The 61,715-nt window shown below is 53.1% G+C and overlaps 3 protein-coding genes across 3 annotated transcripts in view; 1 reads left to right on the top strand and 2 right to left on the bottom strand.

The window, feature by feature from the left end:
• Nucleotides 1-1,649: 1,649 nt before the first annotated feature.
• On the bottom strand, nucleotides 1,650-38,668 carry CLCF1 (cardiotrophin like cytokine factor 1). The gene is made up of 3 exons (XM_024220025.3): nucleotides 38,516-38,668; nucleotides 8,259-8,425; nucleotides 1,650-2,169 (listed from the first exon to the last, which is right to left on the bottom strand). The coding sequence occupies exons 1-3, from the start codon at nucleotides 38,541-38,543 to the stop codon at nucleotides 1,666-1,668; spliced, it is 699 nt and encodes a 232-aa protein (XP_024075793.1). The 5' UTR covers nucleotides 38,544-38,668; the 3' UTR covers nucleotides 1,650-1,665.
• An 11,982-nt stretch (nucleotides 38,669-50,650) lies between these two features.
• RAD9A (RAD9 checkpoint clamp component A) lies at nucleotides 50,651-58,059 on the top strand. Its single transcript, XM_024220009.1, has 12 exons — nucleotides 50,651-50,804; nucleotides 52,637-52,847; nucleotides 53,107-53,177; nucleotides 53,491-53,625; nucleotides 54,138-54,252; nucleotides 54,731-54,830; nucleotides 56,078-56,187; nucleotides 56,465-56,571; nucleotides 56,668-56,732; nucleotides 57,001-57,123; nucleotides 57,394-57,613; nucleotides 57,779-58,059. The coding sequence occupies exons 2-12, from the start codon at nucleotides 52,814-52,816 to the stop codon at nucleotides 57,881-57,883; spliced, it is 1,185 nt and encodes a 394-aa protein (XP_024075777.1). The 5' UTR covers nucleotides 50,651-50,804; nucleotides 52,637-52,813; the 3' UTR covers nucleotides 57,884-58,059.
• Nucleotides 58,060-59,493: 1,434 nt separating this feature from the next.
• PPP1CA (protein phosphatase 1 catalytic subunit alpha) overlaps nucleotides 59,494-61,715 on the bottom strand; it is a 7,617-nt gene continuing 5,395 nt past the window's right edge. The window contains exons 6-7 of the mRNA XM_024220006.3: nucleotides 61,123-61,257; nucleotides 59,494-59,662 (exon numbers count right to left, since the gene is read on the bottom strand). Of these exons, the coding sequence (XP_024075774.1) occupies nucleotides 59,552-59,662; nucleotides 61,123-61,257 (246 nt within the window). The 3' untranslated portion in view covers nucleotides 59,494-59,551. The remainder of the gene's footprint in view (nucleotides 59,663-61,122; nucleotides 61,258-61,715) is intronic.

The following is a 61,715-nucleotide window of genomic DNA, read 5'->3' as shown; positions in this document are numbered from 1 at the left end:
GCGGTGAACTCTAGCAGCCCAGTGAGCTCTCAGCCAGTCCCAACCCAAGATGCCAGTGAGCCAAGCTCATGGAAGAAGCCTTTTATTTGTTAATACAAGAATAGAAATTCTGCAATAAATACCATCTAATAAATAACATTTCCAAATAAATAAATATTAATATAGACAAACCAAGAAAAACACAACCCGATAGGGGGAATGTGGGGGGGGGGAAGAAGAGGGGGGTCACAGGCCCTTAACCCTGATCCCACACCTGAAGCATGGGCAGGGGGCTGGGCAGCAGGGCCTATGCCAGGGAGAGCCCCCACAACTGCCCAAATGCTACGTCAGCAACAATGTAAACTTTAAGGAAATGCTCCATGTGTCATGGCACGAAAGGGCGGAGGGATATTGCCCCACCCCTTCCTGGTTTAGCTCCCCTGCTTTCCTGGCCCTCATGGGTGTTTTGTCAGGAGGTGGGGCCAAAAGTTGTAGCAGCATTGTAATTGGAGAAATGCTGGAGGTCTGCTTTCAAACCCTGCCCCTATTTTGGACCCCAACCTTTCCCCTTCCAAATCCCACCCCTTCCTGGTTTGGACCCCAACCTTTCCTCCTCCAAACCCCGCCCCTTCCTGGTTTGGACCCCAACCTTTCCTCTTCCAAACCCCGCCCCTTCCTGGTTTGGACCCCAACCTTTCCTCTTCCAAACCCCGCCCCTTCCTGGTTTGGACCCCAACCTTTTCCATTCCAAATCCTACCCCTTCCTGTTTTGGACCCCAATTTTTTCTGTTTCATTCCCCCTCCCCCTTTCTGTTTTGGATCTCCAGACTTTCCTGTTTCACCCCCTGATCCTTCCTATTTCTAGTCCCTCTTGCCCTACGATGCTGCAGTGTCATGGGGTGAGACTGCCCCATTCATAGGTGGGACCGGAGGGCTGGCGCTGGTGGCATTGCTCACCTCAGCCATGAGGGAAGTGATGCATGGAGGGCAGAACTGGAAGCACCCAAGGAGACACGGAGGCCAGGCTGCAAGACAGCGTCAGGGGCTCTGAACCTGAGGAAAGGCTGGATGAGTCCAGGTTTCTGTGCATGAGAGGAGGGGTGGGGGATTGCAGCAGAGGAGGGGGACGCAGAGGAAGAATTGGATCAAACCAGAGGTACAGAGTATGACACAGCAAGAGACAAAGCCAGACAAGGCTTAGGGCTGCCCATGGTAAATAGACAGTGCTGACTGCTGCCCAGAGCACATGGGGGTGGGGCTTATTGTTGCTCTGGGTGAAATGGGAGGGGCTTATTGCTGTCAAGATCTGGAGGTGGGGCTTAGTGCTGCTCTGGGCTGTATTGGGAGAATAAGGGTCATTTCCCTGTTTTGGAAAGCAAATAGGTCCCTTGCTGGAGAATAAAGAAAAAGCGGGGGCAGGGAGGGCGCAGAGAGGGAGGGAGAAGGATGGGGACGTGCTGCATGGCATCACGGACGGGGAGGAGGCTGGAAACCATGGAAGGGAGGGAGAGGGGTAAGGGGTGGGAGGTACAGTGGAGCCTGGGTTTGGAGGTGCGGAAGATCTGGGGGGAGGTGGAAGTCAGAAGCCCCTTATCTCGAGGCACAGCATGACGAGTAGGGTGGGAGTGGGCAGATGCCCCGCACCTTGAGGCACAGCATGGTGATGGGATGTGGGGGGGTCAGGGGTCAGAAACCCCGCGCCTCGAGGCGCAGCATGAGGGCAGCAGGCGGCACCTTCTTCTTCAGGCGGTTGAAGTCCTTGGCGGAGCGCCACAGCCAGGTCTGCAGCTCCTTGAGCAGCCAGAAGTCGTCCATCTTCTTGAGGAAGTCATTGTGGGTGCTAGTGGTGCCCGGCCCCTGGGCCCAGGTGGGGTTGGCGCTGCCCAGCGGGCTGGGCAGCGGGTAGCCCAGCGAGGACATGACGCTGGCAATGCTCACCACAAGGCCCTGCAGGCTGGTGCAGAAGTGGCCCAGGTTCTTGCGCAGCTCGGCCTTGGCCACCTGCCCATCCATGCTGCGCAGGTAGCATAGCAGGTGCGTGTAGGCCCGATAATTGGCTGCCAGCCGGGCATTGTCATTCAGGTTGCGCCACAACTCAAAGTCCACAGTGGCACTGGGCACCATCTCGGCCCTTGTCATCCGGGGAGGGTTGAAGTCTGGCTCATTGAAGGGGGGGCCAAGGTAATTCAGCTGCAGTGGGCGAGAGAAGGCATTAGATTTACCCAGACAGAACCCAATGCGACCCTCAGACACTCCTGCCAGGGTCAGGCCTGACCCAAGGATGGCCGGAGACTCTGAGGAGATCAGCATGGGGACACCCCAGCTGCCACTCGGCCCTCCTAAGTGGCCCCAAGGGGATGTCCAGCAGAGGAGGCACAGGAACAAGTCCCTCCTGGGAGAGCCTGGGGGTAAAGGGGAGGCACTGGAAAGGGCCAGTGATACTCAAGAGCCCTACGGCTCAGCCCTGTCTAGGGCTGGAAGGAGACCCTCAGTCATGGGGCACAGTGCAGCTGGGTGAGGCTGGGAGTGACCGGGGGCATGTGTGGCCCTTAGCCCTGGCCCTGCAGCTTCGGGACAGAGTGCTGCCTGGGGGAGCACATGGTGAGTAGTTCTGAATTGGTTTCTCTCCCAGGGCCACAGGCTCCCTAAACCCCTCAGCTGGTGGTTTCTAGCCCAGGAGGGCATGACTCCTTCTCCCAGTGTAACTGGCTGCCAAGTGGGTGGGACCCTGGTGAGGATGGGAACAGGGGGCCTGTCCCTGGCCAGGGGCAGGGGACGGGAGGCCAGGGTCTCAGTGGGCTATGGCTCTGGAGTGAATGCCATGAGGATCACAGGCTTTGGCCCATGCACCAAAGGGCCCAGTGCCAGTCCATGCATCAACGAGGAGGAGGGGGGGGGGATAAAGGCCTGGGGGATTAGAGCCCCTCAGCCCCACAGCCAGAGGGTATTGCCAACCAAGGCAGGGGGATGGAGCCGGGGAACCCCTGTGGGGGGCGGGGAGGAGATAATGGGGGCTGGGGATGGGAACATTGGCACCAAAATGCCATGAGGCGGGGGAAGCACTGCTGGGCCTTGGGGGTAGTAAGTCTTGGGGACTGTGCCCCCTGGGAAGGGCTGCCTCTGCCCCGTCATGAGCTGTGGAATTTCCTGTGCCCCTTGGCGCGGGCGAGGACACTTCAGAGCACGGCGGGCGGCTCTCAGGAATTCCTCCAGGGATGATGGAGGGAGGGGAGCCCTGTCTTGCAGGTGAGGCCCTAATGATGGGGCTGGGAAGCGGCAGGAGGAACCAGCTGTCGGCCCCAGGGATGAGGTAATTTACGGGCTGCTGAGTGGGGAAGTGGAGGTGAACCAAGGCCATCGGAGTGCAGTGTTGCTGGAGTTGGGGGTCCAGGTGTGCCCCCCACAGACAGTGAAAATGGGGGGGGCAAAGGCTGTGTTCTCCGCCTAGGCCTATGCACAGGATGGAGAACAATGCCGGGCTGGGGAAACTAGTCAGCCCCAGCACCCTCCCTCATCGCATGCAGACACATGCTGACCCCCCTTGCCCCACACAGACACACGCTGACCCCTCACAGAAACGCTGACCCCCCAGCCAACAGACACATGCTGACCCCCCCTCAACCCTCAGACACACACTGACCCCCCTCGCCCCACAGACATATGCTAACCCCCCACCCCAGGCAGACACATGCTGACCCCCCCTCGCCCCACACACATGCTGCCCCCCCCACCCCACGCAGACACACACTGACGTCCACGTACACGTTCTCACATGTACATTTCACATGTGTGCACATTCTAACTCCCAGGTACTCCCACACTCCATACACACATGCAGTGACACACACTCCCACATGCATGCCCACTGTCTCACACACATACATATCACACACACCCATTTTCACACCCATGCATACCTGCGTATTATCACCCCCCACATCTGAACAGACACACACACATGCCCCCACCCACCCCTATACACACACACTGACACGCACACACCCCACACAGACTGACACACGCACACCAACACATACCCACATGCACACCACACACACACGTGCAGCCCCAGACGCGCGCACACACCCCACACACATACTGACACACATGCCCATGTTCACCCTCAATACATGCTTGCTAACATGCCTCCACACATGCAAATTCCCATACCCATCCTCCAAACTGCTACCCCCTGCCTCCCCACACCCAGGGATTCCCCGTCCCCCAGGACGGCATGGAGAGCAGCCCCCGCAGCAGGGGAGCCCTAGCAGGCGTTCAGGCGGACAGGGAGAATCAGGGAGGTGTGTCAATGCCGCGGGTGGGGCGGCGCGGGCACCTGAACAATCTGACAAGCTTGGGAGATGAATTAATTTCCTCAGTGTTGCCTGGAGGCAAATGGAGACGTCTCTCCCCATCCGTTGCGCAAGCCTAAGCGGAAGCTGGTGGGGGCGCAGGGACAAGGTGAGCACCCTAGGATGGGGGAGGGGACAGGAGCAAAGGGGGAAGAGGGGGAGACATACATAGAGGTGTGGGAGGCAGACACAGAGTGAGCTGGAGTGAAAGCGGAGAGACTGAAGAGCACTAACATGCACTGACATGTGAACATGGGAGCAGGGAGCATGCCTCACACATGTGACCAGAGGGAGAGAGGTGAAACAGAGACACAAGCCGGGTTTCCCCCTGCTTAGTGCCCTCCAACCCTACCCCATGACCCTAGAAGAAATGGGAGGTCTAGCAAAGGCCAAGGACATCTCCAGGTTGCAGGCAGCTGACAAGGGATGTCATGGGGTCAGGTCCTACACTGTGGCTGCCAAGCTGGATTAACCACTGGAGAACTCAGACAGCCCTAGACTTTAAGGCCAGAAGGGGCCACTGAGATCATCTAGTCCAAAGATGGGCAAACTACAGCCATATCCAGCCAGGGCGGTAGCCCCCGGCCCCTCCCCTGGTGTTCCCCCTCCCCCGCAGCTTCAGCTCACTGCGCCGCCAGAGCAATGCTCTGGTGGCGGGGCTATGAGCTCCTGGGGCAGCGCAGCTGCAGAGCCCGGCCTGATCCGGTGCTCTGTGCTGCGCGGTGGCGTGGCTGGCTCCAGCCGGGCGGCATGGCTGTAGCGCCGCCAGCCACCAGTGCTCCAGGCAGCGCGGTAAGGGGGCAGGGTGGATAGAGGGCAGGGGAGTTTGGGGGTGGTGGTCAGGGGCGGGGGTGTGGATAGGGGTCGGGGCGGTCAGAGGGCGGGGAATAGGGAGGTTGAATGGGGGTAGGGGTCCCGGGGGGGGCAGTCAGGAATGAGAGGAGGGGTTGGATGGGGCAGTGGGGGGCAGTCAGGGGCGGGGGTTCCGGGGGCGGTCAGGGGACAGGGAACGTGGGTGGGGGGTGGATGGGACAGGGGTCCTGGGGGGGCCCGTCAGGGAACGGGGGGGGTTGGATGGGGAAGGAGTCCCAGGGGGGCCGTCAGGGGGCAAGAAGCAGGGGGGGTCAGATAGGGGCTGGGCCACGCCTGGCTGTTTGGGGAGGTAGAGCCTCCCCTAACCGGCCCTCCATACAATTTTGGAAACCTGATGCGGCCCTCAGCCCAAAAAAAGTTTGCCCGCCCCTGATCTAGTCGGATTTCCTGCATAACCCAGGCCAGAGAGCCATCCCTGGGGATTCCTGCCTCCAGCCCAGAACTGCTGCACTAGAGCAGATCCTTTAGAAACAGCCCCACTGCGAGAAGAAAGAATCCAGGGAGAGGAACCTGCTCGCCATGCCCTGTGGGAAGCTGCCCCAAAGGATGGCACATTGCTTAGAGTCTGGTGACCTACTGAACAATTGTATCAGTGTCCAAAAATGGCCTTTCATCCCAGATATGGATATTTTCACCCCCTAATGTTCATTTTTTCAAAATTTTCCATTTTTCATCCCTCCCCCCCATGAACATCTGAGGTTGGGTTTTTAAAGGTTTTCCTCTCACCTGCGTTTTCCGTGTCAAAATGGAAACACGATGAAAGGAGGAGGAGGGAATCGAACATTTTCCAACCCAAACATTTTTGAGAAAAATGTGTGAAGAATTTGGAATCAAAAATGAAAGTGCTGCTGAGTGACAGTTACTGTGAAATTGTCAATAGTATTCACAGAACCTCTGAAAAGGTTGTGCCTCATTCCCAGTTTGAGCTTTGCTGACTTCATCCGTCGGATCTCATTCTGCCTTTGCTAGTTTAAAGAACCCTCCTGCATCAGAACCATCTTCCCATCTAGGTACTTACTGACCAGGGTCAATCACCCTTTAACCTTCTCTTCAACAACCCCAGTAGATAAATACCATCACACAGACTTTCCCAGAGTTCGCCTCATTCTTGTCGCTCTTTCCTGAACCCTGACCAGTTTCTCTGATATGGTCACCAGAACCAGACACGCTGTTCCTGTAATGGGCTCACCAATGCCATATACAGAGGTAACACCACTTCCCTCCTCCTACTGGACATTCCCCTGCTTGTGCATCCAAGGATCACATGAGCTATAGCACTGCACTGGGAGCTCATGTTTGTTTGGTTATCTACCATGACCCCCTAGTCCTTTTTCATTCCAAGATACAGTCCCTCCTCCAGTATGCATGACCTACACCTAGGAACAAAGAATGTATGTTCTTGTACCTTGTTCACATGGGCCCAGCTTACCAAGCAATCCAGATCAGTCTGTCTAACTAACCTGTCCCCATCAGTATTTACCACTGCCAATTTTGGTATTACGTGCTAACTTTACCACCAGTCATTTTGTATATTCTTCCAGATCAATGATAAAAATATCGAATGGCTTTGGGCCAAGAGGGGATCCCTGCAGGGCCCCAACAGAAACACCCCTATTGGATGAGAATTCCCCAATTATAATTAATTTTTCAGCTCTATCAGTTAGCCAGGTTCTAATCCATTTAATATGGGCTAGGCTGATTTTGCACCGTACTGTTTAATCAGATTATCCTGCGGGACTAAGCCAAATGCCTCACAGATATCAATGTATGTTACATCAGCACAGTTATCTTTACTATCAAATTTGTGATTGCACCAAAAAACAAGATATCAGGTTTGTCTGACAAGCCCTATTTTCCAAAACACGGCTCCCTGGCATTCATCAAGGTAACATCCTTTAATTCTTTGTTGTATCCCATTTAAGCCTTTCCATGATTTTGCGCGGGATAGGTGTCAGGGTAACTGGCCTATAGTTACCCAGGGCTCCTTATAACCCATTGGCACAAAACTCTAGAGGAAAGTGGAATCTACAGGCCAGGCTGGACAATATCCATGGGAAGTTTGGGCATTGGGCATTGCCAGGCAGAGGAGGCTAGAAGGACCCATTAGTTTGATCCAGTGTGGTGGGGATACAAGGCTAGATGGGTCCAAGGGTGTGATCTGGCCCAGCATGGAGGAGGGGGATACAGACTGGATGGGCTTGTGGGTCTGGTCTGGCAGAGTGGGGGGGAGAGGGATACCAGGCTGGATAGGCCCGTGGGTCTGATGCGGGCGGTGTCCCCCGTTGCCATGGTTGGGTGCCTGTTCTGTGCGTGGTGGAGCATGGCCCAGCCGGGGCGTCTCCCAGGCGAGTTCTGACACACGAGCCTCACCTCACCCCATGGAGAGACAGCACAACAGAGTGTAAACAGTGGGAGACTCCCCCGGTGCCCGAGGACAGGGAGGGGGCATGATGCAGGGCATCCTGCCAGGGCTAGAGCCATGCAGAGGGAAGGGTGTGAGCTGGGAGATATGCATGACAGAGCAGGGGCAGGTGGGTGCAGACAGGGAGAGTGGGAGCCCCAGCTCCCCAGAAGGGGATGTTGGTGGGGTGGGGGCGGAGAACTGGGCCCAGAATAGAGAGGGGGCTGGGGATGAGAGACAGAGACCCCCAATCAGGGAGAGGCAGAGGATTTGCAGCTCCTCCCTCCACTCCAAGAGCTGCCTCCCGACTCAGCCCCCAGACCACATCAGCATGATGCAAAGCCGGATCTTATAACAGAACATGCCTCAGCCATTTGTCATCCCTGCTGCCTCGTGTGCTGGGGTGGGGGGGATTGAGTTACAAACCTCCCCCCCCCCCGGTCTCCTGGGTGGGAGAATCACTTTTGGGAGCCTGTCATTTACCAAGACCCCCTCCCCCCCAAGGAGGACAGAAAGGAATCAACCCCCCCACCCCTCTGGGGAGACATCTAAGTTGGGGGAGGGGAGGAGAGAGAAAGGGGCAGGAGAGCTGAGGGGGAGAGCTGAGGACAGGCAGGGATGGGCGAGGAAAGGGGAGCCCTCCCTGTACTCACATAGGTGCCGGCGAGCGTGCGCAGCTGGTGTTCCAGATACCTGGTGAGGTCGTAGGTCTTCTGGATGGACTGGACGGCGCCCACCTCGTCTGTGCTGTTCAGGGCAGGGAGCGTGGGCAGGTTCCAGAGTGCGGCACACAGGAAGGCAAAGATCCCCCAAGAATCTCCTGCAGGGAACACAATGACCACCTCAGGGGGCACTTTGACACAGGCGAGGGCAGAGCCTACCTCCCTGCCCACCCTAGCAAGGGGTGCTGGGACATTGGGGAGGAGGAGGAGCCTGTGACTGCCCAGACCTGCCCTCCCCAGCAGGGGCACTGTGACACCAGAGAGAGGGTGGCACTTCCTCTGCCCAGCTCCATCCTCCCCAGCAGGGGTTGTTGTGACATTGGGTAGGAGGAGGAACCTGTGGCTGCCTAGCCCCATCCTCTCCAGCAGGGGGTGCTGTGACATGAATTTGTCTCTGGAGTTGTCACCCCATTGTTCTGCCCCAGAGCTGTGTTCAGGCTGGGTCTGAATGCTCTGGCTGGCGGTTGAGGAGAGGCAGATGGGGTGTACTCTCCGGGGCCATCCAGGCCAGTTCCCCAGCCCAGCGCCCCAGGGAGGCAGGATGTACCTCTCGCACACCTTGTCTCACATTCTCCTCCACACCGCCCTGAACGGCCTCCAGCCCCAGCTGTTCAGCCAGGTATTTTTATGGGCGTCTCAAACAACTGTTTCGAATGAGCGATAAAGCCTGTAAAGCACTCAGGGAAAAGCTGGGAGCAAGAGGCAGATGCTGTGGATGTCGGGGAGTCAAGGCCCAACTGGTCTAAAAGGCTTTTTAAGGTGTGCCTGGCCATCTCCACTCCTCCCCACCTGCCCAGTCCAGGGCTAAGTATCTCTTCTGGGTCCCAAGCCCCAAGGGAAAGGGGGGTCAGAGGGTTCAGAGCTGGAGGTAAAGGCCTCTCTTACTACTTCAGAATGCGTGATTTGGTTTGATGCTCAGCTAAACGTGGGGTCAGGGCCCATTGGAGGTGTGGAGTGGTGGGTGCTGCAGGGCCCATCGGGAGCTCAGCAGCTGTCAGGGATTCAGGGTGGTTGTAGCTCTTGGGGCTTTAGGGTGTAGGGAGCTGTCAAGGTTTGTAGGCTTAGAAGAGCATGGTGGTTTCAGGCTCCAGAACCATGCAGCGTTCCAGTGTCTCACTGCAGCTCCGCTGGGCTTGGCAGGAAGGAACTGTAAAGGGAGACACGCCTGCGTAGGCTGCTGGCTCTTGGCCATGGAGGGGACGTGCCCATTACTTGTGCTGGTGCGTGAATCCTGCTCAGGAAGGTGATTCTCACCTGCGATGAATCACCCATGAGACACAAAGCCCAGGCCCTGGCCACTTGCACGCTTCATTAAAGAGCATCCTGCAGCACTTTGCCTCAGTCAGGTGTTCCTGCCGTCTCCTGGACCAATCCCAACCTGGGCAATTCCATTCTGCCTCCCTACACCTCTTGCACTTCTTCTGGAGATGGCCTCTCCTAGACAGCATCACAGTTGATAAACAGCTCCATGCCCCACTCTAGAGGAGGTTGCATCTCAGCACTGCATGAGTAATCCCTGTTTATACAGCTGCTGGGCCCCAACCCAGAGGTGGCTACATCTTGGCACCAGACAAGGGATCCTTGTATAAACAGCTACTGCATGCCCCCAGAGGCAGCTGCATCTCAGCTATTTTAACTAAGCCAGGACTAGCCAGCACTCCATGGACAATATGGCTACTCTCAACATCACAGCATCACTGGGTATAGCACTTGGATCCGCCTACTGATGAAGCCCAAGTGTGGGCCACTGAGCTAATGGAGAATCCCCATTTGCTATCAGAAGTACAGAACACACAGCTGAACAGTTCCAATTCAGCTCAGCAGATGACAACTGTCTCTCTCATACACCCCCGGCTCATGACAGCACTGACATGCAATTTGCCCCTGTACTTTTAAACAGGGAGAGACGGGAATAGAGTCAAATGAATCGGAGATGACATCAGGCTGTGACTTCATAGCATGAGATCTCTCCTTGTCCCAGTGCCCCTGCAAAGCAATCAATAGGCTGGCAGCTTGCTAATGAGTTATGGTAAGCTCCATGATGACTGGCTGAGGCCTCTCTGATGTCACAGCCTCCCCACACGTTAACAACAGAAACATCCCGGACATGTTGTAAAACAGCGAATGGAATTTAACTAATCGGAGGGAGTGAAGGGTGAGGGCAGGGAGGGCTGGGGGTGGCAGGCAGCAAGCAGGCCCCTTCCCTCCTGCCCCGCTGCCTCACCTCCCTTTCATCTCCTCTGCACCCTGCCAGCAGTTTGAGGGCCGGAATGCACTCCTGCCAACTCTTAATCGAAAAAGTGTGTCACACTCGTAGAGCTATTTTCCAGAGCTGGGGTTGGCAGAGCCCACAGATTTCTAACCCAGTGTGGGGAAGGGCTAGACAGCAGGGCCAGGCCAAGAGCCAGGTCAAGGAGTCACCTGCCAGGGGGTTCTGTTTCCACAGCCCCCCTTCTTCTCTGGCCCACCTCTCCCCTCACCCTCTGCTCCCTGCACCATTACTCTCCTGCCTCCTTCCCTGGTTTCCTCTCCCGCTTGCCCCCCCCCTTGTCCCCCATCACCCCCCTCCCCCCATCCTTCCCCCCCACCGACCCACTGCAGTGAACCTTCTGGCAGCCCCTCCCTGCCTGTTTGGCAGGGCAGAGCGAGCGCTGGAACATGGGCCCAGAGTGGAGCTGGCCCCAGTTCAGGGGAGGAAACAGGCAGCCCATTAAAGCGAGGTGTCACATGTTCCTTCACCTGGGTCACTTGGCCTGTGCAGTCGCTGCGCTTTCCCTTTAAGAGCCCAGTCTGCTTAGCTGCCTGGGAGGCACAGACCCAAAGGCTGCAGCCAGCAGCTTCCCCAGTGTTGTGCATGTGTGTATTGGGGGTTGGGGGATATGCGCTCCTACCCTGGTGCTGACCAGCTAGGGAACCGCCAGGAGAGCCGACCAAAGGGCCCAGCTAGCCTTACGTTGCCCCAGATCAAAGGGCCCATCTAGCCTGACGTTGCCCCACTCCGATACACTGAGAGAGACCAATGTGCCCATCTACTCTGCTGTCCCTCAACCCCCTGCTGCACCTAATCACACCAGGGCTGATCTAGCCCCCATCCCTCTCCCTGCCATGCTGGATCAGAGCAATAAGCCCCCTAGCCCAGTACCCCATGCCCATTCCCTGTTACACTAAATCAGACAACGGGCTTGTAGCTCAGTATCCCCTTTCCTACCAAGCCCAGATCAGACCAACCAGCCCACCCAGCATGATATTCCCTCTCTCCCTCCAGCCCAGCTACTACCTGTCAGACCAAAGGGCCCATCTAAGCTGGTATCTCTCCCCACAGACACCAGGTTGGATCAGACCAATGGGCCCCTCTAGCCCAGTACCATTTCCCATCCTGCTGTGCTGGATCAGACCAATGGGCCCTAGACTGATATTCTGCCTCCATCTGTTTCTTACAGATGGTGCAAACCGCCCAATGCATCTCACTGCAGTGTCCTGTGCCATGGTGCCTAATTCTTTCCTGTTCCCCAGCTGGGGATCAGCTCAGGCCCAGAAGCCTGAGAGTGCAGAGCCCACCTAGCTCCCCTCCCTGCAATCTCTCCCTATTCCCATGAGCCTATACCCTCTCTTCTAGGAGTGCAGTGAGCTCTGTCCCTCAGGACCAACCTGCAGGAGTGAGTCCTGCAGGTGGAGGCTCAATTAGGAACACTTGACTGAGTGCTCCTTGATCATGGGTAGGAGCTCCATCCCAGCCCCTCGCTCACATCTCCCCACACCAGCCTGAGTCTCTCTTCTCTCCTGGCACATCCCCATGCTGGGGAGCAGGCCCTGTCTGTCTCTCCCTCCCAATTGCAGTTAAACACTTTTGGGCCTCCCCACAGACCCCATTGCTGATGGGGGACCATGATGCCTGGCTCTTTTCCAAGCTGACTCAGGGCCTGTCAGTGCCTACAGGTAACTTGTTTGCAGCATGGAGTTCTGGCTGCCAGAGCGTCTCCTCTGCGCCTGCCCTGCAGCAGCTGAATTCGAGGGAAGGGCTGGAGGGAATATGCCTCAGATTGTCCCCATGCCCTAATTAAACTGACATCACTGGCTGGTGTTAACACATGTTCCCCAAACCTCGGAAGACCAGGTGCCCCCTTCAGGCAAATACAACTAATAGCATCCGCCTTGTGGTTAAAGGCCTGCCCATATAATCTTACACCTGAAAAATATGCTCCCCCCCAACTCTTTCTGACATGCTCTGACCAGCAGTGAAAGAGTTAACAATGTTGACACTTAAAGTGGCATCTTGGGCATGTGAGTGAGTGCCCAGTGAAACCAGCAGGGCAGTTCACACCTCAGAACCTTTCTCTCAGGCTCTCTGCAAACTCAGGCTGCATCAGTTACACTTGGTTCATATTTACAAGGTTTTCTTCCCAGCCAGAACAGCTGTAGTCTTACTCTTTTTAAATGAAAGCTGGCACCATTGGGAACAATTGGGAGGCCTGCCTATCTGCCCATAGCCCCATTATCCCAGTCCTTGGCTTTCTCCCCTCCCCAAATCTGCTGATGCCCCTCAATCCGGACCAGCGGCCCCCTGTTATCGCAGTCCTGGGCTCCCTCCAGTTGTGCCAGTGCCCACCAATCCAGACCCACAGCCCCTCTGTTATCCCAGTCCTAGGCTCCCCTCTCCACAGCTCAGCTGATGCCCCTTGATTCCAAACTAGTTTTTCAGCCCCAGCCCCCCCCCCCCAATACATTGGGAAACACTGTGTTAAGATCTGGCCAAACCTCAGCATTTACTGCACCTTCCTCCTCCTTTCTATGTTGCTTCTATCTGTAATACTATGATGATAGCAGCACCTAGAGGCACCAACCAATATCAGGCCCCCATTGTGCTGGGCGCTGTGCAGATACATAGCGAGTGACAGTTCCTGCCCCGAAGAACTGAGTCTTAAAAGACCAGACATACAAAAAAGGACCATTATCTTCATTTTCCTGGTAACTGAGAGGTGAAGAGCCTTGCCCATGCGCCCACAGGAAGTCTGTGGTAGAGTGAGGAATTGAACGCACCTCTTGTGGGTTTCAGCCTATGGGTGCAATCACAAACCCAATCTTCCTCCTTAAAACACAGAACCAAATCCAACTCTCTCAGGCAGTCTACTCTTCCCAGCCGGTGGTATACCCTTCCTGCCTATTCCCTGATCCTCTTCTCTTAGCAACTTTTGAACAGAGGGAACAGCTTTTCACACCACGCACACTTAGCCTGTGGAACTCACTGCCGCGAGGTATTACCGGAACTAAGAGCTCAGCAGGATTCATAAAAAGGTCGTGCATTTCTAGGGCGAATCAGAACATCCAATTAGAACAGCAATGATTCAAAATAGCCAAGAGCTTTGGGAGGGACCAAACCCCTCCTTCCGAGGGCGAAGCCAACCCCCAGCTGATGGGAGCTAGAGACTACACCGGTGGCATGTTATCCTGTAACTCTCCACCCCAGGGTTTCCTGCAGCTCCCTTAGAAGCAGGTGGTATGGGGCACTGTCAAAAATGGGATACCAAGCTATACGTGCCCCTGCTCTGATAACTGCTCTGTCTTTACCCATCTCGGAGGCACCCCAGGATTCCACACAAGACACAGAGAGGGAGCTTTATTGTTAAGCCTTTCCAAGGACTCAGTGAGGCTAGAGAGGGCCCCATTATCCTGCCCACCCCCAACAGCCAGGCTGCTGTGTCCCTCTCCTACTCCCAAGCAGGGGTCTCTTCTCTTTCCCATGGTAGTACTAAGAGGGTCCCTGCTCTGTCAATCCCGGAGTCTGGGGCGATGCAGACCCCCCACACTGACACTGTTTTGTGAGTGGTTCAGCCTTGTCAGTCTTGGTGAGGTCATCAGCTCCCAGGGATTTATTGCCCTCAACAACTCCAGCTGTTCTACTGTCTGCTGTCTCCGGAGCAGGGTCCCTCCCTTGCTCCCTGGACTCCACATTTAACAACACTTTGCCTTTCAACAGCACCATCCAGACTGCAAGAGCCCCATGGGCAGGGATGGAGGCTGTGAGAGGCCTCTTTAGAATGGAATGTAGCTTCACAAATCCCATGAGTCAGCCAGTCAGGATCATTTATGTCCCCCCTTACAAACAGGGAAACTGAGGCACACAGAGGGGAAGGGACTTGCCCCAGGTCACACAGTGGCAGAACTTGGAGAGAATCCAGGAGTCCTGCTGCCTAGTTTGGTGCCCTACCCTTTCTCTCCTTCTGCCTACGTAGTAACATCCTACGGTAGGTAGATTGCCTTCAACTGTCCTCTATCCCGAGTGGGATCTCATGGTCTTGACTCTGCCTTTATGTCTCTTTACCTTCCTGTTTTAGAAGACTGGGGACCCACATTGAACACAGAGGGTCCATCTACACTGCATTTAAAAACACGGGGCAGCAAGTCTCAGAGCCCAGGTCTATAGACTTGGGCTTGCACTACAGTGCTAAAAAGTGCAGTGTAGACACTGTGGCTCAGGCTCTGAAGCACAGGGAGAGGGGTGGGCCTCAGAACCTGAGCTCTGTAAGGACGGCCCCTCAGCTTTGTTAGGACAAGACTGAGCTCCCATAAAGGTGGGGGCTCCTCATGGGGGGAAATGCATTTACCATGCCCTTAAGGAAACATGGAGACTGTTCAGGGAGAGAAGATGGGTTTGTCTTTAACAGAATAGTGATGGGTAGATACTGTGCCATAGGGAGGTGAAGTCCTGGGAATTAGGGGGTAGAAGATGCTCTAGGACTGCAAGGACCCCAGCTCGTGATGGAGTGAGCCCTTTACCTGCAGCCAGATGGCAATAGTTTTCATTTGAGGATGGAGCCCTTCCCGGATTGTAAGAGAACGGCTTGGGCCCTCCAAGAGTCGAAACAGTCCACATTGGTCAGCAGGTCATCTACCCTTCACATTGCTAGGGGAGTGTCTGTGGGTTGGGATGCAGACTCCTCCCTTGCAGTTGACTCAGGAGGCCTGAGAACAGAGGCAAGTAGATAAGGTTACTCCTTTGTCAGCTGCAATGGGATCTGGACAACAGTGTTGATGAGGCCACAAAAAGGCTCTTAGTATAACATTGGCTCTTTCCAGTCTGCTCTTCCTTATGACTCTGGGGATCAGAGGAGGAGGAGCCAAGATGTGGAGAAGACGGAGGCTCCAGTCCAGCAGAAACACCATGTGAGAGAGAGAGAGATGTTGTTCCTGTGTGCTCTTGAGCAGTATGCTTGGCATTTGATGTATTGCTGGGATGTGAAGAGGTCTATTACCAGGTGGCCCCATCTGTGAAATAATGCTCTGGCCATTGCTGGTTTCAAGGACTGCTTGTGTTGATCCTGAGAGCTCCTGCTGAGCAGGTCCTCCTCCATGTTCCCCTTGCCAGAAAGAAGAGCTGCATACCAATCCCTGTGGGGTAAGGGTGGGATGATGTCCCCTGCTGTGAAAATCCTGAACTTGAATGTCCTTATGTACCTCTTGAGGTTTAGGAGGTCTAGGATGGGACCTGGGATTATTTAGTCTGCAGAAGAGAAGGGGGATTTGATAGCTGCTTTCAACTACCTGAAAGGGGGTTCCAAAGAGGATGGATCTAGACTGTTCTCAGTGGTACCAGATGATAGAACAAGGAGTAATGGTCTCCTGGGGTCCCTTCCAACCCTGATATTCTATAATGGGTCTCAGATCGTTGCTCTTCTTGGAGATCAGAATGTCCCTTGGTGATCTGCGGGACCTCTATGCCTCCCTTCCTGAGAAGGGAATCCAGCTCTTCCAACGGGACTCTCTGGTGAAACGAGTGCCTGAAGAGGCAGGGAAGAGGGGGAGGTGGCCTGGTGCAGAACTGGGTGGAATATCTGTTGTAGATGATGTCTAGTACCCAGAGAGTGGAAGTAATCATGCACCAGGCACTGTGGAAGGAGGAGAGAGAAGATCAGAAGAGAGGGAATGAGGGACTAAGGACTGGTGATGTCATGTATGCAGCTCTTGACTGCACCATCAGAGCTGCTGTTTAGAGGCTGATGCTGGGGGCTGAGGATGTGTGGTGACAAATTCTGCTCCAGTGCTGCTGAGGTTGTTGGCCAGAGCAGGTTTTGGAGGCAGGTGATATCACCTGTGGGACCGTGTCCCGTGGTGTTGTGAGGGAGCCTGTCTTTGGAAGAGGCCAGGGTCTTGTCAGTTCTGTCACTCAAGAGGTCCATGCCTTCAAAGGCAGGTCTTTGATTTTCCCTGGGGATGCAGGTGTTAGGCCATTGTACTTCAGCAAGGAGTACCTTCCGAGAACCATTCCTGTGGCCATTGTTCTTGCTTTGGTGTCTGAGATATCATGTCCTCTCCAAGTGAAAAAGGAGCAACTATCTGACTCTTGGGGTGAGTTTGCTGTTAGTCTGTTGGGTCAGATGCTATGTCTGGGGTCGACGAGAGTAATGGTGCCCGGTGTGGAGTAGGTGTTGAGGCTGGAGCCTTCCGCATTAGTGCCAAGGCTACGGAGGCCTTAGTAGGCAGTGCCAAGTTTGTCACTTTAGAGTGAACTGCCCCCAGTGACACTGAGTGAGGGATCCACACCAGGCAGCGGGCTGAGGAGATTCCCATCTTCAGCCTGTGATTCAAGGCAGTGCTGAAGCTGAAGTGGTAGTGTGTGTATTGGGTTCCCATGTCAGAAGAGTGCAGCACAGAGGCTGGTCTCGATACCTCAAGGGGTCCATCAAGGGTATCAGGCTGCGGGCACTGAAAAGCCAGAGGAGTCTCCAGTATCTCTGCTGTCTGTCATGGGGTGTGAAGACATGACAGACTGTACATGAAGTTACCCAATGGGTTTCACCATGGCATAGGAGGTACCAGATGTGGGTGTTTGTCTCCGGTATAATTGCTGGACAAGAGGCACGTCTCTTGAAGTTGTTGTGGGGCCCAACGTAGCCCCAGTGAGGGACAAGGGAAGGGCTATCACCAATGGAATCACCTATACTACCCTAAAAGCTAGCTGTTTAGGAGGAAAGATCAAGCTAGGGTTAGAGAGCCTCTAGCCTGAGTTCCTTTAGCTATTTGCCTCAGTCCTTCGCCGCCACCACAGAAAAGGGTATATGCCTTTACACAGAGTAAATTACATCACATGAGATATCGCATGCACCCTCCTGTAGGCACGACTTTTCTGGGCAGTTGCACAGCTGGACACCAAGGGCACTAGGCCCCACAAATGGGAAACACAGAGGCCCTCAAAGAACCTGCCCAAGGAGAAGTTTAGGTTTAGTTATGTCTGGATTTATAAAGGAAGTGGGGCAGGGTTAGCTGGAAGTAGCTCACTAGTCCTGACCTAACCATGACCCTTTCCCCCTGATCTAGACAAATCCTTAGTGGTTTGCAGGTGGGCTTAGGCCCCTTAAACACATTCAGCCAGCCTAAGGCAGCAGCAGAAGCTCTTACGACCCCAGAGATATCTGATCCTTTGGTCTGAGCTCTCGGCCTCGCTGCCATCCAGTTCCATAGGCTAACTGCATTGTTTAATAGAGTCATCACTCTGTAGAGATGCAAGGGTAGGAAATGGCCTCTGGAAACGACTCCTCAGGCCCCGCTGCCCTCCCCTTGATCTCCTGATCCCTAAGGATGTGGGTTGGGCCTTGCTGTGTTCTTGTGCCTGCCCACTGGCTGCTGCTGTGGTTGCTCCTGCTTCTCCTTCGGGGCAGTAACTCTAGCAGTGGAGCCCTCAGCAGCCTCCACGCTGCTTCCAAGGATTTGTTCCCTGCTGCTCCCCTTTGTGCTGCTTCTTGCAAACATTGGCAGTTTGTTCTGCTCCCCTCCTGGCCACATGCTTTCACCAGGCCACCAAGGGCAACACTACTCCTGCCAGCACATCAGACTCAATTACACAGCAGCGCAGTCACTGTGAACCAGCGACTCCCTGACCTGACCCAGCTGGGTTACTCAGAACTCAGTCCAGAGCACCCTCTCCTCCCAGCTGCTCCACAACAAGACACACAGAAACAATCCTTTATATGGTCTTGAGAAAGCATTTCTCCAAGGCCATTCCCGACGGGACGCCTGGGCGGGTTATATTTGGGTACTCCGAGTCACCTACTATTAACGCTGCGGCAGACTTTGTTGCCTTCCTAATCTCAACATCCCTGCATTCCTCATCTGTGGTGAGGAAGGCTCCAGGTTCTTTCATTAGCACCCAAGGCTCTGCAGATGTGTCAGTCTCAGCACACCATCCCCGGCTACCCCAGCGCTGGGCTCCGCCCCTCCCCACAGCTTTGCCAGTGCCTCTCAACCCTGACATGCAGCCTCCTGCTGTCCTAGTCGTGGGCTCCCCTCAACTCTGATGCAGCCCTCTCTTTTCCTATAAACAATGTTAACTTTCATTAAAAGGCAAAGGCCCCTCTGCAGGATGTTCTTGGGGGCAAGGTGGGGGAAAACAGCCTTGGTTATGGAGCTGCCATCTTAGGCCACAGTCAAACAAAGGAAACAAGATCTGAGCAGAGGGAGGCACCAACGCCCCGTCCCTGTGACCAGCCAGTGTAGGTAGTGGCCTGAAGTCCTGTTCTAAAGTGTGTGTGGGGGAGGGGGGGAGAGGGGGTTGAGAGCTGTACAGAGGGGAATCTCTGGGGGATGCACACTGGGGCTGGGGGATTCCCCCACTACAGGGAATCACTGGAGGGGGAGGAGGGATAGCTCTAGTGGTTTGAGCATTGGCCTGCTACACCCAGGGTTGTGAGCTCAATCCTTGAGGGGGCCATTTAGGGATCTGGGGCTAAAATCTGTCTGGGGATTGGTCCTGCTTTGAGCAGGGGGTTTGACTAGATGACCTCCTGAGGTCCCTTCCAACCCTGATATTCTATGAGGGTGACACTGGTCAGCTCCAGAAAGGAGAGGCTCTGGGGAATACTGGCTGGAGGTTCAGAGGCAGAGCCCCCTTTGGCACCTGCCCTCTGCATGTCAGCCCAGGGTAGGGCTGGGTGTGCGGGATGTGGATGGTAGAGGGGGTGATGGATGGGGGAGGCCAGGGCCTGGCTGGGGCCATGGATGGATTGATCCCGACAGATGTTTACAGAGGCACAGAAAGAGCAGCCCAGCTTGAGGTGATTAGGGAGCCACAGACTAAACAGACCTCACTAATGTGATGGACCGGGGGGGGGGGAAATCTCCTGCAATGCCCTTGAACCTGATCCTATAGTGTGCAGGGAGGGAGGGTCTCTCTGGGGCACAGTGGGGGGTTTCAGGGGGGGGGGAACAGTGGGGGGGAAGGGGATCTCTGTGGGTCAGGGTCCAACAGGGGGAATAATGTGTGCGGGGATTGGGGGCTCTAGGGCAGGGTGGGGGTTCCCATGAGGGGAGCAGTGTGTGAGGAGGTGGGGTCTCTCTGAGGCAGGTTGTGGGGATGGTGGAGGGCCTTGGCAGGGCAGACAGGTGTCAGTAGGGTCAGGTGAATTCTATGCATCCCAGCCCTGGCCTCAGCCCCCCTGCTACTCCCTTCAAGGAGAGGCATCCAGGCCAGGCTGAAATGAGCCCCAGTGGAGCATGATGGGCTGGGGTGACACATGGAATACTCACAGGAGTCTGAGACGGGTAGGAGGCAGGGAAAGGTCCCCTGGTAAGCAATGTGGACACCATGTCAGGACCTGTCAGCTAGGATATCAATGCTAGCAGGGGTAAGAAGTGGTACTGGATAGCCAGGGGCCAGACCTGACTTGGAGAGGAGCCAGAAGTCATACTGGGGTGTGAAATGGGGAGCCCCAGCTCAGAGAGGGGTCTGAGCCATATTGGGAATGATGGGGGAGCCCAACTTGGGAGGGAGGAGTCATGCTGAGGCACAAGGAGAGACCCTGACTTGGGGGAAGAGCTGTGAGTTGTAGTGGGAGGTAAGAGGGAACCCCAACATGGAGAGAACCCAGGAGGAATAGTGAGAAGGGGGGAGATTCCAACTCGAGGCAGGTCTGGGAGCTATACCAGACTGCTAGGGGGGATCCCTTATTCGGGGATGGCCAGAGAGCCCTGCCAGGGAATGAAGGGGAATCCTGACTTGGGGAGGGCTTGGGAGGCTTACCAGGGTGTGAGGGGGGAGACCCCAACTCAGGGATGGGCTGAGAGCTATCCCAGGGATGAGGGGGGACCCCGACTTGGGGAGGGACTAGGAGATGTCCTGAAGTCAAGGGGGGCACCCAGACTCAGGAAGAGGCTGGGAGCCACTCCAGAAGTGAGGGGGACCCCTACTTTAAAAGGAGTTGGGAGCTGTCCCCAGGAGTTATGGGGGAAGACCCCAACTTGGGAAGGAGCTGGGAGCTGTTCTGGGCGAGGGGGGAGACCCTAATATAGGGAGGGCCCGGGAGTAGCCCGCAATGACCTTTGCAGAGGCCTGCAGGAAACCACAGCCTGGGATCCCGTCATCTTCCCTGACGTCAGGGGCAGGTTATGAAAGACAAACCAATTAGCCTGTTATTTTATAAAGGTCACGTCTCGTTTCCAAGACTTTTCCCGTCCAACTGGCACCTCGCTCAGCAGCCGAGGGAGCTGCCTTCCCCAGACTCCACTTCCCATCACAGCTCCAGGAATCTCCCCGTCATATCTCCCGTGGTGGGGGTGACAATGCTGATGCCCCTCAACCCTGACTCACAGCCTGCCTTTGCTCCCCTCCCCCACAGCTCTGCTGATGCCCCTTAATTATGACTCACAGCCATCCAACTATTCCAGGCCCGGACTCCCCCCCGCCCTCTGCTCCAAATACCTCTAAATCCTGCTTCACAGCCCCTCAGCTATCCCAGACCTAGACTACCCCCCCCCCCAACAGCTCTGCCAATGCCCCTCAATCCTAACCCACAGGTCCACAGCCATAACAGCTCTAGGCTCCCCCCCACATAGCTCAATAGATGCCCCATAATCCTGACTCACAGCCCCCCTGCTACTGCGATTCTTCTGTATCCCAGCAGCTGGGAGTATTTGGCTGCCCTGCTGGCGGAAGTACCGGGATGGTTATTACAGATGGAAGCTACGTGATGCCCTTTCACGTCAGATTTCACAGTCAAAGATGCAAAGAGGTTAAGAAACAAACTACTAGTCAAGCTCCAATGACGTGGGCATCTGGGAAGGAACTCTCCCTGCTGGCACCAGTCCATCTGGCTGTGCCTGCTCTGTAATGGGACCCCTTCACACTGCTCCCCCCGTGGGACCCTGCCCCAAAGAGACCCCTCACTCTGCCCCTCACATTGCTCCCCCCGTGGGACCCTGCCCCCAAGTGTGGGAGGCAGGATCCTGAACTGGAAGCTGCAAGGAATGTAAAGATCCCTCTACACTAAGCACATTGGGCCAGGAGTGAGCACTTCCATGTAGCCACATTGGTTGGCTGGGCTCTTCTCTAGTGCTGACAGGTTAAGGTGCTTTATGCAAGGACTGCTCCCCGAGGTGAGTGGAAGAGCTCCTCTGGGTATGTGTGGGTCTGGGAGCGCACAGGTGGGTTGTTTATGTGTGTACCCCTACCTGTGCAAGTGTGTGCGGGGGGGAGCTGTTCACTGGTGTGGGGCGGGGGTTGCAGGGAGGGGAGTGCTAATGTATAACTCCCCCTGCCTCCTGTGTTTGCTTTGGCCCAGTCCATGGTGGCGTGAGCCCTAGCACAGAACTTTATGGTCCATTTTGACGTTTTCCTGCTCGCTGCATGAGGGAGGGCTGCGCAGACAGGGCTGGGACAAGACCCTATGCCCACTGCAGGGTCAGGTTTCTAGAGTTTGCCTTGCACGGTGAGAGCTACATTTACGCCTGCTGCCTTCCAACCCAAATACAAACACAGTGAGATGGAAGGAGACAGAGCTGGTGAGGAGGATGGAGAGAGAGGGAACGGGAGAGAAAGAGCCAAGGCAGTAAAACAGAAGAGTGAGAAAGAGGGGCTGGGGAGAAGCTCCTGCACTGGGGGCCACAGCTCCCACCCAAAGCACTTCTAGGGTATGTCTACAGTGCAATTAAACCCCTGCAGCTGGCCCGTGCTGACTTTGGATTGGGCTAAGGGGCTGTTTAATTGCAGTGTAGATGTTCTGGTTCAGGCTGCAGCACGAGCTCTGGGACCCTCCCATCTTGCAGGGTTCTAGATGCCAGACTCCAACCCAAGCCTTAAACAGCCCCTTAGCCTAAGCCCCGCAAGCCTGAGTCAGCTGGCACGGGACAAGCACAGGTTTTAATTGCAATGTAGATGTACCCGGGGCCACACTGCAGGTCTAAGCCGAAGGGGAAAGGGGTAGGCCTAGGGCTAGTGGGAAGGATGGCATTATGCTTGGGGCTGGGCCTGGTGCTGGCATTAAGAATAGGTTTGGGGTTAGAAATGGAATTGAGGGGGAATGTGGTTAGGGATGGGGTCAGAGGAGGGTTGAGAGCAAGGAGGAAAACAATAGGATGGGACAATCATTGGGAATAGGGTGGAGATGACATTGTGCTTAGGGTTGGATTATAGGTGAGTGTTAGGGTGCAGATGAAGCTGTTGCTTGGTTTTAGGGCATAGGGAAGCATTGGGGAAGGGTCAGGGTGATTAGGGTTGGGTTTCAGTGAAAGTGCTGGTTGGATTTCTTGTCTAGTTAAGGGATAGGATGTCGGCTGGGGCAAGAGTTAATATGTTGATGGTGGGAGGGAGTTGGAGGTGGGTTTAAGGGAATGTGAGGGTTAGATGATGTGTGGGATTGGCTGCAGGTTAGGGTATTGGTTGGCGTGGGATTGAGGTTGGAGTTAGGGTGAGATTAGGGTTGTGTTCGCATTTGGGGTGAGGGTTAGGACACTGGTTGCAGTTAGGATGTGGGCTGGACGGAATCAGGGTGAGGCTTAGGATTAGGCTTCAGGCGAGGGTTTGAACGACATCAAGGCATGAGCTTGGCTCAGGAGTAGGTTAGCATTAGGCTGTTGGTTGGGGTTGGCTGAGAGTTAAGTGTGAGCTGGGGTGTTGTGGTTACGGATTTAGGTATTGATAAGCATCAAAGGACATTAGGGCAGTGGCTGGGGTTAGGATGGGGGGAGTTAAGTTAGGTTGTAGGCAGGGGCTGGACTGTCAGTTGGGTTTAGGATGAAGGTCGGTGATCAGGTGGGGCTGGAGTTAGGGGGTTACCTGGGTTAGGTTTACACATCATGGTTGTCTCTGCATCTGCTTGTTACCCCTGAGCATGTTTCAGGCTGAGAGAGCAGGAAAGGCTGGAAGTGACCATGTGTGTGTGGGGGCCCCTGGAGTCTCTTGCTCTTAGAAATGAGAGGCTCATTTGTATAAATAATAAAGGCTTCCCGGCTGTGCAGAAAACGGCTTGTGAAATTAACCAGACAATGGCTGTGCTTTCCAGGGATTTTTCAGTTCTGAGGTAAGCTGTGTCGCGGAAGGCGAGAGGAAGAGAGATGGGAGAGAGATGTAGGGTCAGACATAGAGGGACGGGGAACAGAGAGAGGAATGACATAGAAGAGGAATGGACATACAGAGGGGAGAAAGAATGAGAGCTAGGCCTTGTCTAAACAGGAAAGTCACACCAGAGTAACTTTCCATAGATCAGGGAGAGTGAGACTCAACATACAGCTGGAGGACAAAACCATGATCACAAGAACATAAGAATGGCCATACTGGCCATTGGCCCACCTAGCCCAGTATAATGTCTGCAGACAATGGCCAGTGCCAGGTGCTTCAGAGGGAAAGAACAAAGCAGGGCAATTATCAAGTGAGCAATCCCCTGTTGTCCAGTGCCAGCTTCAGGCAGTCAGAGGTTTGGGGACACCCAGAGCATGGGGCTGCATCCCTGACCATCTTGGCTAATAGTCATTGATATACCTATCTTCCATTAGCTTCAGTGGCGTAGCCAGGTGTAGCGAAGCGGGGGAGCGATCACCTCTTTGGCGCCACCCGCTGTGGCGCTTTTACTGACGGGGCGGCGCTCCAGCTCTTTGGCGGCAGTTCGGTGGCGGGTCCTTCACTTGCTCTGCGGGTCTTTGGCGGCATTTCGGCGGCGGGTCCTTTGGTGCCGCCGAACACACCTGGAGCGAGTGAAGAACCCGCCGCCGAACTGCCGCCGAAGACCCGGAGCGCCACCCCGTCAGTAAAAGCGCCGCCGGGTGAGTAAAAATTAAAAAGGCACCAAGAAATTGAAAAGCGCCGCTTGTGCTCAGCGGGAGAGCAGCCGCTGCCTCACTCCCCCCCAGCTACGCTACTGATTAGCTGATCTAATTCTTTTTTGAATCCTGTTATACTTTTGGCCTTCACAACATCCCATGGCAACAAGTTCCACACATTGACTGTGAGTTGTGTGAACAAATGTTTCCTTATGTTTGTTTTAAACCTGCTGCCAATTAATTTCATTGGGTCACTTGCTTCTTGTGTTATGTGAAGAGGTTGGTAACACTTCCTTATTCACTTTCTCCACACCATTCATGATTTTATAGATCTCTATCATATCCCTCTTTAGTAATCTCTTTTCTAAACTGAACAATCCCAATCTTTTTAATCTCTCTTTGTATGGAAGCTGTTCCAGCCCCCTAATAATTCTTTTTGCCCTTGTCTGTACCTTTTCCATTTCTAATATATCTTTTTTTAGGTGGGACAACTAGACCTACACACTGTATTCAAGGTTGGGGGTACCATGGATTTATATCGTGGCATTATGATATTTTCTGCCTTATTATCTATCCCTTTCCTACTGGTTCCTAATATTATGTTGGTTTTTTTGACTGCTGCTGCACATTGAGCAGATGTTTTCACAGAACTATCCACGATGACTTCAAAATATCTTTCTTGAGTGGTAACAGCTAACTTAGACCCCATCATTTTGTATGTATATAGTTGGGATTATGTTTTCCAATGTGCGTTACTTTGCATTTAACAACATTTAATTTCTTCAGCCATTTTGTTGCCCAGTCAGCCAGTTTTGTGAGATCCCTTTGTAACTCTTCACAGTCTGCTTTGGACTTAACTATCTTGAGTAATGTTGTATTGTCTGCACACTTTGTCTCCTCACTGTTTACCCTTTTCCCCAGATCATTTGTGAATATGTTGAACAGCACTGGTCCCGGTAGATCCATGGGAGTCCCAGCTATTTACCTCTCTCCACTGTGAAAACTGATGATTTATTCCTACCCTTTGGTTCTTATCTTTTAACCAGTTACTGAACTATGAGAGGACCTTTCCACTTATTGCATGACTGCTTACTTTGCTTAAGAGCCTTTGGTGAGGGACCTTGTCAAAGGCTTTCCAAAAGTTCAAGTACACTATATCCAGTGGATCACCCTTGTCCACATGTTTGTTTACACCCTGAAAGCATTCTAATAGATTGGTGAGGCATGATTTCCCTCTACAAAAACCCATATTGACTCTCCCCAACATATAGTGTTCATCTATGGGTCTGATAATTCTGTTCTTTACTATAGTTTCAACCAATTTGCCTGGTAGAGAAGTTAGGCTTACCAGCCTGTAATTGCCAGGATTGCCTCTGAAGCCCTTTTTTAAAATTGCCATTACATTAGCTAAGTGATAGCTTACATACCACAGTTAGTCCTTGTGCAATTTCATATTTGAGTTCCTTCAGAACTCTTGGGTGGATACCATCTGGTCCTGGTGACTTATTACTGTTTAATTTATCAGTTTGACTATTTGATGATATAGTAGCAAGAGTTTTTGTTGAGTCTCTTAATATATTTACAAAGCAAGATTCTACGGCAGACTGCCCTGCAACATTAGAAATACAGGAACAAGTGAATTTCAAAATTGACCCTGGAGCAGAGCCAAGATAATCACAGATCACATATGAAAAATGATTAGTGACTGCCCAATGTTAATATAGAGAATACAACTTAATAAAGCAGGAGCAAAATGAAGCCATGTGGCAAAGCCCACTGGCATTGTTAAGAACAGATACCACTCAGAAATAATGGGACAGGAAGCCTCGTGTGCGCTTAGGTTAAGGAGACGGCTGCAAATACAGATGATCAAACAGGTGTATAACTTGTCTACAGAACAGGATGCAAAAGATATTAAAGAGTTTCATGAGCTGTTTAATGGACTGGGATGCATTTAAGGATATCATACGTCATGCTGATATAGATCCCAGTCTACCACCAAAAATACGTGCACCAAGTCAAGTCCCATTAGCACTGAGAGATAACATAAAAACTGAACTTGGCCAGATGGTTAGTTAGTCACTATTGGGCTAACAGTGTGGTCGCCATGTTACATTCTACATTTAAACACATTCAGGATTTCTACAGATCCAAAAGTTTTGGATAAGGCCACCAAACATGAATGCTTCCCCGGGAGGGCAGTTGAGGAGCTCATGTCTAGACTTCAAAATGTAATAATAATTCACTTTTGGAAGCAAGCCAAGCATTTTGGCAGGTCCAACTCGGCAGTGAAACTGCAAAACTCTGAACGTCCGACTTCCATTTTGGTAGACATATGTTCAAACAATGTCCTTTCAGCCTTGCCTTGTGTCCTGGATCTTGGGGGAACTGGATAGAGTGGAAGTATTAATCAATGATCTGCTAAGTTGGGTTGAAAATGAGCAACAAAATGTCAGGATGGGACACATTCTGCAGTGGGCCACAGTATTGGAGAGGAGAAATGCCAGATTGGGCTGAATGAGTTGTGTTATTTAGGACACATACTCAGTGACAAAGGAATTCAACTGGACCCAGGAAAGATGGAAGTGACTGGACAAATAGAAAGAGACAAGGAGGTCTTATATAGATTGATTGTTGGATTAGCATAGCTAAGCAAATTGATCCTTCATTTGTCGCAGTTAGGGGCTCTACTCAGAATGCTTTTGGAGGGCAGTTCAGAGTGGCACTGGGATGTAACTGGCAAGAGAAAAACCTTTGGGGAATTAAAAAATGTTGTCACAGAAGCACCGGTACTGAAATATTTTGAAATTAATAAAGAGCCTAAGATCTCAGCTGTCACCAACTCTCCTGGGACAGGAGCTGCCCTTCTGCCAGATGATCATCCAGTAGCAGATGCAGCCAAAGCATGGGCTAAAACCCAACAAATTATGCTCAATTGAAGTGGAAATGCTGCAATTGTGCATGATTGTGAGCTGTTTCATGAGTATGTTTATGGACAGAAACCTATTGAGGTTGAGAAAGACCATAAGCCATTAAAAGCGATTTTACCAAAACCATTGTGCAAAGCAATGTCCAGGCTTCAGACAGTGATTGTGAAATTGCAAAAGAATTCATTGAGTGTGAAATATAGACCCAGCAAGGAGCTTTTTATATTAGGCACACTTTTAAACTCCTATCAACAGTGAAAACAAGGAACTACAGGAAAAGAAGTTTGAAGTAATATGACCCATTCATTTCCAAAACAAAAGTTGACAAGTTCCAATGAGAAACACCAAATGACCCAACCTCATGAGAACAGAAGAGAAAAATTCTAGACGGATAGTCAATGGAAAAAGCCCAACCACCTTCAAGTATAAAAACTTATTGCAGCCAGAGATGGAATTGTTGCATCAGATGGCATTCTGTCCAAATGACATCATATCATAAGCATGAAATCACAAATGCAAAGCATCTTCCACAGTACTTATTTGGCTATCGAACCATGTAAGAATAGAGACCAAGATGCCCTATTGTAGCCAGGCATGAATGCTGCCATTAAAGAGAACATATCTGAGCTTGAAGGTGGTAATCAATACAGGAAACAGAATGCAAAAGAACTGAAACCATATGAGATTCCTGAAACTCCCTTGTCTAAAGTTGGTGCAGTTCTAGTTGAACTTAACAGGGAAAGATTACCTCTTATTGACTCCTACTTAATTATTTTTTAAATTGAACTGTTGCACAACACATCAATCATTGTAAACTGCACACCATAGGTTTCTAGATGAGTTAACAACAGAGGATGGTCCACAATTCAAGAGTGACTTCTTTCAGCAATTGTCTTGGATTCTCAGTTCAAGCACTTACCTTAGTCAAAGGGGTTAGCTGAAAAGTCAATACAATAGCAAAGGATGTGATTTCAGAAATCTCCTGACAGATCTAAGGGATCTGTACTTAGCACTGTTAGGATACCCCAACACACCTCTCAAAGTTTCATTAGAATAACTAGGTCAGAGACTCACAGGCAGAAGGACGGATGCTTCAGTGGCAGCACCTAAGGAGCTTTGTGAGCCAAAGACAGAAAATACTATGACAGGCTTCCCAACAGTGACCCCTATTGCAAGTGGAAGTGAACATTAGACTCTAAACAGAAAGCAGCCAGTAACGTACCAAAGCAACAGTTGCACCATCCACACCAATGTCATAACCATCCTAAGGGCCAATCTGACAGGAGGCATTTAAACAAAACCAAGGAGACACTGGCTCGCTGTTGATGTCCTCCCTTTAACACATCCAGAATGCTGTCAGCTCTTGAGGGCTGACAGAAGTAATGCATGCCCACTCAGTCACTGACAATGAAAAACACCAGGAGTAGCAAACACAGCTTTCCGGGGCAGATCTCCAGAGGGCTGGCTAAACAGGCCACCATAGAACAAGCCGTTCTGAGAAGAACACACAAAAAAATCAAAGGAAAAACTAATTCCCAACCATCCCTCCTCTATTACATTCTCCTTCCTCTTTCCCACTCTCAGCCCCAGAGACCTCATTCCATCCAGTCTCCTGACCCCCCTCGAAACTACTCTCATGCCTGCCCTCAATCTCTCACTCTCCCCAGCTCCTTCTCCTCACAATACCAACTGCATTGGTCTCCCCTACTATAAAAGCCCCAGCCTTGACCCCACCTCTCCCTTCTCTCCTTATATCCAAATACATTGGGCATGCAGATTACACCCACAGTTTTAAGCTCTTTCCTTCTCCATTTTAGACCCCCCTCCTACTGAAATAGCTCTCATCAAGATCTCTAACAACCTCTTTATCACCAAATTTCAGGACCTCCACTCCAGCTTCCTCTTTCTAGATCTATCAGCTGCCTTTGATATTGTCAGCTATTCTCGTCTTCTTATCTTATCATCCCTGGGCTTTTCTGACTCGGTCCTCTCCTGGTTCTCCTCCAATATTCAGATCACCCTGTCAGTGTCTCATTCAGTGGCTCCTCCCCCTCCTCTCTCCCTCTGCAGTGGCTCCTGGTTTTGTCCTTGATTCCCTCCTCTTCTCCCTTACCCCCTATCTCTGGATGATCTTAGCTACAAACAAGGCTTTACAACCATCTTGATGATGATGACGACTCACAACCTCTCTCTCTAACCCCGACCTGTCTCCATCCATCCTATCTTTCTGACATCTCCTTGTGGATGACCAGCCAGCAACTCAAACTTAACATGGCCTAATCAGGGCTCCTGATCTCCTTTCCTCACCCCTCCTTTTTCTATTATGGTGAACAACACAGCCATCCTCTCTGTCATTCATATTCGTAACTCCAGATTCTTCCAGGACTCAGGTTTCACCCTAGACCCACTTGTCCAGGCCATGTCTTAATCTTGCCACTTCTTCCCCTACAACATTTCAAAGGTCCAGCCTTTTCTCTCTGTACAGGCTGCCAAAGTTCTTGTTCAGACTTTTGTCCTCCTATACCTTGATTACTGTAATATCCTCTTGGACTCAATGCCTCCTGCCTTGCTCACCATCACATTAATCCAGAATGCTGCCAGTAGGCTCATCTTCCTGGCCAGTCGTTCTGACCTTCCTGCCCACTTCTGTGTCCATCACTGGCTCCCCTTTCTGCAAACACTAGGTTCTTGTCCTTACTGTTGTCCATCACTCAGCCTCACTCCACCTCTCCTATTGAATTTCTTATCACAAGGCTTATTCCTGCCTTTGCTCTGCCAATGATACCAATCTTGATGGTCTGAAAATCCATCCAACTCGAGTACATACTGTGACAAAGTTCCTCCTCTATCTTGGTGAGTCCTGCGCTTATTGGCGGATTTTCTTACCTCAGAGATTCACCATGTGGGTTGGGGAACAGTCCAGACACCTTCCCCTCTGGAAGAACCCACAGTCCAGGTCAATTGGGAGGTGTGGGGGGAACCCGGGCCCGCCCTCTACTCCGGGTTCCAGCCCAGGGCCCTGTGGACTGCAGCTGTCTATAGTGCCTCCTGTAACAGCTGCATGACAGCTACAACTCCCTGGGCTACTTCCCCCTGGCCTCCTCCAAACACCTTCCTTATTCTCACCACAGGACCTTCCTCCTGGTGTCTGATAACGCTTGTGCGCCTCAGTCTTCCAGCAGCACACCCTCTCATTCTCAGCTCCTTACACCTCTTGCTCCCAGCTCCTCACACTCGCACCACAAACTGAAGTGAGCTCCTTTTAAAACCCAGGTGCCCTGATTAGCCTGCCTTAATTGATTCTAGCAGCTTCTTCTTAATTGGCTCCAGGTGTCCTAATTAGCCTGCCTACCTTAACTGGTTCTAGCAGGTTCCTGATTACTCTAGTGCAGCCCCTTCTCTGGTCACTCAGGGAACAGAAAACTACTCATCCAGTGACCAGTGTATTTGCCCTCTACCAGACTCCTGTACCCCACTGGTCTGGGTCTGTCACAATACCTAGGACCTGGGATAGGGCTGTACTTGGGCAGCTATGTGGACATACCCTTTGTGTTACTTCTCTGTACAGCACCTAGCACAATGGAGCCCTGAAAGCTGACTGGAGTCCTGATTGGTGGTACTGCAACACAAATAATAAAGAGATGGCCATCTAAGAACATCAGAACGGCCCTACTGAGTCAGGCCAAAGGTCCATCTAGCCCAGTATCCTGTCTTCCAACAGTGGCCAGTGCCAGGTGCCCCAGAGGGAACAAGTAATCATTAAGTGATCCATCCCTTGTCCTTCATTCCCAGCTTCTGGTAAACAGAAGCTAGGGACACCATTCCTGCCCATCCTGGCTAATAGCCATTGATGGATCTATCCTCCATGAATTTATCTAGTTCTTTTTTGAACCCTGTTATGGTCTTGGCCTTCACAACATCCTCTGGTAAGGAGTTCCACAGGTTGACTGTGCGTTGTGTGAGGAAATGTGTGAAGTGTAGTAAACAACACTTCCTTATCTACTTTTTCTACACCAGTCATGATTTTATAGACCTCAATCATATCTCCCCTTAGCCATCTCTTTTCCAAGCTGAAAAGTCCCAGTCTTATTAATCTCTCCTCATATGGAAGCCGTTCCATTTTTGTTGCCCTTTTCTGAACCTTTTCCAATTCCAATATATCTTTTTTGAGATGGGGCGACCACATCTGCACACGGTATTCAAGATGCGGGTGTACCATGGATTTATACAGTGGCAACATGATATTTTCTGTCCTATTATCTATCCCTTTCTTAATTATTCCCAGCATTCTGTTCCCTTTTTTGACTGCCGCTGCAGAACTATCCGCAATGACTCCAAGATCTCCTTCTTGAGTGGTAACAGCAAATTTAGACCCCATCATTTTATATGTATAGTTGGGATTATGCTTTCCAATGTGCGCTACTTTGCATTTATCAACATTAAATTTCATCTGTCATTTTGTTGCCCAGTCACCCAGTTTTGAGAAATCCTTTTGTAGCTCTTCACAGTCTGCCTGGGTCTTAACTATCTTTAGTAATTTTGTATCATCTGCAAATTTTGTCACCTCCCTGTTTACCCCTTTTTCCAGATCATTTATGAATATGTTGAATAGGACTGGTCCCAGAACAGACCCCTGGGGGACACCACTATTTACCTCCATCCATTCTGAAAACTGACCATTTATATCTACCCTTTGTTTCCTATCTTTTAACCAGTTACCAATCCATGAGAGCACCTTCCCTCTTATCCCGTGGCAGCTTACTTTGTGTAAGAGCCTTTGGTGAGGGACCTTGTCAAAGGCTTTCTGAAAAATCTAAGTACACTATATCCACTGGATCTCCTTGGTCCACATGCTTGTTGACCCCCTCAAAGAATTCTAGTAGTTTGGTGAGGCATGATTTCCCTTTACTAAAACAATGTTGACTCTTCCTCAACAAATTATGTTCATCTATGTGTCTGACAATATTGTTCTTTATTATAGTTTCAACCAGTTTGCCCGGTACTGAAGTCAGGCTTACAGGCTTGTAATTAGAAGCCATGTAGGCTCAGAGAACGCATTTACTGACAGAAAGCGGAGTAGTCTTCTCATCTGTCTGGGGTTGAGCTATCTCCCCTGACCTCCAGGCGAGGTGTTTCTATGTGGAATGTTATAAATGGGCTAAATGTCTCTGTGATTGTTATTTTTGGCTGACATTTTATTTAATTTTCAACAAACAAAACATGGACTCACAGCTAGATGTAACAGCCACCACTGCAGTAACTGGCTACTGACCCTGTCATGTGACAGGAGAATTAACTCTTTGGAACCTTCACACAGGTCACACCACTCCGCTGTCCACCAACACCACACACACACATAGGGAATCCCCACAGATATCCCTCTGCCTCCTGTAGCTATGACACTCTTTGCAGGGAATCCCCTGTCCACCCCCCATGGCCATGAGGCCTCCCTGGGGGAATCCCTGCAAATATCACAATAGCTCTTAATTTCCTGGCTGTATGCTAGGATTGAGGAGTATTGGCAGAGCTGTGTGTATGGAGAGCCCAAGACTAGATTAGCTGGGGGCTACGGTTTTGGAACTGATGGGCACCAACACAGCTTGGGGGAGGTGGTTAGAAGTCCAGGGATAGGATAGCATGGGGGGGGGAGGTAGTTGAAATACAGAGGCATCGGCAGAGTTGTGTGTGTAGGGAGCCCAGGGCTGGGATAGCAGAGGGTTCCTCAGATCAGGACTGAAGGCAGTGGCATAGTTAGAATCATAGAATATCAGGGTTGGAAGGGACCTCAGGAAGTCATCTAGTCCAACCCCCTTGGCTCAAAGCAGGACCAATCCCCAGACAGATTTTTGCCCCAGATCCCTAAATGGCCCCCTCAAGGATTGAACTCACAACCCTGGGTTTAGCAGGCCAATGCTCAAACCACTGACCTATCCCTCCCCCAACATGTTCTAGTTGCAATTGCCCAGTATTGCATGATCATGCAGGGAGAGATTCTGGTAGAATCTGTGCATCTGCAGGGGCCAAATTCATCTCTCATATGTCTGGCCTTTGTAGGTTCAGATTGGGTGTAGTGAGGGTTGGGTTGGTTTTTTTGGTTTGGTTTGGGGTTTTTTTGCATTTTCTAGTTCCTATCGTCATATACAGTACATTCCTCTGTGCATGTGTGAGTGAGTGTGCAAGACTGAGTGAATGAATGTGTGGGTGTGAATTAGTGTCTGAGTGTGAGGTTACTCCATGCCCCTCCTTTCCCTCTTCTCCCCTGTGCCTCACGTCCCCCCCCTCTGTCTCGCACACACCCCCGTCGATACATTTGGAGCCCGCTCACACTGATTGTTTACATCCTGTCTCCTCTATATGTTTATAAATATATCAGAGCACGGGAGACTCCAGCGAGGCCTGTAATTAGCTGGGCCTGGATTTCCCATCACCGGCTCCAGCCAGGAGCATGATGGAAACAAACTTGTTTAACATGGGTGCGCAGGCCCCTAATTCCATCCAGACCCGTGAGCCTGGGGAAAGGCACTTCCCAGCTCTCGCTCTCTCTCCCCCCACTCCCCACACACACACTGAGAGACACAGACACAAACACACACAAACTGTGATTGAGACACATACAAGTGGCAGAGAGACACACACACACAAGCTGATTGAGACACACACCCACACACTGAGTCACAGATGCACATGCACACATTCATATGCCTTGCCTACACTACGATAATAAACCATTGCTGGCAATATTTCTCTTCCTCTGCAGCCTGCACCTCAACATTCAGAGACTTTGCCCTCATTCCCTTCCTCAGCATGGCCCATGCTCAATCCAAGCTGCTCATGTTTAACCTGCCCCTTGGGCAGATCCCAGGCCAGTGCCTGCAGCATCCCTTGATGGCCCTGAAACATATGGGCCAGGCCTGAACCCAGACAACGCTGCGGTAGATTCCCCTGCAAAGGTCAGAGTGGAGGGGAAAAGACAGTGATGATACCAAGGGAAAGGGAGCCGAGCAACCAGGCCAGCTCAGATCATGCCCCCATGCCATGAATCAATGGGATCCTCCTGAGAAAGGCTACCAGACTTCCCCAGCTAAGACTCACCAACTCTCTACCCATACCTAGCACCTGAGGAACTCAAATTGCTCACACACAGGGCCAAAGCCTCCCAGCTGCCCTGTGCCAAGTTCACTATCTTCACAGGGTGACACTGAGACCCAGAGAGGGGAGGAGACCTGCTCTAGGGCACAGTGAATAAATAGAACACAACCCAGCTGTTCTGACTCAAACATTAGGGCATATTCCCTGCTTCATATGCCAGCCTGAGGATGAGAGAGGAGGGGAGAAAACCATGCAGAGGAATTTAGCAAACAAGCCAACCACAGAAACCATTGTGTCCCCCATACCTCCTCTGCCAGCAGTAAACTAACCTGGCTATGTCTTCACTGCAGAATTAACCACAGTTATCTCCTCTGGAGTGAACTCCTCTTGAGTTAGCCTAGTTCAAGTGAGAACAGCTAGGTTGCAAAATAACATCCCAGTTGCAGAGTGGTCATGTTAGCAGCTGACAAGTTGGACTAACTCGAGTGTAACCTAGACTCCCTGACTGGTCAGGCCGCTTAAGCTGAAAGCACCACCAAACTCAGTGAAGCACTTTTGTGTGTGGATGGGACTTGAGTTAACTCTGCAGTGAAGACAGGATCCTCCTATATGTGAAGAGAAGCTCACAATACACCACAAACCAATTCCTAAAGTGGCTTGAGTTAATGAGGCACAAAGAACCCTGTGATATATCACAGAAATCCTAGTGCCAAACATGTGTAACTGCCGTGCCAATGTGGACATGGCTACCCAGGAATGGGGCGAGTGCAGCTCTGCGGTGTGGACAAATGCAAGTGGGCTTGGCAAACCCAGACCCAGGTACACCCTGCAGTGTAGACATAACCCTAGTATCCCCTAATCTCCATGCTGCTAGCGGCAAAGCTAAGCCAAGTGTTTCAGACAGTAAGTACAGGAAATATTTGCCTCTGTGTGTGTGTGCGCATAAACATGTGAGTGTATGTCAACGTGTGCTTGTGTGAGCATGCGAGTATGCACATGTGAAGATGTACATCCATGAGCAGGGGAGTGTGTCTGGACATTCAGGTGTGTGTGCGTGCTTGTGTGTGAATGCATGCAAGCATCTGCACTCACGTGAGTACATGTGCACATGCATGAGCATGCAAATGTGACCGTGTGTGCTCATGTTAGTGTGTGCACATGCATGAGTGGGGAGACGTCAGCCCGTGTGGTCATGTGAGCGTGTGTGTACATACATAAGTGTATGAGTGGGAACATGCCAGCGTGTGTGCATGGATAAGAATGCAAGGGGGAGCATGTCAGCATGTATGCACATGCATGAGTGTATGAGTGGGAGTATGTCAGCATGTGCGCATGAATGAGCATGCAAATGTGAGCATGTGAGCACAAGCATGTGCATTGTGAGTTGGGACCATGTGCGTATTGCAAGCAGGTATATGTGGGCATGGGCATGTCAGCATGTGTGCTTATGCGAGTGTGTGTGCAGGCCTGAGCTTGCAAGTGGCAGCATGTCAGTGTGTATGCTCATGTCAGTGTGTTGTACGTGCATGAGCGTGCGAGTGAGAGCATGTCAGCATGTGTGCTCAGGCAACCATGTTGTGCAGACATATAAGATGTGCCTGTCTGGATTAGCCCACCTGCCCGTGCAGCTGGAACCCAGACTCTAACAGTGGTCAGGACCTGCGCTCTCTAAGCCATTTCTCAAGCATTTCCCCTAGTTAGACCCTTCACAAAATGTCCTTTTTTTCTCTCTGATGGTTCATTGGGCTGGCTCTGTCCCTGCCGTGTGCCTCTACTCACTCACCCATAGCCAGTTCGCAAACCAGTCTTGCTGTTGATTTCAGTGGGGACAGGTCAGGCCTGGGATGGGTAGGTTCCTCCTTGAGCAAACTTAGTGTCTGGTTGTCAACCTCAGTGCAGCTGCCCTGGGGATAGCAAGGGAGCAAGCACTAGTGTGGTCAGGGCTCCAGCTTCTCCAGGTCAGTGTCCTGAAGCCATGCACCTGCATGCGTGCGCACGGCATGCACACACACAGACCTTGGTGACATAGTGCTAAAATGTCAGAGCCCTGCCTACACTAGCACTTGCATGGGTGCTGAATAACTGCAGAAGCAAACTGTAGTTTCTGTTTGTGCTGTTGCAGATCCCGCCTCGCATGCAGATTGGAGTTGGTGTGTTTCCATCTGTTTGCCTGTGTTTATATTGGCATAGGTGTATGTGTGAGTAAGAGAGTTTGCCAGTGCGTGCACCTCTGTGTGTGCGTGTATACATACATACATACATACATAAATAAATAAATGGAGATATCCTATCTCCTAGAACTGGAAGGGACCTTGAAAGGTCATCGAGTCCAGCCCCCTGCCTTCACTAGCAGGACCAAAGAGTATGTCAAAGAGTTTTCCTGTGTGTGTATATAGAGGATGTGTGTAGGGGAGTTTGCATGGGTGTGTGTGTGTGCCGGTGTATGTACATGTGTGTGCCAGTGTGTGTGTCTGCAGCTCTCTCTGTGTGTGCATGTGTGTATGAGAGAAAAATTGCCTTGTGAGTGTAGGTGCAAGTACAGTGGGGAAGGGTTTTAATTTATGAAAAAATGTGCCATTTAGCAGGGAATAAATCCTCCCCAAAGCCAGTCCCACAAGGAGAGCCCTTTGCATTTCCCTTTGGAGACTTTTTTTGGTTTGTGGCTAATGCAGCCCAGATGTGCGCAGGGGCTGTGCCCTCGCAGTGCCTGCCAAATAGGAGCTGGGTACATCGGTTCCTGTCAGGATCCAAGTGTTTCTGATGAGTGACAAAGCTGAGGGGCTTTGAAGCTCTGAGCTTCACAGCTCATTCTAGGACTCATTCCCTTCTCTTCTCCCCAAAGACAGAAAATCCAACTTCCCCCAGCATCATGTACTTGGGGAGACAGAATGGGATGGGGACCAGGTTGGATTTTGCTAGACAGTTGCCCTTCTCCATCTCCCCTTCCTCTGTACATTGTTCTTCTTCCATTTCTCAGCTTGTCTGTCCCTCCTTAATCCGCTCAGAGATTTTCGTTGTTCCGCACTCTTGGCCAAGAAACAGCCCTTGCCAGCTCCAGATCAGACAGACAGACAACATGTTTCTGGGGATTGTGCATGGAGAATTCAGATTTCTAGTCCTCAGAGATCTGAAGGGCAAATCCTGCCCTGGGGTTTCATTCTGTCTCTGTCTGTCCATACAGCGATAGGTTCGGTAAGTCTTTCTGTCCTCACACTTTCTGGCCCTTCTCCCTCACTTTCCCCACTATGCCCTTCCTGACTCACTCCAGCACCTCCAGTCTGGAACAAAAAATGAACACAAATTTTTTTGTTTTTCAAATAACTGACTCTATCCAAAGGAGGAGAATCTCACCTCATCCTGTGCACCAAACCTAACAGCATAATTGTCAAAAGAGCGAGTCCAGGAAAGTCAAGATTTTGACCTTTTAAGGGTTGTTTTTACAATTTTATTTTATTTTAATGGCAACCTCTTTCCCAGAGAGCTTGCAGTGTAGTCTGCAAAACACAAAACCCCTACTGCTTATACAAATTACACCCTCCATGCTCTGGGGCTGTTCCTTTCCTTGAAAACATTTTTTGCTCCCTCACAAAGGGACTTTTCTAACTAGGTTTCAAATGTTAAAACTCCAAAGATTAACAAACAAACAAAAAGTCATTCACAACCAAGAAAAGCTCTGGAGAATTTTGAAGGGGGAGTGCATGCCTTCCAAAGAAGGGTATTTCCTCAGTGTCCCTGAAACCTAGCTTCAATATCCATTAAAAAATGCAGTCTATTTTAGCAACTAAACCCTTTCTCTTTTTTTGGTGTAAGTGCTTAAATCAAGCCATAGGAAGAAAAAAAAATTTTCTGCTCTAAGTCCTGGTGACTTTCATTTTCCTCTTCTCTCGGTCAGTCCTGGATTTTAATTCCCCGTGCTAAGCGGCATTTCCCCCACAGTAATCACAAACATGCATGGAAAAGACAGAACGAGAGAAAGCAAAGAAAAAAAAGGGGGGGAAAGTCTTAAATCAATCACAAAGCCAGACAGACGTTTTAATCAAATCAAATTAGAATCAGCAGCAGTTCAGAAAAGAAAAACACGACACGCACAGCAAGACCCCCGCCCCTACACCCCCATCCCCTGCCAAAATAGTAGAGACGCTTCGGTCTTACCTGAAATCTCCCCAGAAACATATAGCATAGTAGACTCAGATTGTGGGGTTGGGGTGGGGGAAGGAAGGCTGCAGAATTTGTTCAATAGAAAACAAACTTTTTGATTAGTTATTACTCTAAACCCAAAGCCCCAAGCGAATGGCGAAGCCTCACTTTCTCCCTGATCGTTCTGCCCTGTGTCTCTCTCTCTCTCCCTCTCTTTTTCCTCTTCCCTATTTGTTTTGGTTTGTGTTTGCTTGGGTGTTAGGTGGAAAAAGCTGTCTCGGATATTTTTTTTGGTGTGTGTGTGTGTGTGCGCAAAGTTTTAAACATGCTCTCTCGCTCTCTCCCCCTTTCCACCTCCCTTGATTTGCTCTTTTGATTGGTGTCCAGGAATGCAAGAATAAAAAAAATTGCATACACCCTCTCTCCAAGGTGCTTTGTTTTTTTTTTTTTTTTTTAAATTCAAGTGTTAAGCAGAACCAGGTTGCTTTCAAGAATGTATTTGATGCAGTTGTACACAAGAGCAGGCTCCATTCATTTTTCTCTTTTTCCCCTCCTCCCCCCCCTTGGCTCTTCAGCTTTGGGCAAAGGTAGGGAGCTATGGAACTAAAGGGCGACGTGCTTTTCTGAAAGCAAGAGGAGGAGGAAAAAAAGAGACATTTTAAAAATATATCTTAGAGGGTAGGGGGGAATGCCACCCCTTTCACACACACCCCAGATCTTTGGATGTTGCAAACCTTTTGTTAGTGGCATTGAGTGGAAAGAGATTGCGAAAAATTAAAGAGTGTTTCCCAAAGAGTTGTGGGTGGAGGGCGCGCTGGGTGGGGAGGGGAGATGGGACGCAGCAGGCAAGGAGGAGGGGGAGGGCTGGCTTCCCTTTGGAGAAGGGGAGGTTGGGAAAGGTGCAGAGGTCTCCCTACCTGCTCTGAAATCCATTTGGTAAAGCCAAAGCTACACTCAGGACTTGCAGCCCTTCAAGGTAGGTTTGTGATTTAGTGCTTCCTTTCTCCAAGGGGGCTGCACAGAGTCTGCGGTCCTTTATTTTTGGCCAGGATTAATAATCCCATTTGCCAATCCCACTCATTTAGGGTTTGGTTTGGGTTGGTGTGTGGTTTTCTTTCTTTTTTATGAGGATATTCTTTAGCCCTCTTTTTTTTTTTCTGTCGTGTAAAGCTTTAACCACAAGCTGAAACACCAGTCCCTGGGGGGGGGGGGGGGGGGGTGCAAAGGGGGGAGAGGAGGAGAGGTAGAGGCAGATTGGTTATTCTTTTTTCTACAAAAGAAAGTTTTAGTAGGAGGGGGTGAGGTAAGTATGCGGTGCCACCCTGTGTCAGAAACGTCGGAGTGTCAGAGAGATGAGGGGGGGCGGTGAGTGAGAGAGAAGGGCACAGTTAGAGAAAGATGGAGAGAGAGAGAGAAAGAAGGAAAGATACAGACAGATGGAAAGAAAGAAGGAAAGAGACAGAGAGAAATATACATAGACAACAGAAAGAAGGGAAAAAGGAAGGAGATAGATAGATAGATATTGGACAGCAGCTGTCTCCGTCTCTCCTCTCCTTTCTATAATGTTCAGCCCCTCTCTCCTCTTTCTCTCTCTTCCTCACATTCCAGAATTTTTTTTTTTTAAGTTTTGCCCATAAGAAAAAACCCTACAAGTCCAAAGGCAGCCCTCTGCCCTTGCCCCAGCTCAAATGCCAGATGCGGGACTTGGAAAAGTTATACTGGTTCATTCATTTTTTTTCCCCCTTTCTGCTGACCTTTCATGGGAAACCAAATACAGTTGATTGTTGATTTTTTTTTAATTGTTTTCTCTAAACAAGAGAGAAAGGAAGCCGCGTGCAGTGGTTTAGTCATCAGCAGGTGACTAACCCTGCTAAGCATTTCACCAGGCGACAGACACCAGAATGGGATGGATGGGGGTGAGTGCAAATATTTTGATGAAAGGAGAGTTCTGGGGTTTCTGGGAGGTTGAATTCTGAGTTTCCCCCCTCCCCCCTCACTAAAGTTCACACATTTTCTATTTTTCATTCTTTCTTTCTTTCTCCCTTTGTGTGTGTGTGGGGGGGGGGGGTTAGATTTGTGATTCATTAATCAGCAAAAGGCATCATAGCCCCATTTCAACACAAGACCTTTCAACTGCATATTGTGACTCAGCACTAGGCTCCAACTTTTTACAAAGTTAGATGCAGAGGCAGCTTTCCCATCTGCTTGGTGGTATCTTTCAAAATAAATGTGTCTGCTTTCAAAATTTGAAATATTTAATAATTAAAAATATTTTGCTAAATCTAAATGCAGCAGAATAAATATTTCCTCCCTAAAACAGGTGACCAATGTCCAAAAAGACGTCATCCCTTCCTCCAGGAATATTTTATGTACAATAAATACTTATGTAACACACACCTTATATATATACACACACAATGTAAATTTAAATGCATTTAAAAGTCTAATAGGTTCAGCAGACATTTATAGTCATCATTCTGTTTCTCCCTTGTTTTGCATCTACACATATATTTGTGTGTGCACAAGAACTACATAATGATATGGGACCAATCCTGCAGTACTTCCTCTGGCAAAATTCCCATTCACCAGTTTGCAAAATACATACAAAACTCATTACAGTATTGTGTAGCACTGGTGTCCAAATTCAGTGAGTTTTCCCTCTCTGAACAACTGCTCTAGTGAATGACAAAAAGCTTCAAGATCTGTGTAAAAACTCAGTTTTGTTTGGTTTTAGAAGTCTGGTTTAATATAGATGTGTGACTTTTTTTCTTAAAAGATTTACAAACAAGAATATTTCTTTTTTGCATAGTGCAACAGCTAAAAAAAGAGTTTGTTTTTAAATTAGCTTCATTTATGGGACAAGCTTTGCTCTTGGTGTCTCTCTAAACTAGATGAGAACTTTGGAAATAAACTTTGCATTTAAAATAAACTATCAAATGTTATTAAACTTGGTTTGTTGGGGATATGGGAAAAGCAAAAAAAGCAAAAATAAAAAACAGACAAAAAATCCCAAACCCTGTTTATTCACATTAGTAAATATTTACATTTTTTTTTTCAAACAAGAAAAGCAGGGAGAGCTTTTTGTTCTGTAGAACAAAATACAATCAATGGATTCAAAATTATTTTCATTTGTGAACCATACTTGTTGCTGTTGTTGTTAAAACTTTACTAGTATTTATACTTTGTGGAAAAGAAAAAAATCTATTACAATCCTTTTAACTGGGGGGGGGGGGAGAGAGAAATGCATTCATTTTTGCAAGTTTTCTCTTAATGCTTTGTGTAAAACAAAGGCACTTACGGACACAACTTGTCTTAGATTTTTAAACAGTGCCTGAAGCTCCTAAAAAATAGTTTAAAATACAACCATGGTTTTAAAAGCTCCCAATATCGCAACATTTTTGTTTGAAAGTTCTTCAACTATTTTTTCTCTTTGGTGGTACTCACCATAAGAGTGTGAATAACTTAAGTTTTCTGCGATTTCTTAAACAGCAGTTCTGCTATCATTTACAACTTGTTATGTATAATCATTTATATACATGTGTGTATATTGATTTATGTAACAAATACACAAACAGATTTAAATGAGCCTATATGGCAATACATACAATGATATTAATATCTACAACACAAATACTGACATATTTATGTACACTTCTGTATTTCTTTTTAGATAAACACAATTCTAAGTGTGTAATATGTACACATACACCCCCAATATCCTTATTCCACCCCATGTTTTTATTAGATACACAATATCTGACTGTAGGGAAATGTAGGTTACAGGCTGGTTAAAATGGGGGATTGTTTCCTTTGCAACGTTAACAGGCAAAATGTGAGCCCAGAATGCACGTCTCAAATTGTGTTTGTTTCATTCTCAATCCAAGGGAATGCCTTTTTTTTAAAAAACTGCTCAGAGCTGGCAGGCGGGAATGGAGCAGTGCAATATGCCACCAGGAAAGCTTTGGAGACCCACTGATATTGCTGAGCAATTAGAGACAAGGAAATTCTTTTCTTGGCTTTGGAAAACTGGGGGTTTACCCTTCCGCAGAGGGACATTGCACAACACTAGCTTTCAGCATTCATGCCTGCCAGCCACAGGTAACAAGAGACAGAGGGAGGGGAGTGGGAAGAAAAAGAAAAGAAAAGAGTAGGTGCCTCTTTGTAAGGTTCCCCAACTCCACGCTTTTCTTCAGGACTGAGTCACACTCTATACCCCTGTAATACCCGGGGAGGTGGTGGAATCCCCAGTAACCTAGAACAAGATCTCTGAATGTGGGACAGACTGGGGGGGGGGGGGGAGAATCCCTTTATTTCTCATTTTCTGTCATTCAGATGAAGGGACAGAGGGACAAACAGAGCAAGGGCTGAAGAACAAACGTTGAAAGCTAGAAGCAATCCCTTCCTCAGGCACAGACTGACTGAATTGGGGTCTTTTTGCTTTTACCAAAAGGAACTGCTTCCCAGTTCCAGTCAAACAGACCCTGCCACGATTGCAGCCCTGAGACAGAGCAAGAGAAGCTCACTGGATTAGCTTAATAAAATATCTTCTCATCCCAATAAAGCTACTGATACCGATAGTAACTTTGTCCTTCCTGGAGCCTCTTCCCCTCCTTCACTCAACATAGGGAAAAGTCCCTCCCTGGGAGATGTGGTATCACAGTACCAGAGCTTGGGAAGTGGGGTCACCCTCAGCTCCTCTCACTTTGCTCTGGCTAGTATAACCTGCTGTAAGGATGTCCCAGTTTATATTCGGGGGGGGGCGGGGGGGGGGGAAGAGGCTCAGTCCCAAGTCTCTAGGTGAGGGGCAGCACTGTGGGGGAAGCTCTCTCAACCCCTACCCCTGCCTGGCTATTTCCTTTATACCCCAACCTTCACTGCATCAGGGACCCCATCCCACCCCAGACATTCCCCCCACCTTGGGGACCATCTCCTCTGGATGCTCCCATCTTCACTATTTAAGCACCATGGATGCTCAACCAGTCCAGTGTAGTTCCTTGTGCATGTCAATATGGGACAGTCCCCCCAACGGTATATATCTGCCTGGCCTTCTTAGTGGTGCTGCAGAGTATTTGGCCTCCCCTTCCAGCAGGCTGGTAGGGAAGCCCCCTACAGCTAACAGCTGGGGAAAGAAGCACTTAAGTCTCCTGTGTCCAGAGGTCACCATGGTGCAGTCGTAATCTTAGGGAGCTGAAACACCCGAGCCAAAGGTCAGGTAGCTGACTGCAGTCTTGGTGCCTTGGGTGCAAGAGCTAGGCAGGAGACTAAGGGTATAGATACTCTGCAACTGGGAGCGTGCTTGCCAGTGCGGGCAGATAGATGTTCTAGCTCTGCTCGAGCTAGTCCGCTGAAAATACTAGCGTGGCCATGGCAGCACAGGCGGCTGCTCAGGCTAGCCACCCCGGAGAATGTACCCAGGGGATCGGGTGGGTTTGTACTCAGGTGGCTAGCCCGAGCTACCACCCATGAATCTGTGGCCACACTACTATATTTAGTGTAATAGCTCAAGCAGAGCTAGTACGTGACTGTCTACCCGCGCTGGAAAGCATGCTCCCAGTTACAGTGTAGCTATACCCTAAAAGGGGTCCTCCCCAGGCTTCCTCGGCACCACATGGGGCTGATGCTGCTGTGTTTTGCAGGGAAAGGGCTCTGGGCTGGAGAAGCTGGGGCTCACAATAAACTGCCTCCCCTTGGCTGGGTGGGAAGTGGTGGCTGATGGGGTAGCCATGGGGGGGGCTCGGTTCCCTGAGCCCAATCAAGTGTCATCCTGACCCTTGTCTGTGCGGCTGCCTGGAGCAGTGGTGGGGCTGTTAGAGAGAAGGGGAGAGGAAAGCCCTTCCTCACCCAGGGAGAGAGCTTCCCACTCCTCCCCAAGCAGTCCCAGGTGCTGTCTGGATCCTCCCCATTTTGGGGGTGTTTACAAGGAAAGCTGGGTCTGGGCAGGTTCCAGCCAGGACATGGCTATTGGCACTGAGGCTTTGCTTGGCAGGGTCTGGGATGAGCAACAGGTTTGAGATGGGGGCCAGCTGGCCCCATCTGTCATACTAGGCCTCTCAGCAGCCTTGGAGCTGGTGGGCTGGAGCTGCCCTGCAGACAAGAGCTGATGGAAGGGTCACCCCTCCAAAGCCCCACCCATCTTCTGGGCTCTTTGTGTATCCCAGAGGGCTCTTGGGCAGATTGTATCTAAGAATAGGGTAGAGCGTCCCTGGTATGTGGCTCACGTGGGTGATACTTGGATGCCCCATGGCCCTGGCTGCTTCAGACTCTGTCTGGGAGAGACTGTTGGGTAGCACTGCTGGTGGCAGGTTTCAAGGCTGCTCCCTTCCCTTCCACCAGATCAGAGGCAGGAAGCTGGGCTTAGAACCTTCATGTCACTTCTCACTGGGTTTTCTCCACAGAGAGCCCTTGGAGCTGCTCGGCTAACTTGGAGTCTGTAAAGCTCATTCCCTGTTGTTCCCTCCCACCTGGCAGACAGCACTCCCCTCATACCGGTGCAGCAGCAGATTCCCCCTGCTGCCCTGGGCTCCTTACAATTCCCCCTCAGGAGGCATTACAATGGAACTTGTGTAGAAGCCTCCCTTGATCACTCTTCCTGACTCTCTCCTCACTTGGGAACATCACAGGTAGATTCTTCAATTGTGAAGCACCTTGGGAGACAATTTGTACCCAAAACACTATACAGTAAGTTCAATGGCTCAGGGATGGCCTCAGGCCCTGCCCATGAGTTCCAGACCAGCCATGAAGATGGCGCTTATATGCCATGCTGATGGTTGTTTTAGAGAGAGACAGCACAAGAACCAGGAGTGCAATGGCTATATCAGGCCCTGCATGTGGGTTCTAGGCCGGCCATGAGCTGCTCTTAATGCAGATGGAATGTCTACAGGCCCTCCATGGAGTGGCTCAGTCCAGCCATGGTGATGGGGCTCACAGAATCAGGGATGAGAGCCATGTGACAACAGGCAGTCCCCAGAGAATGTGTGTCTGAGCAGCCTGCTCCCAGTCTAGCCTGCCTCCTCTGCTTGGCGGCCGCATTGTTTAGGACATTGGTCGTCTCCATGGCACTGGGCTGGGACGTCCTCTGCGTGGGAGGGGATACTCACAGAGCCAAGGGCTCCACCTGGCCAGCTTGGCTCAGTGGGTAACGCACGCCCTGGCAGGCTGCCAAGCTCTCCTATCCCCTTGGCAGGCGAGCTGAGCTCCTCTTGCCCACCCCGCAGGCGCCCCGCTCCTGGGTGACGTCACAGGAAGCATCGTGGGAGGCTGACCTCACTTTCTGCAGAGCATGAGTTGCACATTCGCCCTCCAGCGGAGCCACCAGCCAGCCAAGCCTCCCACTTGCTGACCTTTCCATTGGACTCGCTCCCATCCCTGCTCATTCCACCTTCCCTCCCCTTCCCACTGACCCCCCCACTCTCCTGTCTAGACTGTGCCCATCTCTCCTTCCTTCTCATCAATTCCCCACGCCACCTACCCATCTCTTCTGCCTTCTCATCAGCCCCTCTTTCCTCTCTGCTTTGGGTGATAGTTGAATACCCCAGAGCTCCTTCCATGGCGTTATCCCAGCCCTGCAGGAGTGAAAGTTGAGTCCATAGGTCCCCTTGGAGATGGGAATCAGAGAAAGAAGAATGGCCTCACAGTGAGACACGTAGGGACATGTGGGACAGCAGTCTACAGATCCCCTACCCCTGAGACCAGAGAGCAGGACACTGGAACCTCTGCAGAGGGGAGATTTGGAACTCTGGTGACCCTTCAATTTCCTACTTTAAATCCTCCCGAAGCCTCTAAAATGCATCCCTCCCGCCCCCAAAGTGAGAACCTGGGGCTGGGATCTCAGGGGCCCAGCCTGCAGCTCTGTCCCCTCCCACTTCCAAGGGGATTCCAGGTGACTCTGCTGGGAGCCAGCCAGGGGATTTCTCCACACACAGAGCAGACACTTGGCTTCCCCATTTCTCAGTGCAGTGATAAGCACCTGTCACCCCCTGCTGGGCAAAACACGAAATGCAATAGTTTGCCAGAACCGAAAGACCAGCTGTGTCTGTCTCTCAAAACAAAGCCTACAGAAAATAAGTAAAGATCTATATGGACCGGCTGCTGTGTTGGTCAGGACAGTCTCTGCAGGGAGTCAGTGGTTCTGGAGTGTATGTGACTTGACCCTGAGTGAGTGTGTATGGGGGGGTGGGCAGTGATGGCTGAGTCTGTGAAAGGGTGGGGTGGGGGAGCAGTACTGGAGAGTGAGGGGTGACCTTGTTTGAGTGTGGAGACGCAGTACTGGGGAGCAGTAGTACAGGGGTTGTCCTGTGAGAGTATGGTCAATGGTGCTTGGGGGGGAGCTGAATGTGGGAGGATCAGTGCTGTGGAGCAGGGGGTGCTGACCCTGCATGAATGTGGATAGGGGAGAAGTGCTGGGGAGCAGGGGGTGCTGACCCTGTGTAATTGCACGGCGGGGGAGGGCTGTGCTGGGGAATAGGCAGGACTGACCCTGTGTGAATGAAGAGTGGGGGAGCAGTTGATGGTGGCGCTTGGGAGAGCTGACCCTGTGTGAGTGGGTTGGTTGGTTGGGAGGGCCATACTATGATGAGACTGACCTTGTGTGGGTGTGGGAGTCTCCCCCAGAGGGGGTTATAGACTCTCCCTGACCTAACTTAAGGGCTCCACAGACTCAAGCCCCCCCCACTCCTCGCCTAGTGTTAGCCTCCCCTGTGTCTAGTCAGTGCAGGATCTGGGAGGTCAAGGAGAGAGGAGGGGAGGGGTACACATGGCTTTGGACACTGCAGAGGTGTGTGCATCACGATCCCAGCCAGCTGTGTCCTATCCACAGCTCCATAAAACTCTGAGCCCCGAGGCCAGAGATCCTCATGGGGATGCTCGCTCCATAGGAGCCCGGTTGCTGTTCAAGAGCTGGAACGGACACTCTAAACACCAAATCTGGTTCTTCTCCTTCTCTTGGGAGGAAAAGAGGCTGTGCCAAGAGCCTCTTCCAGGGGCCACTAATGTCCAGTTCCAGTTCTTCTCCTCCTTCTGAAGGCTAAACCCAGATCCCATTGCAGGGGCACAGGGATGCAGTTCTGGTTCTTCACCTCTCTGCAGGACTGCACCCAGAGCCCATTCTATGGTGGGCACAGAAATCCCATATGTAACACGTTTGGTGGGTCTGAACCCAGTCCCCAACATCCACAGTCCTAATGGGCACCACCTAATGGGCTCCCAGCAGAGAAGCCAAGGAGTTACTGTGCCAGAGAGTTATTGAACTAGTTCAGGGACGGTGGGGACTTGGCCCTCCAGCTTCCCTGGCTGTACCTGTTCTAGGGGATTCAGAGAGGGCTCTGGACTTCGGGGTTCTCACCTCAACCTGTCATCCCCTCCATTCCCCCACCCTCCACCCCAAACTAAGCAACACACCCTAAACATATTAACCAGAGAGAGATGGGGAAAAGAAAGGAAAGGAGATGGGAGAGAAAGGAGGGGCAATGCCTCAGACACATGTTTATGCCTCAAGGGGCTGTGGGATTTATTGCAAGTGAAGTAGTATTAAGCATAAGGCCGCTAGGTTGTCTTAAATTAAGATCATCTCAGCATCTCTCTTCTGGCTCTAGAGGGGGTTAATCCTGTGGTTCTCTTGCTTAAATCAGGATCAGGGCTCCATTTCATGAGAATGCACAGACATCACAAACACAGAATAAAGGATGGTCCCTACGCCAAAGAGCTCCAATCATTATTAAAAGCCAACACAACAACTGAACATGATGGATGCTAGGAGGATAGTAATGAGGGACTGTTGCAGTTACCAAGCCTGACAACAGGCAGGTCCCACATCAGGTATTTTTTTGTTAGAATTCCCTATCAAACTAGATCCCTTGGACTCCCTCAAGGCTCCCTCCCAGGAACACGTGATCCTGGGCTTGCTGCCCATTATTTTTGGAGCATTTTATTTATTTTTCCTTTCTGTACAGACTCTCTACACCATGGCCCTTTACCCAGCATCATTAGTTCCCATCTCTTTAGCCCCCTCAAACCGTGGGCCAGTCCCTCAAGGTGTGTAATTCCCATATCTTTGCTGCTACACAGGGGGCCAGGATGGGTTCCAGAAGCATAGGGAATCCACTGATCTGTTATGGAATGCCTGCTTTGATGTCCCCACCTGTGAGGATACCAATGGGGCCTGCCCGCTACTTAACTCCCTACTTAGGCTACCTGTCACTGGGGACTTCCTTATTGCTATTGATCTTTTGTGTGAAAGGTGCTCAGATACGACAACAGTGATGGACAGCAAGGCAAAACTCTAATATAGCAAACTAGACATCTCCACCATCCAGGAGTCAATCTCCCAACCCTACAGAAGCACTCCCAGAGTCTGGAAACGCTGAAACCTGAGGGGCTGCTCAGCTAAAAGGAACCTTCACGTAGAGCTGCTGAGAGGGGGTATGGGACTACCAGGGCCCCAGAAGCCTGGCATCACAGAAAGGAGGGGACAGAGGTCAGCTCCATTACCAGTTGCAGTTAGCAGCAAGAAGTACCTCTGGCATAACAGTCTCTTTGTGCTGCACAGAACGCCCGTTGGAGGTAACAGTCAGAGCTCCCGTTTCTCAGGGAAACAAAACTTCCTGTTAGCCCCATAGACTCAGCACAGTGACAGGAGAGGGAACCAGAGGCTAGTCTGGCTCATACATCACCAGTAGGACAGTTAGATGAGCCAAGTGCTCTTGGTTACACTTGGGCAATCTAATTAAGGCAATGGGGTTAGGGCTGTGTGGGCAGGACCCAAAGGTGAGGAGGGGGAGGGGGAGGGGGAGGGGAATGTGGCTGCACATTGCTCAGCTGAGGGTGTGACCCAAAGGTCACAGGATAGTTTGGGTGGGGACTGCACAGAAGTCAGGATATAGCCTGCCGAATCATTCTTGCTGGTGATGCTACAAGGCAGGGAAGACCTTAGCATGGCTCCCAGCTCCTGGGGAGTTTGAGGCATTTGTATCATTGAGATGATGAGTACAGGGCCCCACAAGGTCGGTTTGACAGTCACTCACCAGAACAGAGCTGCGCAGTGAGTCATCGTTCCCCTGTGCTGTGATTGGGAGGCTGCGAGGTCCTGCTCAGCTGGGGCACAAGGATGGAGCTTCAGCCTCTGACAGAAGATCCCAAGCTGGGAAGGGGCTAGGAAAGCCCTTGCAAAGGCTCCTCCTGGCCCCTTTGCTTCTTGTCCTCATCCTCTACACGAGCAGCTTGTGCCCAGATGAGATGCCAGATGAGCTGCCACCTGGATCATGTGCCACAAAGAGGCAGACTGTGGTTGCCCATGAAGACCACAGCTTCCAGCAAACCTGGGGTAGCAAGTTTGGGACCTGGGGAGGGAACCTGAGCCAAAAGTCTCCAAGAGGAGAATAATGGCAGCTGGGGGGAGGGAAAGAGTTCGGGCTCAGGGGAGGAGACTCTGGGGGTGGGGGGAAGGTGTGTGTTTGAGTGGAGACCAGAGAGACAGCCTAGGCCTCAGGGGGTGGGATATCGCTGAGATAGGGCAGGGAAAGGCACCTGAGCCTAGTGGGGTGTGTTTCCGGGCTTCGGAGTGGGAGGGGCAGGACTGGACCTGAGCTGGGGGAGGGGCCAGGAGCCTGCGCGGGGGAGGGGGTTCTGAGGGGCACTCTGGGGAGTAGGGGAGGGAGCCTAGGTCGGGGATTGGTCCTGCTTTAAGCAGGGGTTGGACTAGATGACCTCCTGAGGTCCCTTCCAACCCTGATAGTCTATGAGCCCCGGGCAGTCCCCGGCACGCTACCGCCTACATTCGAGGCCCCATTGTCTGATAGTTCTGTCCCTCTGCCGTCCCAGCCAATCAGCGTCATTCGGCTCCTCCAATGGCAGGAGGGGACGAGCCCACCCGACGAAGCGGCCTGGGTGACGCGGGGACAGACAGAACAAGGCTCCGCCCAAGGAGCTCACGTGCTCGCTAACCTGGCCAGCGCGGCTCCTCTCTGGAGACTTTGTCACGTGAAGAGAAGAATTCCCCCTCCACATGACCCGTGAGCCAATAGGACGGGCTAAGAGGCGAGGCCGAGGCCGGGCTCGGCCAATGGGAAGAAGGCCGGGGGGAGGGGAGGTGGGTTGCCCCAGAAGCAGGATAAGGAGTGGAGCCGGGCGCGGCCATTGGGGGTGAGTGGCGGGGGTGCTGGACGAGACCATCAGGAAGAGGCGCTGTCTCTCCAGCAGCTCCGGCGCCCCGTGTTCGGGAGCCGCCTGGCGAGTGGGGGGCTGGGACGCCCCGCTCTGTGCTGGGAACCGGGCAGCACCGAGCAGGGACGGGGAGCGCTCCCCGGGACAGGTGTGATGGGGCGGGGCTACGATGGATGGACGGGGCTAAGAGAGGTGGGGAGGGCAGGCATGATGTCCCATGCATGGCGTGGCTTGGGATAGGATTTGGCAGGGCAGGGTGAAGGCAGGGGAATGGCGTGATGCGGGGCAGGCAGGGTGAAGGGGAGGGGGGGGGTATGACTGGGTGCAGATGGATAGTGTTTGGTATGGGGACCGGATGGGTAGGGAGGGGAGCAGCATGGGATACGGGAGATGGGATGGTGTGGGGGTGTGAAAGGAAAGGGTGCTGGAGGTGAGGTGGGAGAAGGCAGGGTGTTGGAGATGGTGAGGAGGTCTGGTGGTATGTGGGTGGGCAGGACAGGGTGCTGGAGGTGGGGTGGGCGGGGCAGAGGAGCAGCATGTAGGAGCGGGATAGGACAGTGGGGGGGGGGGCAGGGACAGGTACCAAGGGGGGGCAGTGTGTGGTGGGAAGGACTGGGCGCTGCAGTCTGTTGATGCCCCTGCAGCGGCACATCTGCACTGACAACAGCATCTGCCCTTTCAGCTTCTGTTTCCTTGGCCGGGGGGGCTGCTCTCGTGCTGGCAGGATCAATAGGCCCTGCTGAGTGGTTTGGATGGGGATACAGATGGAGAGTAGCAGAAACTGACAGTAGGGCTGCAGGCTCCATGCTAACAAAGAGGGGTGGGCTGGGACCCTCATCACCTGTCTCCCATCCCAACTGCAGGCATCCCAGTTCAGTATGGCCTTGGTGACCAGTGTGGTTAGTGATCTGGACCGTGTCCAGTCTAGGATTTAGGAGAGGGATGGTTTAAACAGCATTAGATTAGCTCAATCTCACAAACCCAGGCATTACATTGACTGGCTCAGCGCATCCTAAACATCTAAAGTACAGTTTGTTTGCTCTTGACTGGGTGTTTAAATGGCTAAATAACAGTGACTAACCTATCTTCCTACCCTGGTGTGGCCAGAGCCCAGGAAGAGGGAGCACCCAGCTCGCTAAGGAGACCTGTGCCTGCTGTGAAAATGGCAGGAGTTGCAATCAGCACAGGACAGAAAGGCTCCCTGGGGAAGGAGGGGGCTGACTAAAAGAAGGGGAGAGGTTATAAATGTGGGCAGTGACTTGCAAAATGAGGTGCTGAATGGGCAAGTGCAGCTGGGACACCTGGGAGGGGTGATCTGCCAGCAAGAACCTGGCTGGAGATGGGACAGCCAGAGTGGCCAGAAGGGGCTGGGGGGAGGACAGGTGGCAAAGGAGACCACCTGGGTCTGTGATAGGATGTGGCTGCAGGAAAGGCTGGTGCAGGTTGACGCTGTGTGTGTGTCTCCCACAGCAGGAACGAGCCCTGTTCTGTGCAGAGCTGAGGCAGTTGGGATGCTGTGTTTAGGAGCTGGGCCTCTCGGTACCAGAAAAGGATTGACAAACCCCAGGGCATGAGAAGAGCCACAAAACTGTGCAGGGAGCTGGAGGGGGAGACTCCAGGGAAGGTTGGAGGGGGTAATCGGCCTAAGGGCAAGGGAATGAGCCCCCAGGAGGGAGAGGAGTAACGTGCAGGGCAGGGGCAAGATTAGGAGCTCCAGCAGGGGACTAAGAAAGTGAATCTACTTCCCTTGATTCTTCTTGGAGCTTCAGTCTGACAGGGTTTCTCCTTCACTTCCTGCTAAGCACTCCTATGTGGCTGTTCAACAGCTGCCCAGTCCCACCCCAGCAGTGGCTGCATGTTAGTGCTGGGTGAGGGATCCCTGTGCATACAGGGGAAGTGCTTGGGATCCTCAGGGGAAAGGAGTTGGAGATGTGTTGAGTTGATTATTTAGGGTGTGGTCTTTCTCCCATTTCTTCCCAGCATGTTGTACTGATTAGCCCCTGGCAGAGGACCCAGTGCAGCACCGGAGGCACAGACTCTCCCCACCACAGGGCTGGATTATCTCGGGGTTCACGGTGCTCTGACCGGGGTTGGGGTTTGACACACACACACACACACCCCAGAGTGGGGAGAGCCCAGCTGCATCACTCTGTGGCCATGAGGTGCCTTGTTACCGGGGGCAATGTCAAAGGTGCGTGCAGGGCTACCAGCTGGGCATGGGAGTGGGGAACAGGACGTGAGGTCTTTCACCTTAAGGGTCATTGACTCCCATCTGGCCCCAGGGCAGAGGGACTGGGCTCAGCAGGGTGGGGAATGGGACACGGGACCTTTTGCCTCTAGGGGGCACTGGCTCCAAATGGCTGTTTTTCCTGCCTCAGAGAGCAGGAGTTGAGGGGAGTGGGGGTGGGATGGGTCTGGTCCTGGGCCATGGCCCCTCTCCTCCCCCCCAGTCCTAGGGAAGGCCGTGCACTCTCTGTCCCGCATTGGAGACGAGCTCTACGTAGAGCCCACAGAGGATGGGGTAAGGGGGGGTGTTGTTTTAACTGGTGGGGGGCACCCTTCTGATCTGAGGGGGAGGGGAGAACTGAAGGGGGTTGTCAGCGGGTGGGGGGGGGCAATCAGGGTTTCGGAGTTATCACTGAGCTCCAAGAGGAGCAAGTTGGGTCACCCCCTGGTTGGTGACGGGGCTGGCTCTCCGTGGGGAGGGGGGGGACTGGTCCGTGACGGGGCTGGCTCTCCCGTGGGGAGATGGGGGGGGGGGGGGGGGGCCCATGGCGGGGCTAGCTCTCCTGCGGGGGGCTGGTCGGTGATGGGGCTTGCTCTCCTCTCCACAGCTCTCCCTGCGTGCTGTGAACTCTTCCCGCTCAGCCTACACCTGCTTCCTGTTCGCCCCGCTCTTCTTCCAGCTTTACGAGGAGGGGAGCCCGGACCCTGATGGGGAGACTTTCCGCTGCAAGGTCCTCATGAAGGTGAGGTTGCTGTGCTGGGGCGTCAAGGGTGGGCCTCAGAGGGATGGCCCAGGGATATCTGGGATATGGGAAGCCCAGCAGAGGGCCCTGGCTCTATGGTGTGGGGCGGAGGGGGAAGTGGGGGGGGAGAGTTGGGCTCAGGACTGTGTCCCTGGCTGCACCCCTGGTCTGTGCTGTCTCCTAGCAGCCTGTGTGCCCAGTCCCTGTGTCCCAGGGGCTCCCCTGCAGGGGGCAGGAGCTTGTGGCTTTCTTTGCCCTGGACAGTGAGTGTAGCTGGCACAAGGTGTGGTGGGGGTGGGGGAGAGGGAGGGATCAAAAGGGATCAGGGCTTGGGACCACCCTGTTCCATGGGAAAGAATCTTGGTGTGAATCTGCAGGTCTCCTGGGTTCCCTCCCTGGCTCTGGGAGGGGAATAGGTGTCTCGTGGTTACAGCAGGGGAGCTGGGAGCCATTTCCCCAGCTGTGTGGCGGGAGGTGCAGGTGGTGACGAGGTGGTGTCTGTGCCCCCCCAGTCCTTCCTGAGCGTGTTCCGCTCACTGCCCTCCCTAGAGAAGATGGTGGAGAAGTGTCTGATTTCCCTGAACCCCCGGGCCAGCCGGCTGGTCGTGCAGCTGCACTGCAAGTACGGTGAGTGCACTGCTGCTGGGAAGCCTCCTAGTGGGGCGGGAGGCGGGGATCTGGGTGGCCCTGCTGAGGCAAGAAGGGGCATCCAGGGAGCCCCATTAGCAGGGTGGGGGAGGGAGATTAGGGAGCCCTCCAATGGCAGGGGGCACCTCAGGGGTCCAGCGAAGGTAGCAGGGGGCCTGGGATGGAGGGCTGGGGCAGAGCTGGGAGCCAGGTGGGCAGAGGGGACCCTGCAGTGAATGGTACTGGGAAGCGGAAGGGGGCATGCAGGTGGGTGGGGCCGAGGGGTGAGTGAAGCTTTGGGGGTGGGAGGCAGTTTCCAAGGGTCAGGCCCCCAGCCTGGTTCCCTATTGAACATAGGGCAAGGCTGGTGAGGTGTACTGGGGAGGATCTGCAGGGGTGGGTCCTGGGCTGGTGATAGTCCTGATGCGGGGGCAAAGGTGGCCCTGGCCCTGAGCTGCTGTCCTGATGCCCTTGGCAGGAGTCACCAAGACCCACAACCTGTCATTCCAAGAGTGCGAATTGCTACAGGCTGTTTTCGACAAGGAGCTGTGTGCCAACATGCTGCGTGCCCCTGCCCGGTGAGTGGGCTTTGCCGAGTGTGGGGAGAGGAAGTAAAGCATGAAGTATAGCTGAGGAGTTCTCAGCCTTTTTCTTTCTGAGGCCTCCCCGCATGCTATAAAAACTCCAGGCCCAGTGGGGAGGCCTCCAGGCTTCAGCTGCCGGAGCAGGGGCTTCTTCTGGGTGGGAGGGACATTAGCCCTGTGGGGCTGGGGCTCAGGGGCTTCACCTGCAGTGCATGGGGGACCTTGGGACTCTGGGCTTCAGCCACTGGGCAGGGGGAGGGATTCGGGGCTTTAGCCCTGTGGGGCTGGGGCAGGGCCGGCTTTAGGCCAATTCCACCAATTCCCCCGAATCGGGCCCCGCGCCTAAGAGGGCCCCGCGCCCAGTGGCAGGGACGCCCAGAGTGGGGGGCAAATGCCAGAGAATCCCTTCCCTGGCTAGAGGCACCTTTTTAATTTTTACTCACCCGGCGGCGCTCCAGGTCTTTGGCGGTGGGTCCTTCACTCGCTCCGGGTCTTTGGCGGCGGGTCCTTCAGTGCCGCCGAAGACCCGGAGCGAGTGAAGGACCCGCCGCCAAAGACTAGGAGTGCGGCCCGGTGAGTACAAGCCCCACGTGTTTTTTTAATGTGGTTTTTTTTTTAGTCATCCCTGCCGGGGCCCCGTCGAAACTGTTTGAATCGGGCCTCGCACTTCCTAAAGCCGGCCCTGGGCTGGGGGCTTCTGCCTCATGGGGCGCCAGGGCTTGGCGCGCCAGGCTTCAGTCCTGCAGCTTCGCTTCTGGCTTCAACCCCGTGGGGGAAAGGGACCTGGGGTTCCAGGCTTCAGTTGCAGGGTCCCACAGAACCCTGAAACCAGTTTGTGGCCCCCTGGGGTGCTGTAGACCCTTGGTTGAGAACCACAGGTATAGATGAGGGAAGTGCAGAGGGATTGAGGTTATATGCTGGCTCCCTTGGGTGTTAGTTTGACATGGAGGGGGTGGGAAGATCAGTGGGGCAGAAGCTGTCTCTCTGGGGTGCTAGGTTAGCACAGGAGGTGGGAGGATCAGGGGGCACAGCTGGCTCTCTGGGGTGCTAGGTTGGCACGGAGGGGGTGGGAGGATCGGGGGGCACAGCTGGCTCTCTGGGGTGCTAGGTTGGCACGGAGGGGGTAGGAGGATCAGGGGCTACAACTGGCTCTCTGGGGCGCTAGGTCGGCACGGAGAGGGTGGGAGGATGCAGCTGTGTCTGTAGGGTGGGGCTCACAGCTCGCTCACCTCTGGTGGCAGGGTGCTGGTGGACGCTGTGATCCATTTCCCGGTGACGCTGGCCGAGGTGACGCTGGGGGTCAGCCCTGCTGGGAAGGTGAGCTTCCGCAATTACCTGGATGAGGAGACAGGTGAGCCAGCTCCGCCTTCCATGGGCCTCATCCAAAAGAGACACAGCATGGCCCAGTCCCCCTGCCAGGGGGCTAGATTGAAGCTGGCATCCCCTAGAGGGGAAGGGCTCCATGTCCCACTCCACAAGCCCTGGGGTCTGGGCTGGCTGGCATCTCTGGGGTGGGAGGTTTTGGCAGCAGTTTATAGAGAGTGGCCAGTGGGTCCTGGGGGGGGGGGGGTGTCTTGGCAGTGTGGGGACACCGGGGAGCTGATGCTGAGCTCCCTCTCTGTCTCCAGAGCCGAGCAGAACAATGGTGACCGAGCTGTGCCTCTCCGAGGACGAGTTCCAGGACGTCCAGGTGCAGCAGCAGTCCCATGTCACCTTCTGCCTCAAGGAGTTCCGGGTGAGCGAGCAGAGCCAACCCCCCCCCCCCCCCAGCTCTTCTGCTCTAGCCCCAGAGGGTGGGGCTGCCTCACTGACCCTGTCTGTCTGTCCCTAGGGTCTCCTGAGCTTCGCCGAGTCCTCCAACCTGCCCCTCAACATCCACTTCGACTCCCCTGGCAGGTATGTCCAGGCCAGCCCCTTGTGGGGTGGGGATGCTCCCTCTACCTCAGTGCCCTGAGCTGGCTCTCCCCAGATGAGATCACGTGCTCATTGCCACTCTCACTCCCTGGCCCTGTCTCTGACCCTCTGGATTGGTTGGGGTCCCATGTGGACTCCCCAGCCCTCTGCTGCAACTCACTCTCTCTCTCTGTACACACCCTGTGGTGTCCCTGTAGAGTCCTGGACCTCCCCTCCCCATCTGTCTCATTCTCCTGTGATATCCCTGCAGGCCGGCTATCTTCACTCTGTCGGACCCCCTGCTGGAAGTGCACCTGGTTCTAGCCACCCTGTCAGACCCCAACAGCAGCTCACAAGTCCGCTCCACAACCTTGCAGGCCCGGCCAGCCAATGGGTAAGCAGAGCCCTGAGAGTTTGACAGTGGCACTCAGAGTTGTCATTAGAGTTCAGAGTGAACAGCCCCATTGGACTGGCTGGCTGCCACCTTCCTCGTAGGGCTGCTGTTGCAGGCTGTCTGCAGACTCAGGCAGCAGCAGCTTCTGTGGGGAAGCCTAAGGGTGGGAGAGCTGAGATACTGGGCTGGCTACAGCGGGGAGGGGTAAGGACCCTATCTCCAGAGGCAGGGTTTGACTCTGGCCCCAGCCCTGCTCCCTTCTTTCCACAGTGCCTTTCCCACAGCTACCCCTGATGATGACTTCATGGGTGATGACATTGATTCCTACATGATTGCCATGGAGACCACATGTGAGGAGGGGCCAGGGCTGCCCTCCAGCCCCACCTTTCCCCAGAGATGCCCCCATCCGGGCGCTGCGCTGGAGTCAGAGAGCAGCACCATGGAGAGCGACCTGGAGGGGGCTGTGCCAGGGACACCCCCACAGAAAAAGGTATGTGGTGGTGAGCGCGTCAGGGCTGTTTTGTGGAGGGGAGTTGTGTGGATGGGAGGGGCTGTATTGAAGCCTGGGGGGGAATGGGACCATGTGGGTGGAGGGAGAAGCTGGGGAGTTCTCCCCCCCCCCTCCTCCTCCCACATCCTGCTGCATTTCTTTCAGTTCCGCTCCTTGTTCTTTGGGTCGGTGCTGACCCAGTCTCAGGCTGGGACCCATCCAGGGCCCAGCCAGGATGTGCTGGCCGAGGACAGCGAGGGAGAGTCCTGAGAGATCACCTTCTGCAGCCTGGCTCCAAGCCCCCTCCCCCCCAAAAAGCCCCCAGGAGCCTGCATGAAGAAGCTGGACTTTACAACCCCATCACCTCTGCTGGAGCAGGGCAGGAAGACTGGGCAAGGCTGCTGCTTCCGAGCCACTGTGAATAGACATGGCCCTGTAAATAAAGCTTTTATATTAAGTCTGCTGCCTGCAGAGCTGCTGCTAGGGCTGGAGGGGAAGCTCAGCTCCCCCCTCTCCCCGGGCAGAACAACACCCCCAGCCAGCTTGGGGAGGGGGGGGGGGGGGCTGCAGGCAGGATCCTTTCCCTCCTGCACCTTGCAGAGGCTGGGCCAGGAGTGGGAGGCAGGCTATTCCATTCCCCAAGTGCCTCTTACTGTAGCCAAGCTAGCTGGGCTCCCTGCTGCTTGCCTCAGTCCTTCTTGCAGGGCTGGTGAGTTTGAGGCTGGGGCAGGGGATGTATCTATCTCCCCAGCTTGCTCTGTATGGACTGTCCTCGCTCAGGGCGAATTCCTGGGAGCTGCCGGAGCCCTGTTGCTGCCTGTGAGGGGGCTGGCTATGGAGCTGGGCTAGTAACGGCTGCAAGCTGAGCGGCTGGGGCACACGGTAACCCTCTTACTGCCCCAGGAGCACAATCCCATCCAGCCCTGGGGCCCAGTAACCAGTCCCCCACCCTTACCTTGGCTAGAAGCCAGGAAATCTGCAGCTGCCAGTGCTCAGGGTGCCTACCTCAACTGAGGGAAGCTGCCAGACTATCCCCCTGTTGGGGGGGGGGCATAATCTAGGCAGAGTGGGGGGCTGGGTCCTGCTCCTGGCTGGTATCAGCCCTGCTGCTTCCCAGCCACACTGGAGGCGGGAAGAGCAGGCCCATGCTTTCCCCCTGCAGCAACCCCCACCCCCATTGTAATAGCTGTGATACCCCCTCCCCGGCAGCTGAGTTCACCCCCTGAGATCCTCTGCTACAGTGACCCCCACATTGCCATCTCCTCCTCCCACCTTAATGAGGGGGCAGTCTGGGCTCAGCTGCCTCTGACACCCTCAACACCCCCTTCCTGGCAGGGGCCCCTTGGCTTCTGGAGCCATCAAGGTCCCTGCAGGGGCTGTGGCCCCCTGCTCTCCTCCATCATAGCAGGAAGGTAGATCACAGCATAGTTCAGGGCCCCACCATAACACCCCCCACCCATGGTGTAGGGGCAGTACAGCTCTCCCCAGAAGTGGCTGCACATCAGCACTTTGCCCCAGGGGGGGTCAGGAAATGCTGGGGGCTGGAAGGCACATGCCCAGGGCCATGCCCCCCCGCTCACAGGTCAGGCAGGAATTCCCCCCGCCCCCAGGCTGGGAACAGAGGGACAGGGAGGCAGCAGGGTAAGAATTTCTGGTAAATATTTATTCAACAAGAAATATTCTCAGCATTAGGGGGGAGGGGTGGGGGGCTCAACTGACAAAATAGACTTGATCCAAAAAGATTAAACTCCCTCCCCCCAAAACCAAGAGCCCTCCCTGGCCCCCTCTCCCCAGAGCAGGATTTTTGGTATCAAACTCCAGGAGTTTAAAAATAATAATTCAGCTCTGCCCCAGGCAGGGCTGGCACTGGACTGCAGGGGCAGGGCAGTGAGGGGGGGGCCCCAGTCCATGGGGTAGGGCAGGGGGAGCAGCCGCCGGTTACTTCTTGGCCTTGGCCGAGTTGCGTGGGGGTGTGACAGGGCGGCCGCCAGGGTTCAGGCCGCTGAACTGCCCGTACTTGCCCTTGTTCTTGTCAGCCGGTTTCAGGATCTGCAGGAGGAGAGGCAGGTTGGATGTGGGGAAGGGGGGCCCAGCCTGCTGTGACCTGCCCCCCACAAGAGCTGGCCCATATACTGGGCCAAGGCCCATGCCAGCCCCCACAGCCCAGGGCAGTGGTCCCCAACATGGTGCCCACGAGCGCCATGGCATTTGTGTGCGCCCGCCTAGTGCCCAGCAGGGGAGAGACGCCGTGGCCCCGTGCCTGACGGGGACAGAGAACTCAGGCTGCGGGTGCGGTGTTCGCTCTTCCCAGCAGGCGCGGGGCCCACCTAGTTCCCAGCAGGGGAGAGAAACTGCGGCCCCACACCTGCTGGGGACGGAGAACTCCGGGGCTGCAGGCTGCGGGCCGGTGTTCTCAGTCCCCGGCAGGCACGGGGCCGCGGCTTAAGCTGGAGAGGAGCCACGGCCCGACGCCTGCTGGGGACAGAGAACTCCGGGGCTGCAGGTGTTCTCTGTCCCTGGCAGGCGCGGGGCCCACCTAGTGCCCAGCAGGGGAGAGAAGCCAGGGCCCCGCACCTGCCGGGGACAGAGAACTCCGGGGCTGCAGGCACCAGTGTTCTTGGCAGGGCCGGCTCCAGGGTTTTTGCCCGCCCAAGCAGGGGAAAAAAAAAAAAAAAAGGCCGCGATCGCAATCAGCTCTACCGCTGCTGCTTCAGTCTTCGGCGGCAATTCGGTGGCTCGTCCTTCGCTCCGAGAGGGAGTGAGGGACCCGCCGTCGAATTGCCACCGAAGAGCCCAACGTGCCACCCGTTGGCAGCCCCAAGCACCTGCTTGCTGGGCTGGTGCCTGGAGCCGGCCCCGGTTCTCGGTCCCTGGCAGGCACGGGGCCGCGGCTTAAGCCGGAGAGAAGCCACGGCCCCACGCCTGCCGGGGACAAAGAACTCCGGGGCTGCAGGCGCCAGTGTTCTCTGTCCTCGCGGCTTCTCTCTGGATTCATATATTATGTAATATTAAAAATGATGTTTTTCATATTTTATGTACAAATACAAAATAAGCCTTGAAAAATTGTTGGCGCCCGCCCCACTTCTGAAAACATGAATGTGCTACTGGCCACAAAAAGGTTGGGGACCACTGGCCCAAGGGATCTACTGCTCTTGAAATCAGAGCCCCGCCCCCTGGCTGAAGAAATGGCTGCCATGGGGACACCCCCCCCACACACTCCTTCGGCCCCACAGAGCCCAGACTTGGGATCCCCACAGCTCCTCTAAGGCCCAGACCCTTCCCCATCTTGACTGTTACTGGAAGGGGGGGTTGTCCTCTGCAGGAGGTTTCCTCCCCCACTCGCCATTATCCCATCTGAGGTCTGACACCCCTCCTAGCTCCTACCCCTCCACCCCCGCTCCCCCTGGCAGGGAGATCAGGCTGCAGGGCCATGGCTGCCCCATGGTGCTGGCTCCGCACGCCCTCTGCCCCAGCAGGGTGGACACAGCACTGCCCTGCCCCAGGCTCACCTGGAAGGAGCACATGAGCGTCTCATCCACACTCATCATGGCGCCCGCGTTGTCAAACTCGCCGCAGTAGTTGGGGGCTGAGAAGAGCGTCACCAGCTGGCGCTTGGCAAAAAACTCATAACCATCCTCCACCACCTGGGGCAGGGAGACAGGAGGTAGAGTCCAGCCCTACCCACTCCATGCCCCCAGCTCTGCCTGACACTGCCATCCCCAAACAGGCACAGCCTGGTACCACAGACTAACCCCTCTCTGTCACCCACATGGGACGCAGGGGTGCGGGAGAGGGTGCGGTGTGCAGGAAGGGGCTCGGGGCAGGGTGTTGGGGCACGGGAGGGGTACGGGGTGCGGCAGGGGGCTCAGGGCAAGGGGTTGGGGTAGAGGAGGGGGTGCAGAGTGTGGGAGGGGTGCGGCAGGGCGTTGGGGTACAGGAGGGGGTGCAGAGTGTGGGAGGGGTGCAGCATGGGGTTGGGGTACAGGAGGGGTGCGGCAGGGGGCTCAGGGCGTTGGGGTGCGGGAACAGACTGATCCAAACAATGCAAACCATCCCCAGCCAGCAGGTTCCTGTACCTCAGCCAGGGGAACCCCCGCCAGCA

Source organism: Terrapene carolina, unplaced genomic scaffold (assembly GCF_002925995.2).
Source record: "Terrapene carolina triunguis isolate 2854851 unplaced genomic scaffold, T_m_triunguis-2.0 Scaffold90, whole genome shotgun sequence".
Taxonomy (NCBI): domain Eukaryota; kingdom Metazoa; phylum Chordata; order Testudines; family Emydidae; genus Terrapene; species Terrapene triunguis.
Note: the sequence above shows the minus strand (reverse complement) of the source record. Positions and strands in the feature narration are given on the sequence as shown.

Bases quoted from the DNA above. Each gene is read 5' to 3' on its own strand.
- CLCF1 (XM_024220025.3), bottom strand. From the start codon at position 38,543: ATGCTATATGTTTCTGGGGAGATTTCAG. The intron at 8,426-38,515 runs GTAAGACCGAAG...TGTTCCCTGCAG, and splicing joins TGTTTCTGGGGAGATTTCAG to GAGATTCTTGGGGGATCTTT. The intron at 2,170-8,258 runs GTGAGTACAGGG...CGCCCACTGCAG, and splicing joins GCACGCTCGCCGGCACCTAT to CTGAATTACCTTGGCCCCCC.
- RAD9A (XM_024220009.1), top strand. From the start codon at position 52,814: ATGAGGTGCCTTGTTACCGGGGGCAATGTCAAAG. The intron at 54,253-54,730 runs GTGAGTGCACTG...TGCCCTTGGCAG, and splicing joins GCAGCTGCACTGCAAGTACG to GAGTCACCAAGACCCACAAC. The intron at 56,572-56,667 runs GTGAGCGAGCAG...GTCTGTCCCTAG, and splicing joins TCTGCCTCAAGGAGTTCCGG to GGTCTCCTGAGCTTCGCCGA.